The sequence below is a fragment of the Salvia miltiorrhiza genome, chromosome 3, assembly GCF_028751815.1.
Source record: "Salvia miltiorrhiza cultivar Shanhuang (shh) chromosome 3, IMPLAD_Smil_shh, whole genome shotgun sequence".
In the NCBI taxonomy this organism is placed as follows: Eukaryota; Viridiplantae; Streptophyta; class Magnoliopsida; order Lamiales; family Lamiaceae; genus Salvia; species Salvia miltiorrhiza.
Window position 1 is genome coordinate 52,100,662 of NC_080389.1, and position 71,434 is coordinate 52,172,095.

Genomic DNA, 71,434 nt, shown 5'->3' on the forward strand with positions numbered 1-71,434 from the left:
TTAAACCAAACACTCAATAAAAATAATGGTTATTGGTATCATTCCACTCCTTTATTTGATTACATTCCCTTTCCATTTATCTACTTGAACCAAACGGACACTAAAAATAAAATAAAATTACTTGACCAATAAGACAAATTAATAATTAGAGATCAAATATATTATACGATTCTATCTTCATCATTATACAAAATCTGAATTACATGTTTAGTAAGTTCTCAACAAGTTGCTAAATATAAATTTGTGGGATCAATCCAATAATTGTAAATTTGAGTGCTCGATGAAATAAAATAAACAACTTGGCTGAATACACCTTAATCGGTAGAGCTGCAACAAAATTAGCATTTGTACGGGGTACAACTGCGCGTGAAATATTTTTATATTTATATAAAATTAATATCAATTTAATTATTATATTTATAAATATAATAAAAAAAAATTTAATTGAATATATTTGAGCTCAATATTAGAAAAAAGAAGAAATTGCAAAAATTTACATTATGAAAAAGTAAAAAAAAAAGTTAAAATGAAAATAAAAATAACAAAGAATTAAAGAAATAGATTTAATATTTACATAAATATAAAATTTACATTTTTTAGGGGAAAATGGAAAAATATTTATAAATAAGGATGAAACAAATCAAGAAGCCATGACGGAAAGTGTAACTTCCAAATCATTACAATGTTCAAATAATTAAGAAGCTAACTCGTGAGTCGCCATATTCGACTTCCTATATGCATGACAAAAATCGAGCACAACATCATTGTGTACATGTTGAAAAACTTTCAAAAGATCATTAGTCAGAGATTCAAAATATCCATACATATCGTGTAGGATATGAACAACAAGCATGAAATCGGTGGACATCACCACCGAATATTTAATTAGTCAAATTAGTGAACTTTAATTTGATATTTATATTAAATATTTTGTAAGTAATCAAATTTCACAATTTTAAAAAGAAATAAAATAGAAAAAAAAATTATAATTTACAAATTTCACATATCTAATAACTGATTTTTCGGTTATCTAATCAATTTTTGGTCAGTGAATTTGAAAAAATTTCGGATATCAGTTAATCCGATTCAATAATCGGTCGGGTTAACCAAATAACTGAAATTTGTGCCTAATAGTATTAATTTTTATACTAAAATTTATATTTCTAAATTCCTAATTCCCTAAATCCTTAATTCCCTACACATCAACCCATCTCAATTTTATTCACGCCGCCATCCCTATCGGACGCCAAGTCGCCAACAGCATACAACACTCCAGCCGGTCTCCTACTCTCCGCCGCACTGCACCACCCCCAATACCAGCAGCTCCAGCCGATCTCCGTCGCACCGCCGCACAGCACCTGCCGCCCACAACCCAACAGGCATACATATATGTTTGGATTTTTTTGTCGTTATTTTGGGGAAAAAAATGGTGCATTTGTCCATTTCGTTTTCGCTTTTGTTGGAGGATCATTTATTCATATTGAAACTAGCCTAAGTTGTATTAATAGATGGATTTTAAAAAACAATTGTATCAATTGATTGCCTTATTTTTTAGTTTTTTTTTTTCGATTATTTCGAATACCCGAATATTGAACCGAAATAATCGAACCGATTATTGAATAACTAAATATCTACTTCGGTTATTACTGTATTTAGTAGGATTTCGGGTTTGGATAACCAAAAATTTAGGTACGGTTAACGAACCCAAACAGCTCGAGGCCCCTACTCACTATTCATTCATTTTCTTCAAAAAAATGGAAATATAATAACAGTATTTTCTAAAAGAAAAAGAAATTACCTAAAAAAAGGAAAAAGAGCCATACTGGTGTGGCCAATTCATAATTTCCAATTTGCAAGCGCAGTAGGTGGAAGTGCAAAGATCCCACTGCATCTCTCCCTGTTCCACTGCAAGAGATCTACATTCACTCGTTCGAAGGAAACAAAAAGGGTAATTTCTATTTCCTCAATCGTGTTTTCATTTTTTGGGATTGATTCTGAGTGTATTACCTTATTCGAGTTTCTGTGTTGCTTCCTCATTGAATAACAGATTTGCAAATATTTTTGGGTCCTGAATATAATTCAAGGCGTGATTGGTTTGAATTAGAGTGTGAGCTTTTTGTTTAGCAAATACTAGCAAGTACGAGCTGAGAGTTTTGTGGATGCATTTGAGGCTTAGCGGCGCGGCATTATGAGCCCCCGATTCTTTTTTCACTAACTTGTTAATTTGAATAGCCATTGAAAGCTTATGTGTTTCACGTAATAACGTCATTTAGGGATGATAATTCATTCGCATTTTTTTCATAGTTGTTTTGTAATTTGATTTATTGCGTATGAAGATTGTGTGTGTTGATTGGATTTGGCGAAAGATGTTTCAGACTTTCTTAATGATACGACATGCTAAATACTTTACTACACAACTTTTTCTTTTCTTCTTTTGTTGTATATTATTTTGGTGGTGCATGTGCTCAGTCATGATATTCTAAGACAGATACTTTTGATGGAGAGCTTAATGTGTGCTCAGATCAAATTGACTCCAGTTCGCTCTCTCTGTACTTGGAAAAACAACCCAATACATGTTCCTTCATTGGCTCCAAGAGTTACAAGGAGAGTTTTGATTTCTCCAACTGGGGTAATGGGAAGCCCAAAATCATTTAATTCCGTTGCTGCTTCGATTCAGCCATTGGAGGACTCAGCCACGGGTCGTTTTGACAACACATTGCCTTCTAAGGGTACATCTTAACCTGAGTTTTTAGTGATCTTTTATTTTCTTTATGCTCATACGCCTCTACGAATAATCCAATTAGGGCATCAGATAGGTTTCATTCCTAGTGATGTTTTAGTACACAATAATTTGGAACAGAAATTTATGTAATTTTCTTAGGGCCAATGACTGCTTGAAATTTAGCATATTTTTTATGATGGGTAGTGCCTGATAAATGCTGTTATTAATTGCTTCGTTTTATTGTGTAAGAGGTCCTTGATGTGTGGAGAAATGCCAATGCTGTATGCTTTGATGTCGATAGTACTGTGTGTGTGGACGAGGGAATTGATGAGCTGGCAGAGTTTTGTGGAGCTGGAGAGGCTGTTGCAGAATGGACTGCCAGGTTTAGTGGCTTTCTCTTCATTAAATTATCGTTTCGTTGATTTAATTTTGACTAAAAAAGTTGCAAGCCCAACAAAGTAATATGTATATTGTTGGCTCTGATAGGGCAATGGGTGGTTCTGTTCCTTTTGAGCAAGCATTGGCTGCCAGATTATCTCTTTTTAGCCCATCTCAGTCCCAGGTGCAGGAGTTCCTCGAGAAGAGACCTCCAAGGTACAAAACTTTTGTTTTATAGTTCCTAAGCTTTCAATCTCTTGGATTAGTTGCTTTCTTGCATGGCTCTTGGAGCTATTGTGAGAGTTACTGGACTAGAGGTTTTTTAGTAGTTTACATGTTGTACATAAATTTTAATGAAAGTAATGAAATGTGCCGACATTTTTACATTGCACCTTATCTCATGGAGAGTTCTATTAGCGTGTTTGTCTAGATCTAACTCCTCTATGTGTAGTTGAAGTAGTTCTAAGCAGAAGAGTTTTGTTGCTCCTTTGGTATGCAAAATTTGTCTGTCATTGGTTTGTTAGTTATCCCAAGGAAAAGAAAATATTTTCTAGCTTTTTGTTAAATTAGCAGTTTATGTCATGGTGAAATATGTATATTAAACTTGTTTGTCTGTTACGGCTCATTTCATTTGAGATTTGACCAGTGGGATCTAATAAACTATTGTTGTGGTTGGTGATATCCTCTTTATACATTTTTATGTCAACTTGCTTATATGAGTTCATGGTTAAAATTTTAGCGGGTGGAACTTTCTCATTATATTTTGAACTTACAAGTGTTGTAGTAAAAAGTTTAAATATTCAACTCGACTGAAGTGGAGAGCCATAACTGGGTAATATTCTTTCAATTTGGCAAGGGTAATTTGAGGTTTTGTATTTTGAAATTTGAAATATGTTTCCACAACAATGTAAGGTATTATAGTTGGTAACTGGACACTTCCTTTTAACCTTGGCTTCCAAGCATCTTGTCTCCTGATTTTTTTTTTGACTGGTTACTTATTTCGTGATGTTATTTAAGCATATATGCATTTTAAAATAGACTGCACTATTCAGTTTACAGTGTAAGAGAAATTGAGGAATGTGAAGCGATTTATCAGTGTTGTATTTTGTTTTAGAGATATTAGATAAACAGACACCTATGTGTGTATGCCTGCTGTGCTCGAGCAATGCTTGGCATACAGTCTGAACTATCTGATTCCAGATGTATTTATGAGTGAGAGATGATAACGTTAGCTGTTGTTCTGGAGTGATTTAAATTCTGAATTTATACGAGCTGAATAATTTTATAATTTTTATCAGACGTTGTTGTGTGAAAATAAATGCATTTCGCTTTCTTCTGATAAGTGGTTGGCTTGCTTACTTTCCATTATGTAGGCTTTCTCCTGGAATTGATGCACTGGTGAAGAAGTTGCATGAAAAGAACAAGGCTGTCTATCTGGTCTCTGGAGGTTTTCGTCAAATGATAAACGTAAGTTGCTTATTTTAAAAGTAGTAATGATAATCTCTTCTTCACTGCTTGAGCTTTTGTACGTTTCTAAAATATAGTCTATGTAATATTTTTGAAGCCCGTCGCTACACTCCTTGGGATACCACTCGAGAACATATATGCCAATCAACTTCAATTTGGAAGCTCTGGTGAATTCTCGGGTTTTGATCCTAATGAGCCGACTTCAAGAAGTGGAGGGAAGGCCGTTGCTGTTCAGCAGATTAGGAAGGTCAGGCTATATTCATACATTTCCTGGTTTCAATACGTTTTTCTTCTTTCTTCAACCCTCGTCAAAACTTTCCCCTTCTATTTCCAGGCTAAAGGTTTCAAGTCTTTAGTCATGATTGGAGACGGCGCAACTGATCTTGAGGTGAGAAATATTATATTTCTTCATCACACTTCTTTATTTGCTTAAAGTTCTCCGAATATAGTTTGCTCTACATTGCTCAAACAATTCCTTGCTGCATAGGACGTGGGATGATTACGGTTTAATACAAAAATATTGCCCTTGTAATTGTGACGAAAATGTCTGGAACTATACTATACATAATTTTTTTTGAAAACACTATACTATACATAATTAGTAGTATTAAAATACTTGAACTATCACAAAGTTAACAAAAATATCCCAAAATCTAAGTTCCACTCATGAAAAGATTACATGGCTCGTTAGTAATAATTATTTAGCGAACGGCATTGCTTTGATGCTAGCTCATATTTCTGTTAAAGTCCATGTCTGACGAGACGCTTAATTTTCCATGATCAAAAGTTGATTTTTTTGTCATTTTTGTGAGTCCAGGTATTTAATTGTAATTATGTATAGTTGGCAGCCTTAATGTTAAAATATCAATAGTCTGGATATTTAATTGTTACTCCTTCCATCTCTAAAAAATAGTCCTAAAAGAAAACGAGACAGGTTTTAATAAAAATGGTTGATTGTATTGGGAGTAAAGAAATGATCCCACCTAAAGGATAGTGTTTATAAGTATAATGGTAATTAATTCTATTGTGAGCGGATAAAGGGGGCCGCATGTGGTAGAATTAAGGTTGCTAACAAATTAAGTCGCTCATTCAAGCTCGTTTAGTGAAGTTCGATAAATAAACAAATCAAACTTGAGATTGGTAGTATTCTCGTGAATTGGTTCATTAAGTGATCCAACTTGAATATATAGAAATTATTAGTAGGTACAATTTATGTTTATCTACTACAATTATTATATTAAATCTCTAATTAATTTTGTTTGTTACAATAAAATAATTAATACTATGTTTTATTATTTTGGATGATATAATTTATTTTCAAAATAAAATAATCAATATTTTGAATATAAATATAAATTTAGAAAGTTCATATAAGCTCGATTAAGCTCGTGAGCCTCAAAGCATTCGGTAAATAAAGTTCAGGATTCGATTCAATACTAAACAAATCAAACTTGAGCGTAATGTTTTCGGCTCAGCTCAGTTTGATTACATCCCTAGGTAGAATAAGTAAATAAGTTGATATGTTGAGAGTAATATATTGTGGGGTAGTATTTATAAAAGGAAATAGACTATTTTGTGGACGACCGGACGTATCAAAAATCAAAATGACAAAAGATGACTATTTTTCAAGAATGAGAAGTATTATGTATACTGTATAGTTCAAGACAGTTTTGTTAAAAAGTCAATAATTTGGGTATTAAACCGTAATTTTCCCTATTTATGCTGGCAAGCATTTTCCCAACATTTCATGCTTTTGTTCCTCAATGCCAGAAAGAAATGAACAAAAGATGAGTTGCTATACATCATGTATTTTCCCATATTTTTTTCATAAATTCATTTATATCTATTTTTCCTTTATTTTTTTCTTTCTCTAAATCTATTATTTGTGCAACACATCCAATAAAAATTTTCTATAATGTCTTATTTATCTTCTGTAATCGTGACTTCAGGCTCGTAAGCCCGGTGGTGCTGACTTGTTTATATGCTACGCCGGAGTTGTACTTCGAGAGGCTGTTGCAGCTAACGCTGATTGGCTGGTGTTCAATTTCAAAGCCTTGATCAACTCATTGGACTAGGTTGCACCCTTCATTTTCTATTTTCTTTCATCTCATTTTTTCACTTTTCATTATTCTATAATTATTCAGGCAGATATATACTGCTGAGTTTCATTATTGATGGCTTTGGTTTTTGCATAAAGTGTCTTGTGTTTTTAGCTACAATGAAGAAATTTAGGTCCACTTTGGACAAATGTGAGCGATGATGATTCTCTCCCATTTAGATGATTATCTTTTATAGTTTGGGGTTCTGAGTATTTGCTCTTGATCAGTTTATGATTACACATAATCCTGTTGTGAAACAGAAATAATCTTTTATTATTAATAAATAAAGTGTGCCTCAATAATGATTTCAAAATTTTGAATTTGTGGCTTGTATTATGATTTGAGAGTTGGAACTTGGAATACTATAATCAATTTTTAGCATGTATTATTGAGTGTTTATTAGGTAAATGTATTGTGTGAGCTTTATAAGTATTATTTAAAATATTATTTTAGAAATTTTCTCCTTTAAAATTGCAAATTGAATATATTTGAATTGAATTGTAGGAAATTTCATATTGAATGGTATATAATTTCGAATTGGATATTCCATTTGTATAGCTTAGAATACACTTTACAAAATCTAAATAAACATTCAATTCAATTCAAATATTCGGGAATAAGTGTGTAAATTGAGTATTGTTATTTTAAATACTTGAGCAATATAAGTAAAAAAGTTCAAATATTTACATGATGAAATTAAACTTATGATGATATCAAAAAAAATAAAAAATAAAAATAAATAACTTCTGTTCACATAAATTATACGCGAAACATTGAAAGTTAAACTGGATTTTATCAAAATAAGTACACTTTCCCGTGCGATGCACGGGCTCCGATTACACTAAATCATCAATATAACTAAATTAATAGCCGTCATTTAATATAATAATTTTGCTCGTAAAAGTCCAAATCGTATATTATTAAATTGTTATATAAATAAATAAATAATTTGTACACATAATTAAATAAATATATATATAATATTTTAAATTCTAATTTTAAGATATATAACTTATATTTTATTTACAAATTCATATTAAAATTAATACAAATTTCCTCCTCCCTTAATTGCATTAAAAATTACTGTAGTTTAAATAATTATAATTAAAAATAATGTAAACTTTTTTAAAAGGCAAAAAAATGACATATGCTTATGTTTGTCACCAATAAACGAAAATACAATGAAAATAGAGTACGATATTCAACATTATAGATAAATGAGAGCGAACAAAAATTAATTTTAATATTTTAATCGATCATAACTTAATAATCTCAAATTTATTTTTTTATAATTTTTATATAAAATTAAAGATCTTTTCACAATCTTTAATTTAACATCCATTTTGAGTATTATTTTTATAATAGAAATTAATGATTTTTTTAAAGAATTTAAAAAAAAAAGAAGGTAGAAAATTTGGAGAGAAAGTTTATGAGGAGAGAGAAAAATTGGAGGTAACAAATAATGGTGTTATTGATGAGTTATAAGTTTATATGTGCCAAGTAATTTGAATAAATATGACAATATTTATCTTTATATGCATTTAAATTTTAATTTGTGTTGCTTTACAAACAAATATTTTTTTTATCAATCGATTAGTGGAAAAACAGAGGTTGAACATGATATAATGGTGATTCAAATAATATACATGATCTTTTTAAATTTAAATAGACGTGCTACTATAAAATTAAGCAGTTCAATTTTTTATTTATTTTTTTAAATAGGATCAATATTGATTCTCCAATTAATAATTTTTCAATGAGCCATTTTGATGCTTAATATATAGTAAATGTAAATCTAATATAATATTTAATTGAAAATAGTAATAGTAGATATGTTAATATAAATAAATATAAAAACCAATACAAACATAATTAAAGATTTAATAAATTTAAACCATATCTGAAATATATTTTTTAAGATGATATAATTAATTATTCATCTATAAATTTATATTAAATTAATTTAAATTTTACTTTAAAAACAATACTTTTAAATTGAAGAGCTTTGAAATGAGCTAATATGATAAAAAAAAAAAACACTACAAAAATAAAATTAATACTATAAAAGAAAGAATAAAAGATAAATAACGTGACTTCAACATTAAAAAAAGAGAGTGGAGAGTAGGGGTGAGCATTCGGTTATTCGGTCACCGAACCGAACCGAATAATAAAAACCAAACTAAAACCGAATTATATAATTAATATCCAAATCCGAACCGAACATGCTTAAAACCGAACAAAACCGAACCGAAATATTTCGGTTCGGTTTCGGTTAAAACCAAATAACCGAAATAAATACACAATATATTTTTTAAAGTTTAAATAACTAATTAACATTCAATATACAAGATTCGAAATCCTTAAAAAATAATAATCCAAAATTTCAAAACATCTTAACCAAAGATTAAGAGTATAAATTAAGAGTAATTATTGAAAAGTTTTTTTTTTTTAAATTGATCGAGATTAAGAGTAATTATTGACTATTTTATATATTAGTAATAATAATCATTTTAATTTTTAAATAATATATATAAATTATTAAATTATTAAATTAATTATTATTTCGGTTCGGTTTTCGGTTAACCAAATATTTTTCATAAAAACCATAACCGAACCGAAAAATCGAAAATTTCAAAATTCAAAACCAAACCCGAACCGAAAACCAAATTAACCGAACCGAATTAGTATTTCGGTTAGGTTCGATTCGGATTTTCGGATTTAACCGGATTTTGCTCACTCCTAGTGGAGAGTGGAGAGAGGAGAGGAATAAATTAATTTTATGATTTCAAACTATTATAACTTTTTGTGTCAATTTTTTAAAATATAATTTTTACATCAAATTAAAGATATTGTCATGATCTTTAATTTAACATCCATATTGAATATTTTTGACGAATCAAATTTGATGATATTTAGAAAATAATCAAAAGTAAAAAGAGAAGTGAGAAAATTTGGTAAAAATTATATAATCAAGATGGTGAGAGAACATGTGAGATGAGAGACTTAGGAGATAGAAAGTGTGATAAAATGAGTGATAGAAGGAGAGAGAAAATCTAGCGGTAAAAAGTTACCGTTAAAAACTGATGTTTCATATATATATATATATATATATGAGAGAGCTAGAATAAAAACACTCTTAAGTGTATAAAATATAAATGATTTTCAACCCTTAAATCATCAAGATCTACGGTTGATTCGTAACTCTGTTGGATAAATTCGTGGTCCTGAGTTCGAATCCCAGAGGTAACAAAAATTTATTAGCTTCTTCTATCATGTAGGATTTCCGTCATCAGATTTCGAATTTCAAAACGTAAGTATTACAAGTTTGATAAATTGAGTATTTAATAATAATTATTATTATTTTGTATTGGAATGTAATTTAAAAAAATACTCTCTCTTATCAAAGTTTTATTTTGCCCTTTTAATACGTCCACATAAAATATTATCTTTTTTATTTTTAAATATTACTCTACAATACAATTTATTAATGTGAGACTCAAACTAAACTCACCCATAATATATTTTAAAATATTATCCCATAATAATATTTTTAATGTGGACCTACATTTCACTCACAACACATTGATTTTTTTTTTTTTAATTTGTATTGAAAAAGGTGGAAAACATTGATCATGGATGGAAGGAGCAAGAATTGAGATATTGAATTGTATTTATACCCAAAAAATCATGTCAATCAAAAAAGGGAAAAAAAACATACAATGAAATTTAAAAAGGACAAGAAAGAAAACAAAAATTAGAAATGGCGTATTTAATTTATTTATTTATTTGAGCCAAAAATGGCGTATTTTAATTTTTAGCAGTAAGCAACTTGTTAAATAGGCAGCAACCAAATGGTCCAAATCCCATTTCATTTTCCCTTTTATCCAAAACCAAAACCCCTCCCATAAACCCTCACTCAGTTTCCTTCTCCACCCACATTCATGGCCGCCACTACCGCCCGATCGATCTTCACCCTCCGATCAGCCGCCGCCTTTCTCCCCAAACGCCTATATTTTTCCACTGTCTCCGGTCCGCCGCCCCTCCCCGGCTTTGACCGCCTTCGAATTTCCGCTCTCCGCGCAGCTACACCCGCACTATCCCACTCGATTCGCGTGGTTTCTCCCGCCAGAGTCAATACGGTCCGATGCCGAGTTAACCGTTCCGGCTCGTCATACTCGCCTTTGAACTCCGGTTCGAACTTCAACGACCGCCCGCCCACGGAGATGGCGCCGCTCTTCCCCGGCTGCGACTATGAGCACTGGCTTATTGTGATGGATAAGCCCGGTGGTGAAGGGGCCACCAAACAGCAGATGATTGATTGCTACATTCAAACCCTAGCTAAAGTTGTTGGAAGGTTGATTTTGTGATTTCCCCTTTTTAATTGATCTTTTTTTTTTTTCATTTTTCCGCCTTGTGTTGTTTCGAAGCTGTAGTTGTTACTTTTAATGTCTAATGCTCGGTGTTTACTGATTTTGTTGCTTGCAGTGAGGAGGAGGCTAAGAAAAAAATATATAACGTGTCGTGTGAGAGGTACTTTGGGTTTGGATGTGAGATCGACGAGGAAACCTCCAACAAGCTCGAAGGTTGGTGCTTAATTTTCTTGACAAGAAGTTGGTTTATTTATTGCGCATTCAATATCATCTTTATGTTGTTCCTTTTGTGTATGCAGGTTTGCCTGGTGTTCTATTTGTTCTCCCTGACTCTTATGTTGATGCTGAAAACAAGGACTATGGAGGTACATTACATCTGCCAAAATGTTATATTGTTGATAACTCCGGATTTCAATTATTTGTTTTGTGTGTGCTGTTGGAGAAGTCACATGGTTGCTCCTTTAACATCAAATCATGAATCTCTAATTGACACTATTGAATATGTTTTGCTTTGACTTGAAATCAGAAAACTGATTGTCTTAAATATATTAAGTTATGACTTTATATTGGAGGCATTACATGGCATCTGAAGCTTTGGGAAAACCTCTTCGTTTAGGCATGAGTATATTTGATATGTAGCTTTCTCCATGTTTAGAGCCTTTCAGTCAATTCTTTTCCAAGATGAATGGTATTAAAAAATAAGCTGCCACCAAGCAACATATAGTGCCCATATGGACAAATATGCATTACAGTTTCTTTCTTCTGTTCGGCTGTTCCCCACTAGCAAATTGTTTGGTTCCATGCTCTTTGCTAATCAGTTTGATGTTTGCTTCATGCTTTGCTGTTTATTGTTTTCTTATGTCTATTTTCATGCTCTTTTCCCCTTATTTACTTTTGGTGAACTGAATGAACAATTGACCATTTTTAAATAATGTATGGAAAAAGGAGAGAACAAAAGTTTAAACCTTGTCCTACCAGATTTAAAACATGACATGCATTTGACTGCGAAAGATAAGTTGTAACATTTTGGCTCTGTAACCATCCAGTCTTGAATAATTTAGAATCATAACAATGGTGGATTGTGGGTCATGGTGATTTGCCAAAAAAACCCGGTGAGGTTATGGCGGATGGCATGGCAGGTTATGGTGGTTTGCCAAAAATACTGTCATAATCTAGAATCACTGTATTTGGCTAATATTATAGAACTGCAAATGAAACCATCATACAAATCCAACCTTGACTTGAATATATTTTTGTGGATTTGGTTTGACAGCTGAACTATTTGTGAATGGAGAGATAGTTCAACGGTCTCCAGAGAGGCAGAGGAGAGTGGAGCCTGTGCCTCAGAGAGCTCAAGACAGACCAAGGTACAACGATCGAACACGTTACGTCAGGCGTCGTGACAATATGAGGTGAAGAGTGCGTGCCGCTTTGGCATGAGATCGGACCATGCTAGATTTGAATGAAGGCTTTACTAGGCCAATAACTTGTACAGAGTTTCTAATATTAAAATATTCCCGGATTTTATTCATCAGTATAATGGATTTGGAGCTTATTTTTCGTGCTCATTTGAATTTATCCTTGTTGTTTGGCTACTTTGGATTTTATGGAAAAGTGTTGAAAGCTTGGTCCCAACATGTGTGAAGTGGATATATATCCAGTTCTTAAATCTGGGTGTCTTGTGTTGTATGAATGGCTTTTTCAATCACTGATTCGAGCTCATCGCGGTGATGAGATGAACCCTCTTCGTCTGCTGCATCCTCGTTTTCAAGAAGTCGTTGCAGCTTGTGAAGGGCTGCACGAGCCACGTTTGCAGGCCACTCGTCACCACTTGAATCTCTGCCAATTTTCGAGTATATCATCACTCTGACTAACTGAGAGTAATTCTCAGAAATGATGAGCAGAAATTATTCACCTTAGAGTTAGAGGGCTCAGACCAGCTGAAAGGAAGGACGTTTCGATGCAACGTATGATGTCGTCTGAGATGGTTATCGCCTTGTCTGATAGGTATTCACTGCGTCTTGCGGTTTCCACCAGAAACTGAGTGTCCAGAATGAACTGTTGTTTTTTATGAAATAATATTTTTTTTTACTCACATGTATAACTATAAGCAACTAATTACAAGAAACCAAGAAAAGATATACACATACCTGCATGAACTTTGTGCGATTAGCAACAAAATTCTCTGTTATTGCCCATATTTCAGATTTAGTGGAGATCCACTCAAACGTTGCATCCATCATCTCCAAGAACAGACTCATCAACCATCTCGTGTCGATGCAGTCGTCATCAGCAAGCTTCTCTAGTTTCTTTAGCTCCAAATACAACTCCTGTTCGTGTGGAATTTCATCAGATCATGTATCTGAGAAGAATAAGGCTAATCAAAGATAAATAAACATACCAGGTAGGGAACAGATGGAGTCAGATCAAAATATCTACAACTATTCTGCCTGCTAAGCCGAATCTCCGGACTGGATTCATGGCCAGCATTTGGTGAGAAGATATTGGATATGAAGTGATCGAGAAAGCAGGATCTGAGTCGACTGTAAATGTCTTGAACGAGCGTTGCATAACTATCCATCTCAAAATCCAAGTGGTGGATGCCATCAAAGAGGTTTCTGATAATGCTCGAGGAGAATTGCACCAATGTTGATAGATTGGCTAGAATGAAAACTCCCTGAGTTGGAGTTTCTGGCAACTTGATCTTGAACCCTTCTTTCTCCATAGCATCTGTGTCAGCAGTGATGGCACTTTCCAGTATGACAACATAAGCTGTGAAGAAGTCTATGATTCCTTTCAGAACCGAGCCCTCCATTTGAAACGTGATCAAGGGTGAAATCTCCTCTGCAACAGACTGGAACAATGTCACAAACTTCCTGCCGCTGTTGGTGAGAAAGAAGCATTCCGGTTGTTGATCAATGATCGCGGTATTCCTTCCTGTCAAGATTCCAGATACGTAGTATCTGTCTAAAACCCAAGTCTCAGTTGAGGTAACCATAATCATAACTCTACTCAAATGGTTTATATGGAGCTGCAGGACCCCCTCTATGCAGGGACGAACAAGCTCCATCAGAGAATGCTGCACGTGGATTCTCTGAGTCTCCAACAACGAGCAATACGACATCACAATCTGCAAAGCAGCAACGGCTGTGGACAGCCTACCACTTATGTCAGAGATGGACTCAATGTACTTGATGAAACAAGCAGCAAACACTCCCGTCTCTTCTGCTGCCCACCGAGTTAGTTCAGAAGAGTAAGGGTAAGTTCCTCCATTCAACGCGAGATAACTCCTCACAGCTTGAGAGATCATTGAACACACACATTTAGCCACTTGTTGAATGTACAACACATTTGGAAATCCCTTTGAAGATTGCAGATTACATATGCCAGAAGCAATCCTTGAGTGATAGTACTGAAGCACCAGCTGGTTTGCAAGATGATTTTCTCCGAGTTGGCACAATCCGAGCAGTGCCTTCTGCAGCTCCGCTGCAGACACCCGTGGATGTTTAGCTACCAACATTAGCCGGTCAGTGAGGATAGCCCGTTTTCCAGAAATAATCGACTTATAAGACATCATTTGATCCGGAGAATATTCATCTGGGCGCAGATACAGAACATACTCGCCCTCCATTTCAAGCAGAGCCAGGGCATCATCTAGCCTTTGCTCGGAGATGAGGGAATCCAAGATGTCCGACACATTCTCTGCATGTACATCCAATAAAGATGGAGACGACGTTTCAACAGGTAGAGTTTCTTGAAGCATGGATCCTATAGTCTCCTCAGACACAAGAGTTGAATAGATTTTATCACTAACATCTTTAACAAGCCTCTTTTGCAATGAAGCCTGGTATTTCAATCCCAATAATTCAGTTTGCAAGACTTCTATGTCTTTCATTATCCTGCATTGCAAAGAACTACTCAGTTCTAGTTCACCACTAATTAAGATAATGGTAATTAAAATGTTGCAAATTCAACTTTTAAATTTGTAGCAAGTTATACCACCTTAAATTCATCTAAATGACAGGATGAATTTAGTCCGCGTGTAGATGAGTCGTGCCACATCAATTTGAGTAGCAATTATCTCTAACTGGTTCATAAACAGAATCGTGGAACATAGTTGGAAAAAGATAATAGAAAGATGAAGTGCGGCTTACACAAGAAAGGCAGAGTAATTTGAAAAGATACTCTTCTGAAAATCCTCATCTGATTCTTGCTTAAGCTCGAGGAGCTCAGAACACAGATGTCGGACACCCTACCATACAAAGAAAAGGCTCAAAAAATTGAATAAAAATTATTGAAATAATTAGTACTTAAAGAAACGTTTTTGAGAGAGGACCTTAGCAGTCATGGACTGAAGCTGAGGTTCGTCATCGCCGTCGGAAGGAAGGGATGAGGAATCGGCGGTGGTGTGGCCCTCCGAGGAGGAATCGTCGGCTATGTCTTGCCTGTGATCTCTGAACCGAAATCTTGGCGTGGACGTTGAGTCCATTGGCGTGATCAATTATAATGCTATTGTTAAGGAAAATTGTGGTTTGGAGAAGAAAAGCATATACTTGATTTGTTGGTAGAACCTGGCTGTCTGTTTCTGCCGCCATTGCCATTGGCATTGTTGATTGGGAAAAGCTTTGGTTTGTTCGTTAAAAGACAATTGCAGGCCAATGAGAGAGAGCGTGTGTGCCGGCTTTGTCTTGTAGTGGTAGCTGCTATATATGAGAAGTGCAAGTGTGGAACCAAATCCCATCTCATTATGATTGGGATATTTTTCTTTAATACACGAGTTTTCAAAATTGTGTACTAAAAATATTCACTTTATTTTGTTACACTCCATATTCATTTTGATTTTTTGATATTTATCTATTGAAAAAGATGAATTAATTGTGAAAAGTTATCATGAGTACCATCATTATCTTCTTTCATCGTATAACATACCGACGTCATACGTGTAAGTGTGAATATAAAATTTCCGCCCCTAAATTTTTCGCTTATGAAGTTTCTGGTTATAAAGTAATTGCATGCGGGAGAATGATTTGAAAGTTTCCTCTTATGAAGTTTCTGGTTAATTATGACGTAATTGCACGCTAGAGAATAATTTGAAAGTTTTCAGTTATGAAATTTTCGGTTATGAAGTAATTGCATGCAAGAGAATGCTTTGAAAGTTTTCGCCTTTAAAGTTTCTGCTCATGCAGTTTTCGATTATGAAGTTTCATGTGTTATGAGGCTGGTGTGTTAGAAATTTATGAGAGAGTTGATGGCAGCAGAATTTACTTAAATTCACACACATATGACACAAACCAAATCATCGTACAATGATAATAATATTTTAATGTATATGGATATGTAGTGTATCAATTTTTTAAGTGAATAATTTTGGTATGAACTTTGAAAAAATTGTGTAGTTTTAAGTATTTTCACTTTATGATTATCATCTCATTTTCCTATTCTCCACGTTAATTAATTAATTAATCAATCAAAATATTGTAAAGTATACCCACGTGACACGATCCGGTTAGTCTGTCTTTTACATATCATCATTTGCAACTCCTACATATTTTTATATTTATATAAAATTAATATAATACTAATACAATTATTATATTTATAAATATAATAAAAAATAATTTTAATTAACTTTATTTGAATTGAATATTCGGAAAGATTAAAAAATTTTACAATAATAAAAATTAATATTATAAATAGACAAAAAAACAAAGTTAAAAATGAAATTAAAAATAATAAAAAATGAAAATAGATTTATTCAAGAAAAATGAGAGAGGATATAATTTTTTTAAAAATGATCTTTAAATAAATATAACTTGTACATTTTAAATCAAATATTTACATAAAATATAATCAAATTAAAGATTTTATCGTGCTATTTGATTTGATATGCATATTAAATATTTTATAATTAATCAAATTTCACAATTTTATATAGAAATAAAACAAAAACGGATAAGAAAAAAAATATATAATTTACAAATAAAATTTTAAGTTTACTATAACTACAAAATTACCACTCACTAATTTTCAAAATTAATTTGATTTTTTTTTTAGAAAAATTGATTTCAAATCAAAGTTGCATTTTTAATATATTATAGATTATAGATAAATCAGTTGAAAGATTTTAAATCGGCTCGATTAACTATTGAAAATCTATCTTCTAGTATATTAATAAAACAAAATGCATGAACAATTATTTTACTTTTTTTTACAAACAGTTTCAAACTAATAGAGTTTTTTTAGAGCAGTTTTTTTTTTCCTTCCTATTGAATAAAATATGGCGCAATAGTGGCTCCTAAACGCAATCTAGATGGAGTAAAATTTTGAAGTAGCCAAAAATGAAGCATAAAACACAATTTATGGCTGTAACAATAAATTTTTGTATTTCAATTTAAGAAAATACAAAAGCGCGTTACAAAGATAATTTGATAGAATTTGATAGAGTTTTGCGGGTTGCAATCTCTAGTCGTTCCTCTGATTCTTCTCTTCCATTTGATTCTCGAACAATCTCGAAGGTTCTTGAAATATTTGATTTGGTGACGACAAATCCAAAGGGCTTCAAGCCATGATTTTGAACTGCACGTCGAAGTTGATTTGATTTGGGGAAGAACGTCCTTAGAATTTTGTAATAACGCCTTGAAGCTTTCGATCTTGAAGATTTGAATGCTTGATCGCTTGAAGATTTGAAGATATTGATCGCTTGAAGTTTTGAAGATCTTGATCGCTTGAAGTTTTGAAGATTTTGATCACTTGAAGATTTGAAGGTTTATTCACTTGAAGATTTGAGGATCTTGAATTCTTGAACTCTTACAGCTTTGAAGGTCTTGAATTCTTGAACTCTTGAAGCTTTGAAGATCTTGAATTCTTGAAGCTTTGAAGGTCTTGAATTCTTGAAGCTTTGAAGGTCTTCTTCTAGCTCTCCAATTCTCTTCCACTTCAACTTTACACTACTCCAAGATGTCATTTATGAGCTCTCTACACCCCTATTTATAGATGTAGGAGGTGGGCCTCATGGGCTTTATAGGCTTTGGGCCTCCATGCATGAGCCTTAGGGCTTTAGGTGTCCATGAGCCCATTAATTCATTTATATTAAATATTAATTATATATCTATTTAATTTAGGAATAAAATCCTTTTTAATAAAATAGAAAATATAATTGAATATTTAATTCATGAATTTACACGTGTCACGATTTAATTCGACGACAAATTTAATTGTCTACAATGGCCACACATTGAAAAAACACAAATTTTGGTCATTTTTATTGATTTGGACGTTTTTGCCCTTAATAAGGCGGATCGGGTAGGATCAGGCACGCGGGTCGCGTGCCGGGTCGGGTTAGGCACTTATGGCACTATTGGTGCCAAGATTTTACTTTGGTTTTATTTTGGAGCTCCGACGAATTCTCCAAGCTCGGCGCCGTTGGAGAGAGAGAGAGAGAGGGAGATGAGAAAGAGAGAGGAGAGAGAAAGAAGAGTAGAATAGTCATGACATACAAAAAATGGCCAAAATTTATATTTTTTTCAAATGGTGGACAAAATTTGATGTTGTATGTTGAATAGGGCCATTTGGCCCTATTGTTTCATCTGGATTTGGGGATTGAGATATATTTTTTTTTAGATATGGAACTTGCAAAAATGGGACTATGGATGAGCATTCAGAGTTCGGATCAAATTTTTGCCCAATTTGATCCAATCCGAAAATTTGATTTTTGAAGAAAATAAAATCTGATACAAACCATATTATACGAAAATTTGGATCCAAAAATTCAAAATTTTTATGATCAAATCCGATCCGGACTATAAAATTTGGAAATTGAAATTTTTTTGAAAAAATATCCAAAAATCCTAAAAATTCGAAATGTTAATTTATCAATATTAAAGTTAAGTTCATCTCCAAGTTTTTGCCATTCAATATTTTCGAAAATATGGGCAATAAATAATCTGAAAATATAAAGAAAATATTAAGTGGAGTGAAAAAAATCATTTAACTTGAAAAAATTAAGAACAATAAAAAATTCATTAAGCACACAACTAAATATATGGGACACACACCTTTATCCTAATTTTGTTATCCTTAATCTTTGTGCTAAATAGACATATACCATAAATAATGTAACAAAGGGAGTAGTGTTATTAAATTATGTGTGAGGTAATGTCCAATAATAAAAAGAGCATATATTTGGAGGACATACTAAAAAGAAAATGAAGGCATAATTTGAAGAGACGGAGGGAGTATTAAAAAATAGTCTGAACTTTGACCTCATGTGAGTTTTTAGTCCGAACTTAAAAAAAATACAAATATGGTATGAACTTATCTATATTGTGGTTATAGCGGAGTCAAAATTTTAATAGCAAATATCAGTGTTTCACTTAATAGTTCAAATTTGAATTTGATTTGATATTAGACGTTTGAGAGATGATGTGGATAATGAAGAATTTGATGTATTTTTTTAGATTGCGAAGTCAGCTTCTGACAAGCCATATCAATTATCACCCATCAGATGCCAAATTTTAACTCGGGCTATAAAGTAGTGAAGAACGTAGATAACTTTAGGCTATATTTATAATTTTTATAAGTTCCACATGAGACTAATTTTTAATAATAATTAATTTTTCATACTCATATATTATTAATAAATAATTAAATTTTAAATAAAAAATTATTTTATTTAATACTCCATCCGTCTTATAAGAGTGTATCACATAAGAGATGTTGCGAGTTTTAAGAAAAAATTGGTAAATAAAGTGTTGAGTGGAAATGAGTGGTTGTGGTTGAATTGATTGTGGGGTTATGTAGAAATAAGTGATTGTGGTTAAAAGGATAAAGTAGGGGGTCATATCCTAAGATTATATTTATCAACAACCTATCTCAACCCAACTTTTAATAAAAAAATAATTTATCTCTCTTCCACATATACAACCTATTATCTTACAACTTTTTACATTTTATCAACAACTCATTACAACCTAAATATTTTTTCTTTTTTTACTATTTATTCTTATAGTATTTAATTGTAAAATGCCAAATGTCATTTCATCATTGGATTAAAAAAGTCGAGGCAAGTGTTGGTCTGCAACATGCAGACACAACCGGTTATCCATCACTAAATATTTTATAATTTTTTTTTGCTTAAATTTTTTGTCGTATGCTATGACCGGTTGTCAAAGTTTGTGAATAAACATAGTCTAAAATGGAAGTGATACAATTTTGTAGGAAAGACGAAAATGAAAAATGTGATACATTCTTACGGAATGGAGGTTGTATATTTTTTAAAATAATATTTTCATACATCGCATGGAAACTACTCCCTCCGTCCCAATATTGTTGGCCACATTTGGTTTCGGCACGGGAATTAAGGAGTTGTAGATTAATATTTTAAGTGTGTGGGTAATATAGTATAAAATTAATAAAGTAGGAGAGAGAATGTGATAAAGTATGAGAGAGAAGGTAATAAAATGATAAAGTAGGAGAGAAAATGTGATAAAGTAGGAGAGATAATGTAATAAAGTGATAAAGTAGGAGAGATAATGTGATAAAGTAAGAGATTGAATGTGATAAATATTTCCATTTTAGGAAAGTGGCCAACAATAGTGGGACAAACTAAAAAGGAAATGTGGCCAACAATATTGGGACGGAGGGAGTAGTTAATATAGAAATTTGGACTTATTTGATAATTTTAGGACGATAGTTTTTTTTTTTTTTTGAAAGATAATTTTAAGACCAGAGTTGAAATGGAGTGTAACCAATTTTCAAATCACCCAAAAGTTGACATGTGGAGTAAAAAAAGTGTATATATGGATCTAATTTACTCCCTTGTTCCGTCGCGTGACCCACTTTCCTTTTTGGGTTGTCCCACGAAGCTTGACCTGTTTTTAAAAATGGCAAAAAATTTACCATTTATTCACCTTTTCACTTTTTCACCTACCACACTTAACACACAAAATACCAATTTCTTAATTCCCGTGCCGAAAAGAAATGGATCACGATTCATGGGACGGAGGGAGTATTTTATCTCTTCCATTTTTATTTTCCCAAAAGAGTAAAGGTACCTTTTCAACTACCAGTGGAAAAAACCAAATCAACAGTTTCAGTAATAGCGGGGGGAATTCAAAATTTCGAAAGCCAAACCGCCAAGAAATTGCTCTTCCCGCTAAGTCTTGAATGCTCACCACCACCGCGGCACCGCCCATAAAGCCAAACTAATCGAGAAATTTCCATTTCATCCCCGCTTCTGAGCCCTAAAGTTAAAAAAAAGAAAGGAAGATTGCAATGTCGGAAATTCAGAACGTCGCGAGGTCGCTGAATCCGTGTATTTTTCATCTCCAGAAGCTTCGGTTCGAGCTCAACTGCGCTTTATGGTAGAATCATCTTAAGTCAATTGACATTTCTTTCGATTTTCTGTATTTCAGGGACTCATAATGATTTATTAATTTTTGCCTAGATTAAGGGTCTTGTGCATTTAAAATTTAATCTTCACTCTTTTTCCCCTTCCTCTAGTTTGAAAATGCTGAACAAGCCGATGTTGCTTCCGTGCAATCACGTTTTCTGCAAGTGAGTTGGCACTCTAAATTTTAATGCGATGGTTGTTCCCCTTTCATTTTTAGGATTTTTGATGACCCATTTCATTTTTGCAGTTCCTGTGTTGAATTTAGCATTCGTTGCCCTGCATGCCAGCAACGCTTTACCAATCAAGGTGCTGTTTTACTTGTTCAATCTCATTTTCTGAATGTTTCTGACATTTTTGTAATGTCAAGTTCAGTTTCTAGCTGGACTCAACTTTTAGTTTACAAAAACTTGCCTTGCAGAAATCAGACCTGCCTTTCACATGGAGAACATTGTTGCTATTTACAAAAATCTGGATGCTACTTTCAACTCTGCGATCTTGCCACTTATATCTGCTGGTATGTAGTGCCCAGAGGAAAAAAGACAAAACTTGTTCATATTGTTGAAATAATCTAAGTGATGTAGCTTACTCTATGTGAATTTGTGGTTACTGCAGATTCTGGAACCCCAGTCTCGAGTTCTACCTTAACTGGCCAAGTGACAAAGAATGTAGGTGGGACAGCACCTAAAATGAATGATAATTGCCCTGATCCTAGTCCAAGGGGGATTGAGTCAGCCAAGTGCTCTGCATCAGAAGAATTAGATGTGAATCATGCTCCAGAAGTGTGGCCTGGAAGCTCCCCTTCCTCTGTTGATACCAAACATGCAAATCAGCATAGCAGTCCAGGTTGCAGAAATGAGGTAAGATTCAAGGCTTCGTTTTTCATCTTGACATGCTATGTAAATTCTGTTGTGATGTTGGCTGAACTCAAGCCTGGACTGTTTGGATTCAATACATTCAAATGAATGACCAACTACAATTGTTTGTTTAATCTTGGATTTATTGTGTGTGAAAAATTATTTGTCTAAAGTAGAACCCTAAAGCTAAAGCATGTTCTTATACATCATGTGAAGATTGTACTTTTGTTCCTGTAATGTAGTAATTGAAATGTTGATCATTCAAAAGTCCCACTATTATGAAAATGAATGATTTAAGCCAGTGTGTAGGTAATGTTCTTAACTTTAATTTGTGATTTAATTGCTCAATGTTGATGAATAAAGTCTTTTTTGCATTATGTAAGTGTGAAATTTCAACATAGTCATATCTGATTGCCAGCAGCCCAATTCATTTAGCTTTTAATACTTTGGATTGACATATCTATTTTATACTGCTTCTATGGTCATCAAATGGTTATATCTGTCATGGGATAGCAGAAACCAATGCTTGTCTCACCAAATTGTTCTCGCTATGGTTCATACCTTATTTTTCTCTGGTTAAACTTTCTGGGTATATTGTTTTCTGCTAGCAGTTTGTTAATTCACTGAGTATTTAGCAGCAAATCAACAACAACAATTTGTTGGATTGATGTGATACCACATCATACACTTCTTTTCTCTAATGCACCATAGCTCATATCTACAGGGTCCATGTAAAATTAGAGTCAAGAGCTCTACTGGAGACCAATTAGGCATAGTTGCTGGTGGAGTGGATACAAGAGGCACATATCATACAAGGGAACCTAAGAGGCAAAAGAAGCTAATTTATGGACCGTCCGGTGCAGTTCTGCAAAGCCATGCATACAGTGAGAAGATAGTTTCTCATTTGAATCCTGCAGTTTCTAAGCTTGAGGACTGCAAATCTATGGAAGATGCTTCCATCATTTCTTCTACTGCACCCTTGGATGCATCAAATGTGGATGGAAGTATTTGTGCGCTTTGCCATTCTTCTAAGATAACAGAAGTATTTTTTTTTCACAAACATTATATTTTTATTTTCCTTGATATGAAGTTCTTCTATGCTCTTAGTTAATGACATTTTCACAATATTGAAAGGTGCCAGATTGTCTCTGGGCTTTATTCTAGTTTGACATCTCTCATGTCTTAAAATTGTTGTGGTAGGGAACTGGCCGGATGCTACACTATGCAGGCGGAAAGGAGGTAGCAAGAAGTCAAGCAGCTTATTCCAATACAATTCCTGTCCATACTAAATGTATAGAATGGTATGGAATTTTTCTGCATCAACCTTTTATTTTGCTAAAGTTTTGGTATTGAATTCCTCATCTATGCACGAGGAGCAATACAAGTATGAAGTTGGCTTTTGATATAATATTAAATCTTTTGAGCAAGTAATATAATTTCTGTAAAATATAAATATTTCACCTGTTAATTCTTTCTGTATTTCTTCGCCAATCTGTAAAAAGAAATTGCCTTGCATTTTAATAGAAACTAATACTTTGATAAAGAAACTGCAAGAATTTGGAAAATTGACAAGAAAATATGAGTATGCTGCATGTGGCTGGCACAAATTGAGAATCCGACCAAAGCTAATGAGAATACCTCCAAATTTCAAATTTAGCCGGGAACCTGCCTGGAATTTGGGAAGATTGGTTGGTTTTGTCATTTATTTCCATCGGATTCCCAATCTGCGTAGGTCACATGCGCGCGTGCCAGTCTAATTTCCAAATACTGGCATAAATAAAAGCAAATTTGCTGTCATTAAGATAGTTATATGGCGCAATTGCAAATTTGGAATTGAACACGACTGGTATAGTGGTATTACAATTGCTAAAACTGCATTTTTTCTTATTTGGCGATATGCGCAATGTTCCCTTTTAGGTTCTAACCTAGTCTTGGCAAACAAATCATTTTGGACTCCTATTGCCTCTGGCTTTTGTTTAATATGTTTCTTTCTTCATTTTTATTGCACATTTCAAAGGTTTGGAACACATACATTTCCTTGAGATGGTGGTCCATATCATCATATTACGCTCCTGATTAAAACTGAAAATTATCCTTGGGTAGGCAACCTTGAGCTAATGTATGTAGTTTTGAATTTTTTTATTACAGGGCCCCTCAGGTCTATTTTGTGGATGATACTATTGTGAATTTGGAGTCTGAAATAGCACGAGCTTCTAAGCTCAAGTGCAGTGGTTGTGGGTTAAAGGGAGCAGCACTTGGCTGCTTTGTGAAGTCCTGCCGCAGAAGTTATCACGTGCCTTGTGCTGTGGAGGTACCAGACTGCAGATGGGACTGTGTAAGTTTGCTATATTTTCCTATTAATACTTGTTTAATTTGTGCTCTCAGTTAGTTTGGTTCTCTCAGTCTGATCTCTTTTAAACATGCATGTGATGCACAGGGTGAATTTTTAATGCTATGTCCAACTCATAAATCAATTAAATTTCCGAGTGAAAAGTCCAACTCCAGAAAGCGTCCCAGTGGAGAGAAGTGCTCTTTGCCCAGTGAAATGTAAGGAAGTTTATTCATAACAATCACTTAGCTAGACCAGTGGCTTACTTTTGGGATAATGTCTCTCTTGGTCAGTAGCCTAACATATCATTAACTTAATTTGTTCCCAGTATTTGGTTAAGATGTTTAATCTTTCCAGCAAAAATAGATCCCAAAGAAGGGTGTATTCACCTGAAATATGTAACAGTAGTGCTCCTAAATACCATGTGGATGTTTTCCTATGCATATTGTTTAATGTTTTACTGAATAGCTGTTGCTAAGGTGACTAGTGTGTTCATTGCTTCATCTAATGAGATATCAGACAGAAATGTTGCTTCATCAAATTGAAATTAATTGTTAGTTTTTTTAAGTTGATTTTATGAATATCTTGATAGCACTGGCTGGGAACAGTTGGAGAGTTAATGTCCTGTTTATAATCTTCTATTTTTGTGCAGTACACCCGAACAGTTAAATATTTGCTCAACCTCCCTGAGCATGCCTCAACAGTTGGTTCTGTGTGGATCAGCTCTGTCTTCAGAGGAGAAGGTTGATTCTCTTTTGTTAATTTAGTTAAAAATATGGTATTCATTATGCTTCACCGAGACTATATTTCTTGTCCTGCAATTTTTATGAATATGCACACACGAGTATGATTTTGTCTTTTCAGAGGCTAATTTCCTCTATTTCTTCTTCTGACATTTCAGTGTTTGGTGGCTCGCTTAGCTAAAACTAGTGGTGCTACTGTGTACAAGTTCTGGAACCCAAATGTCACCCATGTGATTGCAGCAACAGATTCAAATGGTGCATGTAGTAGAACTCTAAAAGTTCTCATGGCTATTTTAAATGGAAAATGGGTCCTTTCTATGGATTGTAAGCTTGGGCAACCTTGAAATATAGTATCAAAAAACTTGCATAGTGTTTTGAGATTTACCTAATGGTTTTTCTGCCATCTTTTCTATAGGGGTAAAAGCTTGCATGGAAGCAAATCATCGTGTTGACGAAGAACCTTTTGAAGTTAACCTGGACAATCATGGGTGTTGTGATGGTCCAAGAACTGGTAGATTGAGAGCATCAAAGAATGTAAGTTCACTTACTAAATAAACGAGGATTTCTTGTCGTTCACTTGTACAAATTTCTGAACACTTCACATGGTATATTTGTGTCTTCATGGTTTTGGCATATTTGGAGAAAACAGACTCGAGCTACATTTCAGTCGGTCGTTAAAGATAAAAAAATTAAATTGTTGAATGTGATTGTCTTGATGATCTTCTTGATCCCCCCCCCCCCCCCCCGTTGTTGCACAGGCTCCGAAGCTTTTGCATGGTTTGAACTTTTACTTCAATGGCGACTTTGTTCCGGCTTACAAGAGTGATCTCGTAGAGTTAGTTAGAGTTGGTGGAGCCAGCATTATTGAGAGCATGGAGGATGCAGTTGCAGGAAGACAGAATCTTGAAGATATTTCAACAACTTTAGTAGTTTACAATTATGACAGTCCTCAAGGGTGTTCAGCAACTGAAGCAAGTTTCATTTTGTTGAAGAGAGCAGCAGAAGCAGAGGATGTGGCCAAAAGCATCGATGCTCAGCTCATTCGGCATACATGGATCTTGGAATCCATTGCTGCATGCCAAATCTTGCCATTTTCGTTGTGATAATTATACACATTCCTTCTCTACATTTTAGTCATATTTATTGATGCTGTTATTAGCGAAAATTTGCAGTGTACACCCGACTTTGGAACCTGCTTTTGGGATATGAATATAACAAAATTATATGGCATGGCAGAATTTATATATTGCTACATACTCCCTTCGTCGCAGTTTATCAGGTCACCTTACTTTATTACATTCCATTTTAATATGTTAATAAAATGAAAATTTAATACTCCATGTTAAACACCATAACATAACTTGTTACTTAACAATATGCATTGTGATATGTATATAATTATTTCATCTTACACAAACTAGTATTTGTACATTTGCAATGCACGAAAAATGTTCTACTTTCTCCGTCCCACTTATATTGGTACATTTGTATTTTTTGTTTGTCCCACTTATATTGGCACTTTACAAAAATAGTATGTGGTCCCTATCATCTCTACACAAATTAAACAAATAGTTTTCACCCACTTTACACTCTCAACCCCTTATTCTTAATCTCCGTGCCCAAAGTAAAAGTGACAATATAAGTGGGACGGAGGAAGTAATATATATATATATATATATATATATATATATATATATAGATAGATACTAACTCAATTATTATATAAAAAATTATAAATGCAATAAATAATTTTAGCTTATTACAAAGAAATAAAAATTAAAAAGAATTCGCAATCATAAAAAGTGAGATTATATAAAACTACACACCTTTTAAAAACTACTCCCTCCGTCCGCGAATTAAAGCCCCATTTGCCTCTAAATATTTGTCCGCGAATTAAAGCCCCATTTACCTTTTTGTACCCTTTTACCCTCCCTCTTTACTTTAAATTACTACCCTTTGCCATTAATTATCCCACCTCATTTTTACCCCATTTAATTAACTAACTAATCATTCCCCTAATTATCCATGAAACTCTCTCTCTCTCTCGTCTTCATTTTGAGTGTCCGACCGAATTCCATGAAACTCTCTCTCTCTCGTTTTCATTTTGAGTGTCCGGCCGAATTCCCGACCTTCAATCTCTCTGAGTTGGAGTCGACGATGCCGGAATTCGAAGCAGCGGGCTTCGATCTCTCTGAATCGGCGTCGTTCCTGGCGGAATCCGAAGCAACGGGCTTCGATCTCTCTGAATCGGACATGTTCCGGCCGGAATCCGAAGCGTCGGGCTTCCATCTCTCTGAATCAGATAGGTTCCCGCCGGAATCCGAAGTGGCGGGCTTCGAAATCTCTGAATTGGAGCCCATCTGTGAAATTCTTTTGTTTACCTTTGGTTTTGGGGATGAGTGACGAGGAGAGGGGAAGGTTGTCAGAGGCCAGAAGTTGGGCTGACGATGCTGCAGCGGCCTGCGCCGCATGGGTAGTGGCAGCCTGTGGCTGCTCACGGTGAAGGCAGGCTAGGCGGCGCGGTACGAGGCAGAGAGATGGGCAGATGGGAGGTGGTGAGCGAGAAGGTGTGGTGAGAAAGGGACAACGACCAGAGGTGGTTCTCGGCGGCGGCCTTCCCCTTCATTGGATCGGAGCGGTTGTTGCCGGAATCCAAGGCGGCGGCCTTCCCCTTCATTGGATCGGAGCAGTTGTTGCCGATTGTTCGATTTGTTGGGTTTTTCGATTTGTTCACTGAATTTCATTTATGAGAACAGTTGGGTTTTTCGATTTGTTCACTGAATTTCATATTTTCGATTTGTTCGATTTGTTCACTGAAGTTGGGTTTTTCGATTTGTTCACTGAATTTCATTTTTTTTTCTCCAATTGTTCGAGCAAAAGAGATCAATGAGAACAGTCAACAGAGAGAGGGAGAGAAAAAAGAGAATAATTTAATAAAGCAAAAGTATCTCATAATCATAGATTAGTAAAAGTAATTTAATATCTTAACCACTACCCTTTTATTTCACCTACAACACCTTTTTCAGCTTTCTTAGTTTCCGCGCCGACACCCAAATGGGGCTTTAATTCGCGGACGGAGGGAGTATCTACTAAAATTATCCATTGTTTAAAAACACTACACTCTATACCCATTTTAATTTGTAACTATTATCTTTAAACCACAAGTCCATGCCTTTGATTTGCAAAGTGTCAACGAGTCTCGTGTGTGTTGATCTAGCAGTAGGTAGTCAATGTTCAAGGCATGAGGTCTTGAGTTCGAGTTCGTCGTGGTGCGATTTTTAAATTTCTTTATTTGCTTATATAATTTATATATAAAAAAAGATGTTAGCAAGTCTTGAATTTAACACAAGTAATGATGTCAATCTATCCCGAAACCCATGGGCTGATCCGATTAACCCGCCACTCAAGAGGGTTAGGGTTGAATATTTTCAACCCGATAAAAGTTACAACTCGATTAGCCCGTAACCGAATAGTTCGACACCCGATAGGGCTGGCCCGACTAACCCAATGGGCTAGCCCGAAACCCGAATACTTAATATTAAATATTTAGATATAAAAATAAAAAAATGACAAAATATTATAAAGTCTCATCATTTCACTTTTCTGTATTTTTTAGATGCTTTGCTTCTATGAATTCAAACTATTGTTAGATATTTTATTATTTTTTCGTTAACAAAGTTGAACATTTTATTGTTACCAACTTATTTTATATGTTATGCAATCTTGATGTTTTTTTCAATATCTTATATTTTTGCATTTCATGCTTGCTATATAATTTATATCTTTGATTTCTATGTATATTTTATAAATTATATATTAGATCATTAAAAATAACAAAATACAAATGATTATTTTATTTTACGCATTTAAGCCGACTAGTCCGATGGGCTAGCCCGAAACCCGAACGTTTAGGGTTAGAGTTGAAAATTTATAACCGAAAAAATTCCTAGCCCGATTAACCCGCACCCGATTAACCCGAAACCCAATAGAACTGGCCCGAAATTCGATGAACTGGTCCAATTGACATCTCTAAAACACAAGTTCTCTTCCAACATATGCGCTTGGTGGTTTTATTAAATTTGTGCTTTATGCGCTTGGTATTATGCCAACAACTTTTTTTTAATTATTATTATTATTGTTATTGGATATGCGCTCCCACCTGGCCACCCATGCTTAATATTTGATTCAATTCTCCGACCTTATTTTAAGTGTCATGAATGGCATATATGTCCACATTTCATGTTTCAATCTCATTTTTTTATGGAAAGCAAGATTTGAAAAATTCTAGGACCTGTTGAATTTGTTTTACTTGCTAACTGTTGAAACTAAAATTGTAAAACCCTAATTTAGTAGGCTTAAAAAAAAAAACCTCTAGTTAAATAGGATATTCTTTTTTTTTTAAAGGCAGTTAAATAGGATATTCTAATATGGGATTTTGTGTTTTGAATTTGTAAATAAATGGTAATAGTTCAGAAATTAAAGAATATGTTTACCTAATAATTATGCAAACTAACGGTATTGCTACAAAAGTAAGTGAGTCAGTCAACACCACAAGATACTGTTGATTTGCCTAAAATTCAAAATATGGATAAACTAAGATATTTTAATTTTTATGTTTAGTGGGATCCAACTATTATTGCTTTGCCGCGCCTATATATTTGTTTATGTTTAGGCCCCTCCGAAAAATAAAACTAATAAAAATAAAAAGGCCTATATTTGTTCAATCCTCACTGTTCTTTCTTTTATTTAAATATAACAATAAAGACTTAAATATTAGAAAACCCTTTCAATTAATGATGCTAGATATTATTATTTTTTTGCTTTAAAGATGTAAGAGGAGTATTATACTTGACCAGTTTTGAGTTTTTTAAGTAATTACTATATTATGCAAGTAAATATTATGCACAATTCTTTTTTGGTATAAAATTATAATTATACGTGTTACTTTGAGAAAAATGATTTGATCAAAATTTTCCATGTTTCCTATTTGTGCATATCACTAATTTGAACCTCATCAAATACTTTTAGATCAAATCTATTACACTAGTAATACCATCTAGTACAATTTATCCATCTTGTATAATTTATAAACGACTACATAAACACTTATAAATAACAACTACATATTTCACCTTGTCAAAACACAAAATGTAAATCCACATATAATTGCCTGACCTTTATGAATTTAATAAGTACAAATTAATTTTTTTTGACGGAATAAGTACAAATTAATGAGACGTGATACTAGGAAATAAAAATAAGATGAAATAAATAATACAGGCTGTGACCACCACGTCAAACTCTAACGGTCACTTCCTTTTACGTAAAAAAATGATTAAACCCTACCCCCCTCCAAAATCGACCGTTTCCACCCCTCACCTTTTTTCCCTCTCTTCAGCTCTCTCTCTCTCTCTCTCGTATGAAGAGTAAGAGATGGAGTTTCTTCCTCTGATCATCTGAACGGAAACCTTTCCTAAAATCAACACAACCAAAGAAGCGCTCTACGCTTTTCCTGAATCTTCTCTCCCCGAAAATGGGTTGTTTTCTCGGATGCTTCGGCGGTGAGAAGAGTCAGAAACGCCGCAAGCATAGGGCTCATCGGTCCAGCCCTCAGCGCCAAGTAATCACTCTTTCCATCTCTTTGATTCAGTTTTCGCCTACATTGCTTTGAATTTTATGAAAATGTCTTAGAAACGCGACGAATTGCTCGTTATTATTTGAATTTTGTGGTTTTCTGTGTTTTAGTTTAGTAGCTTTTGTTTGATCAGATTTTAGATTGCTTACCTTTCCTCAGTCAGTTGATTCCGAGTATGCACTTTCAGTTAATTTGGATAGAGCTTCAGTAATTCTCCCCTATTTTCATCCGATTATCTATTTGCCTTTCCTAGAATTTCAACTTGTTAGTCGTGCTTCTCTGGTATGTTTGTTTGGACGTGGTATTCATCATTTTGTTTCTTTGTATATAATTTTATTTGGCGGAATTATGGTGTAGGTTCCCACGCTTGTTCAAATCTAGCATGTATTGTATTCTGTGCTGAAAATTTCAATCATAAATTTTGAATGCAGAGAAACAGAATCCAAAATGTTCAGCAGGAAAACAAAATCACTGCAGAGCAGTCTGTGGCAGAAACAACCCCTGCTAACTTAACTTTGGAGGTTTTGGAGTTGGGGTGAGCCTTCTTGAGCTATTTGGCTGGATTGGATATTATGCTCTCTACTAATTAGAGGATCAAGATTCATCTATAAAACATATATTCCATATCATGAAAAATATGATATTGATGTTTTTCATATTGCTTTGACCTTTTTCCTAACTACTGAAATGAGTGCAGAAATAAACATGAGGTGGTGGAGCAAGGGAGCCCGAGCCTGAGCCCAAGCCCAAAGAAGAGTCCTAGCCCAAGTCCTAGAAAAAGAGTTACATTTAACTCAAATGTCACAACATACGAGCATGTTCGAGTCCATGACAGCATAGAGTCCTTGCCAGATTGTGCTGCGAATGAGGAAGAAAAGCAGGAAGATTTGAAATCATCAAGTCGTTCACAATCACTATCTAAAGATGATGATTCTGTCGCATCCAGTGTGGCGTCATATCCTCCAAATCATAGGTATCATAATGCTAGAGAAAGTGACGATGAAGCTGAAGAGTATGGTGATAGCGATCTGGAGGATTTGGATGATGAAGATGAAGATGACGATGAATATGATTACTACTCTGATGAAGATACAAATGCTAGATTTCCTGGGCATCAAGTGTGGTCTGAATCGGTTGTAACTGCATCAATGGAGTCGAGGACAGGAAGCTCATCACCACCTGTCATGAGGCAGGAAGTAGACAGTCTGATGGTGAACACTCAGCTGCCTGATGAGGAAGTCAAAGAATTTGGATCAAAAACCAATGCCAGAGATAGAAGTGATTATATCAATTCAGTGCTCAACCCTGTCGAGAATATTACTCAATGGAAGGCTGCAAAGTCAAAAGGAACAGCTCTATTGAAGCCACAGAAGGAGAACTTTGCCAACTTCGAGGCTCCCCGTATGTCGTTTAGCTCAGAGCCCATATTCAGGCAGGCGCCCTCTAGTTTCAAGGCAAAGTCTCATCAATCGAAAAATGCAAATCAAGAAATAGCAGTTGATGCAAGTCTTTCAAATTGGTTAGGTTCTCCTGAAGTTGCACCTTCCAAGAAGACTAGTTTCAGTGGCTTCGAGACAATCACTAAATCCCCACAGACGACCACATCAGAAGGTTGCACTTCTCCGATGAGCTTTGAAGATAGGCCAATTTTAGGTGCACTGACAGTTGAGGAGCTGAGGCAAATCTCAGCAGCTCCCTCCCCAAGGAAGTCTCCTAGTCGAAGTCCTGATGAGATGCCGATTATAGGGAGTGTTGGTACCTATTGGAATGATTCGGGTTCAACAAAGCATTCTGGTGCAGCCGCATCTTTTAAAGGCATACCAAACACAACCAGCAAGTACAGAGAGGTACCTTATTAATATTTGAAAATACAAGATATTTGCATTCTGTTACTTAAACGTTATGTTATATGCACAGGACAAGAAAGTGAATTGGCACTCTACTCCATTCGAGACGAGATTGGATAGAGCTCTCAACAGAGGTGCTGCATAAGCTTTAATCTCCTGGTGAATCTGAATCAAGTGTGTGAGAAGTTTGTTTCTGTTTGTGAATGAGTTCCTACAGTGATCTGTATGCATATTTAATTGATTTTTGTATCCCATGTAATCTTTCTGTGTATCATTCGAGGTTGTAATACAAACAAACACATTCCATATATGGTGAATTGGATTGATTGGTCTGTTTTCCGAGGCACATAAAACTTGATTTCATTCGATTACTTTTTCTTCCTTCTCAGGTTGATAAATTAGATAATAGATTTATTTTGTGAGACATGCGAAATCAAAAACACATAAATACAAAAGTGAAAATACTTCAAGGTTGAATCGGATATTTCACAGCTTTTAAAGGTTGAGTTTTGCACCGAAAATTGTTCTTATATTAGGTCTGCAGTACATATGAACACCACGGATTCAATTGATTATGAATCTAAATCTTGTTAATATTTATTTCACTGCGTATTATTAAATGGTGTCAAGAATTTTTAACATGCAGTGCCCAATATTTTATTGTTCAAAGATTTTAATGAGATAATCATTGCTTTTTTTGGTCCATCCGGATGATTTTGGGATAAGGATGTAAAAAATGAAGAGGTAGTCTTGGGTGCTACCGGTTGCATCCTACAATCGAGTTGCACCCTCATTTAAATCATGATCCGTATTTTAATTTGAATTCATATCATGATCCTAACTGTATAAATAACATTATTTTAGATGCGGATCAACCCGATTGCACGATGTAACTGATTGCACCCAAGTTTTTGTGAAAAATGAATCTCTACAATATATTCCCCTGCCAAAAAAAAAGAGAATATATTCCACCCCCAAATCTATATATAATATAAAACACCAGTTTTCTTCCCGCCAATTTAATGGCATTTTTGCAATTATAATGTCAATTAAGGATAAAAGTTTAGAAATTAAAAGAGAGTGGGGTGAGAGGAGAGAGAAAAGTAGAAATATGAGATAAGTTATACGCTTCATCTACTATCATTTTTTTCCCACATTTTCTCTCTCCTCATTTTCTTATACATTCACCTATTTTTTCTCAATTCCAAAATTTTCTCTCTTCTAACCTATTTTTCATATTTAGATGATTTTCTAAAAATCTTTAAATTTAATTTATGAAAATATATTCGACATGTATCTTAAATTAAAGATCATGATAAGATTTTTAATTTGATATAAAAATCATTAAATGTGAATTTGAAATAAATAAGTTATTACTCCCTCCGTCCACGAAATGAGTACCCATTTGTGGACGGCACGGGTTTTAAGAAATGTATTGAGTGTAGTGTGAATAGAATAAAGGTCCCACCTTTTTGAGTGTATTAATTAAAGTGTTGTGTGGGGTACACTTGCCAAAAAGGGAAATGAGTACTCATTTCGTGGACGGACGAAAATGGAAATATGGGTACTCATTTCGTGGACGGAGGGAGTATAATTTAAAATTTTAAAGTGATTATATTTCTCTCTCTATATTCTTTCATTTTTTCCCCCTCTCTCCTTATTCACTCCACGTTATTATATTATCTATATATTGATCTCTCTCCACAAAATTTATCATGTTCTCTTCTCTTTTGATAAAAAGAACAAATAAAACATCAAATTTGTTCGTTGGATTACTTTATCAAACATAACATAAAAATATGTAAATAAAAACTTATAATTAAAAAATATGATGCACTATTATCAACAAACGTTGAGACGATATTATAAAAATATTTATTAATTTTAATTTTATAGAAAATAATAATCAAATATCAAAGAACTATCTCAAATTTGAGATAGAGTAGATAATATTTTGAACTATATAAATTTTAAAGTTTAAAAAAAAATACCAAAATTTGTTAAGTTTGTGTTATGTATAATCTTTAATATACAAGGTTTAGGTTCTTTTTTATATTCTCCTTTCTTTGAACTTATTTGAACCATTTTATTTTACTCTCTTTCTTTCTTAAGATATTTATAATATTAGAAAAATAAAAAAATATCATTATAATATTTTTTTCTAAGATTTGACATAAAGTATATACATCTTTATATAATACTATAAAAGATGAGTTATTTTATTTTGTTTTCGTTTGTTGGTGAAAAAATAATTAAATATCTTTTTTTTTTCTTGCAAAAAAACTTACATGATTGTTTGATTATAATTATTTTAATTTAATGCAATTAAGGAGAAGAAAATTTCAATATGAATTTGTAAAAAAATAGTTATTTATCTTAAAATTAGAATTTAAAATGTAATATAGATTTATTTAATAATATGTACAAATTGTTTATTTGTTTGTATAAACATATTTGTTGTTATATTTTGTTTTTATATTATTCGTATTTTTTCTATTTTTGTAATTATTTTTTTTGGCTATTTAAATATGAACTTTTAATAATAATGCATTTCGTACTTTTAAGAGCCCAAAATTATTATATGACGTCTATTAATATTGTTATTGATAGTTTTAGTGTTATTTGCTCAAAATGAGATTCACTTAAATTATATGCTTTATAATCAGTAAATTTAATTATTATACAATACTCATCAAATTTAATACTTATACTCCTACTCATTAATTTGATAACTTATCAAATACTAATATTTAAATTAACAGAATTTTTTTGTTATTAATTAATTTAACTCATAAGTAATACTCCCTTCGTCCCACTCCAATAGGCTCACTTCTTTTGGGCACGGAGATTAAGAAACTTACTTTTCAGGAGTAAGTGGCGTGGTTTACACCAATTAAGTACATTTTCTTTACTGAAAATGAAAAAAGAGTCTATTAGAGTGAGACGTCTCAAAAAGGAAAATGAACCCATTAGAGTGGGACGGAGGGAGTAATATATTTATATAAATTAAAATTTTAAAAATAAATAAATATATCGTGGCCCATGCATCGCACGGGAGGATGTGCTAGTATCGCTAAAACTGTAATTCACCCCTTAGTTTGACACAAATTTTATTTTGGAAAAATCTGATTCTAAAAATTTAAGTTCGTGTGTTTAATTAGTTTTTATCAAATATAAAAAGTAATAAAAATCCTAAAAGATAATGAAAATAATAGGATTCTTATTCATAATCATCCCCATCTATTATTATTATTATTATTAGTAGAATGAAATAGAAAACCATTACCACTACTACTTAGTGTTGTCCAGGGCTAATCGAAATTGGGTGAACCAACTCTAAATTGATCTGTAGTCAACTGTCCGGGTCGCAAACTATTGACCATGAGCCGAAATTAGAACCAGACACAATCCAGATTAAGGACCTGAATTTTCTGAACCTTGAATTGTTGGGTTAAACTGTCAATTTAGTTAACCATCAATGTATAATTTTAAGCTTAGACTTGTATTTTGAAGATTGTAAGTCGTACATGTTTACTTTGAAGTTGGAGTTGGTCTACTGTGAGACTGAGTGTATGAGTGAGAGGGGTTGGGGTGGTTCTGGGCGCGGGTCGTGAATCGCGAACTTTTTACTTAAATAACTGTATTTTCTTAGATAAATACAAAAAGAAGGTTGTGGGTTCAATGGTTAAGTATCACTTTCATCTTACATTCACTTAAGTTCAAAACCCAGTTGTAGAGAATAAAGATATAAAACATATTGAAGAAGAAGAAGTAGGAAGGTGTATTTATATTGGAGAAAAGAGTACATATTTATATGTAAGAGAACTATCACAACTAGGAACACTAAACCAATGTGGGATACTAATTACTATTCATAACACTCCCCCTCAAGCTGGAGCATATATGTTAATCATATCCAGCTTGATACACAACTCAGAGAAACGCTTGCCTCCCAACGGTTTAGTGAAGATATCAGCAATTTGATCTGACGAAGAAGTGAACGGAGTAGAAATAGTTTGGTTCAATACACACTCACGAATGAAATGGCAGTCAACCTCAATATGTTTAGTCCGTTCATGAAAAACTGGATTGTTAGCAATGTAAATAGCTGCTTGGTTATCACAGTGCATGGGTAACGGTTCATTGAAAGTGAATCCTAATTCCCCAAGCAGATTCTTCACACCAATCATCTCAGTTGCAGTATGAGCCATAGCTCTATACTCAGCCTCGGCTGAAGATCTAGCAACTGTTTGTTGTTTCTTGCTTCTCCAAGTTATCAAATTTCCACCCAAGTAAGTACAGTATCCAGATGTCGATTTCCGATCAATTTTAGAGCCAGCATAATCAGCATCAGAGTACCCTTCAATTTTTAGATGACCATTTTTTTTAAAGAACAATCCTTTTCCCGGAGATTTCTTGATATATCGAAGAATTCGAATAGCAGCTTCCCAATGAACTTGTTTAGGCTTATCCAAGAAACGACTAACCAAACCAACCGCAAAAGAAATATCAGGCCGTGTCACTGTCAAGTAGATAAGTTTCCCAACAAGACGTCTGTACTTAGCTTTGTCCTCCAAGAAATCTTCACTCTCATCCCAGACATTCGGGTCAATATCCATAGGAGTATCAACCGGCTTCGTTCCCAACAACCCGGTTTCTTTAAGTAAATCAGTAGCATACTTCTGCTGAGACAGAGAAATTCCATACTTGCTGTGAGCAATTTCAATTCCCAAGAAGTACTTGGGACGTCCCAAATCCTTAATAACGAATTGTTCTTGCAAGTATGTCTTTGTATCAGCAATTCCTTGTACATCACTCCCAGATATAAGGATGTCATCGACATAGACAACGAGAATGACAATTCCAGAGGCTTGATGGCGCACAAAAACAGAGTGGTCAGACTTGCATTGCTTAAACCCAATTTTGCTGAGAACACTACTAAACTTGTCAAACCATGCCTTCGGACTTTGCTTAAGACCATAAATAGCCTTCTTAAGACAACACACCTTAGTAGAATCCTCCCCCTGAGCAACATACCCGGGAGGTTGCTCCATATAAACAGTTGGAGATATATCGCCATAGAGAAAAGCATTCTTCACATCAAGCTGATACATAGGCCAAGAAAGATTAACAGCCAAGGAGAACAAGATGCGAATGGAGTTCAAGCGAGCGGTGGGAGAGAATGTCTCAAAGTAATCCACACCATAAGTCTGTGTAAAACCTTTTGCTACAAGGCGGGCTTTGTACCGATCAATGGTACCATCAGCAAGAAACTTGATAGTGAACACCCAACGACAAGAAACAATAACAGCAGAAACGGGAGCAGTTGCTAGAACCCAAGTGCCACGAGATAAAAGGGCACACATCTCCTCATCCATAGCAGCCTTCCAATGCGGATGTTTGAGTGCGTCAAGGTAAGAAGTTGGAATAACTGTAGAGAAAAGGGAAAGAGCAAAAGACCGAAAAGAAAGACTCAAACAGGCAAAAGAGACATAGTTAGACATTGGATGGCGAGTGGTACAAGTACGTTTACCTTTGCGTATAGCGATAGGTAAGTCATCTGTGTTAGCAGGTTGGTCATCCTCAGAATCTGCAGAAGAAGATAACTCGGGTGGAGAACATGAGGCCGGTTCAGCAACAGTCTCTGGAACTGGTGCGGGACGAGGACGACGGGTATACACTTGTAAGGGTTGAGTAGGAGGAGAAACTATCGCCGGTATAGGCAAAGGAGCAGAGTGTAACTTATTTTGAGAAGTAGTGCTAGTATGAGGAAAAAATGGAAGAGATTCAAAGAAGGTGACATCGGCACAGACATAGTGACGTTTGGTAAGAGGGTCAAGACATCTATACCCTTTCTGTGTTCTAGAATACCCGAGAAAAACACACTTAATAGAACGAGGAGATAACTTATCTAACCCAGGACTTAGATCATGAACAAAACAAACACACCCAAAAATGCGAGGAGGGACAGGGTAAAGAGGTTTGTCAGGATGAAGATACGAAAAAGGAATATCTCCATGAAGCACACTAGAAGGCATTCTATTAATGAGAAAACATGCCGTAAGAACAGCATCACCCCATAACCACTTAGGAACCCGCATATGAGACATAAGAGTACGAGCAACATCCAAAATATGACGGTGTTTTCGTTCTGCAACTCCATTTTGTTGGGAAGTATGTGAGCAGGAAGTTTGATGAATTATGCCACGAGAATCACAAAAAGATGAAATAGATTTTTGAGTGAATTCAAGAGCATTATCAGTGCGAAGAATACGCAAATCGACAGAATATTGAGTTTTTATTTCATGATAAAAAGAGTTTAGTATAGCAGGGACTCCAGTTCTCTGTTTGAGCAAATACACCCATGTCATACGCGAATAATCATCAACCAAGACCATAAAATATCTGAAACCCCCTCTAGACTCAACTCGACTCTGACCCCAAACATCACAATGAACAAGCTCAAAAGCAAAAGAACTACGTTTATCAATTCTAGAAGGAAAAGATGTGCGATGGTGCTTGCCCAACTCACAAGACTCACATTGAAATTCAACAGACGAAGTAGGAATTAAACTGCGAAGACTAGACGGCGACGGATGACCAAGGCGACAATGCCACTGATATGGAGTCACGGTGGCAGAGAGAGCACGCGAAGGTGCAGGAATACCAGAATCCAAGTAGTAAACCCCGTCATGCTCATGTCCTCCACCAATCGTCTTCTTCGTCTGCAGGTCCTGAAAGGTAACAAAGGTAGGAAAAAAAGTGACAGAGCAATTGTGAGTTTTGGTAAGTTGACTAACCGATAATAAGCTAACGGGAAATTTAGAAGCAAACATGACATTGTTAAGAGTTAATTGAGGAGTAGGACGGACAACACCACTCCCCGTCACCGAAGAATAGGTGCCATCAGCGACACGGACAGAAGGTAAGGATGAATGAGTAAAAGATGTCAAAAGAGATTTAGTACCAGTAATATGGACAGAGGCACCAGAATCTACCAACCAAGACCTACCATGAGACACTGCAAACGCACCTGCGGAAGCAACTATAGGAGAGGCTGCACTAGTAGATGGAGCAGTACCAGATGACAAATTGATGGATTGGATCAGTTTGTCGTATTGAGCCCGTGAGAGCGAGACCGTATCATCACTGGAGGAAGACTGAGGATCAGGAACAACTATATGAGCCCGACCTGGTTTGCCAAAGGTTTTCCAACAATTTTCAGAAGTGTGATTGGTTCGGTGGCAATACTCACAATAACGATCAGAACCGCGACCTCGGCCACGACCTCGTTCACCACTACGGCCACGACCACGACCACCGTAAGAACTTTGACCGTGAGCATAATTTTGATTCTGAATAGCCTGGCTGGAGGGCGAAAAAGAGGCACTAACATGAGAATTCTGACCGCGAGCAGCCATGGCAGAAGAATTAGGTGAAGTAGCATCATCGGTACGACCAGTGGAAACCCGCAACACAAGAGATAAGGCATTGGATAATGATGGAACATTATCACTTGATAACAGGCTGTCACGAACTGGTCGGAGATCAGCATCCAAACCTGATAAGAATTTGGCAACCATGAACTCTTCCCACTGTGTGGCCCGCTGAGTGACGGAACAGGATAGTGGATGATAAACAAGAATTTCATCAGCAAGTCCTTTGAGTGTAGAGAAATAGTCATTAACTGATTGGCCAGACTGAGTATGAGAGAAAAGTTTCTCATATAACTCGAAGACACGAGATACGTTCTTGTCATTGGAATACATCTGCCGTAATGTATCCCACATGTCCTTAGCAGTTTCTAAGAACATGATATTCTTACTAACAGAGTCTTCAAGACTATTCAAAAGCCAAGTCATGACAGCACAATCGTCGGCACTCCAGGCATCATATTTGAGATCCGTAGAAGCAACTGGATCACTTAGAACATGTGTTTTCTTTTTCTGAGAGCCTAAGAACAATAGAAAGGCACGAGACCAGAGAAGATAATTGGAACCATTCAATTTTATGGTGGTTCCTAGGGCAGCGGATTTTGAATCAGACATGATGTAAAAGGATTAGAAAACTGAAACCCTATATAGAGAATAGACAGCAACGGTGGCTGAAAAACAAAATCTAGAGAGGGAGGCTGTGCGACGGGGAGACCCGAGCAGCAATAGTAGTGCCAGCCGGAGAGAAGGACGGCCGGAGAGATGAAGGAAAACAAAGAAAAAAAATTTTCTGATGTGGAAGATCAGACAATGCTGCAACCACAGAGCATACTTATAGGAATAGAGAAAAAAAAAACTATTCATAAATACGTAAAGTACTATTCATACATACGTACAGTACTATTCATAAATACGTACAGTAGAAAAAATTTATCAGGTATCTAACATGCTCTGATACCATGTAGAGAATAAAGATATAAAACATATTGAAGAAGAAGAAGTAGGAAGGTGTATTTATATTGGAGAAAAGAGTACATATTTATATGTAAGAGAACTATCACAACTAGGAACACTAAACCAATGTGGGATACTAATTACTATTCATAACACCAGTAATTGCGTTTTCGTTATTTTTTTTATTTTTTCGCTTTTCTTCTTTCTTTTCAACATATTTTCTTTTTATTATTTCATTTAATTCTGCATTTTTTCAAACATTACTTTTCTTCATATCAATAATTACTTTTTCTGCAGTTTCTTTATTTTTTATATATTTTTTGTTTTTTGTTTTTGTTTTTTTCAGCATTTATTTTTCTATTTTCCCATATGTTTCTGCTTTTTTTTTAAAAAAAAAAAATACATTTCTTCATATTATTGATCAAATAATTAAAAATATAAGTTCTCGTGTGTAAAAATAATAATTATCGTGAAAAATATATTCCCTCCGTCCACGAAAAAACTTCCTAGAAGGGAGTGACACGCGTTTTAAGAAAAAGATTGTTAAGTGTATTGAGGGTGGGGAAAAAGTTGTTGAATGTATTGGGAGTGGTGAAAATGTGTTATAATTAATATTGAGAGTTGTGAAAAAGTGAAAGTAAGTAGTTATAAGTGGTGGGGTATATATATAGGATGAAGTTCTATGGAGACCACTTCTTATATAGAGAATGAAGACCAAATCTTGTGAGTCAATCTTGCTTAATCTAACGGTGATCATTCGTCCATTAATTATTGTAATTTTTCCATATTTATTTATTTCCCTAATTACAACTAATCAAATCTTTTATTAATGCTCAAATCTCTCCCTCACTGATCCGTCTCTCTCTCCAAACTCACGCTCTCTCTCTATCTCCCACACGTTCGTAGAAAATACTAATGAACATACTAATGTTCGTTGATATGTTCGTAGAAAAACAAACGAACATACTAATGTTCACATAGAAAATACTAATGAACGTACTAATGTCCGTTGCTATGTTCGTAGAAAAATGAATGAACATACTAATGTTCGATTATATATGCGTAGAAAAATAAATGAACATACTAATGTTCAGCTATTACGTTCATTGACGAATAATATCACATCAGAAAAGGAATGGAGTATTTCACGGGATTTCATAAACATACCAAATTAATTTAATATCATGGAATTTTATGGTCCCTTGATACAGATTCATCCAACGGACATGATGTGGTCTTTATTCTCCATCTAAGTGGGTGGTTGTCATGGAAGCTAACCCTATATATATACGGGATGAGATCCAATGTTCCACAATTTTATGTGTGCCACTATGTCCCATGCTTATATCTATTATTTTGAAAATATTTATTATAAAAATAAAATTTATTATGATACTATGAATTATATTTAATTTTTAGTTTAAAAAATTAGACCTATTATTTATCAACCTATTATTATCAACCAATTTTATGTGTGCCACTATGAATTTATCAACCTATTATTAGCTAATAAAAGTGAAATTAAATGATAAAAAATAATTATATATCCTAGATTGATGGAATAAACCCTAGTTAATAATCACAAAATTAAACTAAAGCATATAAAATAGAAATTGAAGAAAAAATATATAAAAAAATAAATAAAATTGAAAGTGGGACACAAAATGAGACATAAAGTGTGGGTTATCCACCAAAGAAAGTTGTTAGAATATGGATACTCTTTGTCTATTTGTCATTATATAGGCGGTGCATGTAGCATTAGGTACATGAAGAAGTGATACACATTCTGCAGAAGTGATAATTAAATTTATGGATAAACGCAAAACTCATAATTTAAGTGGAATTACACATTAGATATGCTTCTGCGTATTATGTTATCCCAAGAATTTAATCAACAGCATGTGCGTGGACTCTATATTCTTGAAGAATAATTATCAGATTGATCGAATGTCTTATCTTGGACGGGTTCTAATCAAGTTGGACTTCTACATGCTTCATCTAGCTATAAAGCGAAGAAAAGAACGAAATCCAGTTGCTGCTGCATCGATATTCTTTTGAGTTAACTGGTCAGATCATACATTGCAATTGAGTGTGATCTTGTTTAATCGATTTTCATTTTAATTGTGTTAGAGAGTGATTGTTTGGTTCGTGTGATTATGTTTTCAATTGTTTCACTAAGTAATTGGTGATATATTTGTGAGAGATTAAATGGTGAACGTTGGTGTTCACGCCTAGGAAGTTAGTTGTTGTTTAGCTTTTAATTGTTGGTGAAGTTTTGGCAAGGTATAGCTGGATGTAGTAAGAGGGAGTGTGTACGTAAGTCCATCTGTACTTACACTCGTAGTAAGTGAATCATTTTTTTTGGGCGAGGTGTTCAGATGTAGGTGTTTATCACCGAACTAGGTAATCATTCTCTTACGTATTGTTCTTTACTACTTTCGTTATATTATTCTTTTATTATATAAAATGAATAAATTTTTAAAAACTGCGCAACGGAGGACTCGAATCCATGACCTTAGATCTTGGGCATTAATTAATTACTGGCCCGCAATTAATTCCCATGCAAATAATTAATGTTTAACCTCCATTCAGTTGATATATATTATAATGGGACCAAGACTTGAACATAACAACATATATATACTATAGTAAGCGATGATAGACTTGTGGTTCTAACCTAGGTATCGCACCACTAATCAATGGCTTAGCCATGAACAAATCATTATGTGATTCGAGCAGATGAATATTTGATGGTGGCCTCCACTTGAAACCCTGAATAAGCCTCGCTAAAAGAATAGTTGTCATAGTAGAACCAAGCTTGACAGCGGGACAACCTCGTCTTCCACTGCCAAACGACAACATTCGTAATTCCGGATCATTAAGCTCTACTGCTTCATCTTCATCTGCAACTGCAAGGTGACGTTCCGGTTTAAACTTCAGAGGATCTTCCCAAATTCTAGGGTTCCGGCCTACACCCATGCGACTCAACATCACATGACTCCCTTTCGATATCATGTAGCCACCTACGATAGTATCCGCAGTCGACACATGTGGAAGGTTGAAAGCTGCCACGGGATGCAGTCTGAATGCCTCTTTAATGCAAGCCTTGCTATAATTCAGTTCACACAAATCTGATTCTTCAACTAGCCTTTTCCGACCAACAATATCATCCAACTCTTTGGTGGCTAATTCAAGAAGACGAGGTTCATTCATCATCTCTGCCAAGGCCCACTCAACTGCATTCGATGGATTGTCAACCGCTGCTGCTAGTATTTCCTATACATATATGATTCACAATCAATATTAGTTATACTCTTATTGGATGAGTGAACCCTTGTTAATTATGTTTTTATTATATTAAAGCATAATAAATTAAATTGAAGAAAACATAATTAAAAATTATAAAAAATTAAGAGTGGTACACGGTGGTACACACTAAATTGTGGGGCAGAGGGTTCCATCTGGTTTGGTGAAGCTTATTTTAAAGAGTTTATAAGCTCCAACAGCTTATAAGATGTTTCAAAAGTTTATAAGACATAATAAAAGCTTATAAATTATCAAAGTGTTTGGATAATTAAGCTTAATTATAATTAATTAGAAAAAAAAATTCTAGAGAGAGAAAATATTTTTTAGAGTGAGGAAATTGAAAAGAAATGAACTTAAAATGATATATGATAAAAATAACAAATTATAGTTGAAGAATATTTGTAGAATGATTGTTGTATATAAGATTATATTATGGAAAAACAATAAGTTGGGGTAGAAGAACTTATTTTTAAAGCTTATAATTAAGTTACATAAGAGCTTATTTTGTCAAATACTTACTCATAAACAGCTTATAAGTTCAACCAAACACCCTCTTAATTCAAGGCAAATGATACTATAATATATATTATTTTGTCATGCATGTTCCAAATTACTTACAATAACTTGAGCTTTGATCTCTTGAATCGACAACAACCGATCATTGTTGGAGTCTTTGAGGCTAATCAAAACATCAAGAATATCTTGATTGGTGTTTCTAACACCGTTTCTCCACATCTCAACCCTATTATGAATTATTGGTTCATGATATTTTCTCAAACACTCAAGGGCATTTGTGACAACCCTTTTATGACCATCCAAATCAAACCAGTGGCGGAGTCAAGCCCCGAGGCGTTGGGGGGGCAAAATATTTAAAATATCTAAAATAACTTATATAGATATAATATAATAAAATATTTTTACAAATCACAAAAATTCTCTATGATTACTAAAATGGAGTAATATGAACTCGTTGTAAAGTATTAATATATTTTTTTATATAATTAAGTAACAAGATAAAGACAATCTCTCATTCTATTTAGAAGCTGACTTTTTTATAATCTTTGTGACAAAAAAAAAAGAAAGTTATTTTTACAGTGTCATAGATATGTATATACTCTGTATTCCCAGTGTCCTCTCACAATAATTCAATAATTATGTGAATTTAGAATTTGGATAATATATATATATATATATATATATAATATTGATATTTATTTATTTTTTACAATAAAACTCGAAGAATATTCATGGGTGTAAAAAGAAGACCCACATACTACTATTAAAATTATGATAACAATAAACAAATAATTATGCCAAACGGAAAGCTAGAAAAGTAATATAAAAAAAAACTGTGAATTAGAACGAATTTAGAAAAAATTAACTTTTAAAATTCAGAGTTAATAATGATCCTTCAGTAAATTAATTAGATTATTGAATATACATTGGAGCTTCGCTTGGATAAGAAATTGAAGAAGTAAGACGAAATAAATATTTAAAATTAGGGGTGGGAATCGGGTCGGGTTCGGGTACCCTACCCGGAAAAATCGGGTACCCGAACCCGAAAATCGACCAAAACACCTACCCGATCCCGAACCCGATTTTGAAATCGGGTACCCTAATACCCGACTCGGGTACCCGAGTCGGGTATTCGGATACCCTAAATTACCCGACCAAGATGAATATGAAATACGCAGCAAGAAATTGAAAAATTCTTCTACCTATCACACCAACAGAGGAGAAACAATTTTCTCACTTGAAATCGGAAAATGAATCTATGAATTCATATAATACAGAGACTTCATCTACATCATAAATGGAGAAACATTTACCAAAAATTATGTTCCATTCATCCCTTTAAATTCTCTAACAAATCCTCTCTAACCACATTTATATGGAAATCGAAATCTTTATTAAAAAAAGAAGAAGAAGAAGAAGAAGAAGACGAAGAAGAAGCTCAGCGGTCGACGGTCGTCGGAGCTCGGAGGCGGCACAGCTGCTGTGGGGCGACAAGCTCAGCGACGGAACGAGGGCTCGACTGTGCGAGGGTCGCGGTGGGCGGTCGAGGAGAACGGCGACTGCGGGCGGGCGAGGGGCGCCGCTGGGTCGCCGGAGACGGGAACGACTTCTGGAGTGGGGGGCGGCCGGGCGGGAGATCGGAATTTGGGATTGGAATTTGGGGTTGGAAATGGGAACTTGGGAAATGGAATTTGGGGTTGGAAATGGGAACTTGGGAAATGGGAAATGGGACAGCTGTTTGCGTGTTTCATACTCCAGAACTAGGGAAGGGATTTCAATTAAAATATACTATTAAATAAATTATTCGGGTATTTCGGGTATACCCGATACCCGATTTTCTAACACCCTAAATACCCGATCCCGAACCCGAACCCGAATTTTTCGGGTATAGGGTACCCGATACCCGATACCCGATTTTTTCGGGTCGGGTAATTGGGTACCCGATACCCGATCCCGAACTTCCCAGCCCTATTTAAAATAAAGAAGAGTTTCAAAAGACCAATAAATTGTATTTTGTCAATAATATAAAAAATAGTTAGAATTTGTGTAAATTATGAATAATACTTTATTGGTGCAATTTTTGAATTGAATTTACTTGAATTTATCTATTTGAATGTAATTTACACGATTTTAGCCTTCTCTTGTTAGACATACACGTATGAGCCCTTCCATCCAACACCAAAAAATCATTTATTTTCTTTTATTTTTGCCCCTACTTTTCATAATTTTTGGTGGGGCAAACTTAAATATTTATGTAAAATTGAATATATATGGAGGCATAATATAACTCAATTGAGGGGGGGCAATTGCCCCACCATTTTATAGTGTAGCTCCGCCCTTGAATCAAACACCTCCAACAACGGAACACAATTGTGAGGTTGGCCCATTTCTCATTCCCTTCTCCCTTTTCTTTTTCTTTTTGGGTCTGGGCCAACTTCAGGGCCCAGAACCGAGCCCAATCTCTCATCCCAGCCCATTCCCCAAACCCTAGCCCACTCACCACTCAGATATACCCCTCCGCGTCCCCACTCTCTCTCTCATTTCCCACCTGCGCCGCTCCATCTCTAACCCTAAATTCTCTCTCTCTCTGACTCCTCGTTTCCTCCCCTCTTCCACCGCCCTCCTACCTTGATTTCTCCAGCGCCTTCAATGGTGCCTCATCCCACCGTTGTTTTTCCCTTCCTTTATATCTCTGATGCTTTCTCATGCCGGGAATACGGATTATCAAGGACTGAAAGGCTCTGCTATTCCTTTGTGAGTAACTCCTTGATAATACGGGATTCCCTGACGTGGGTGGAGGTATCACCGGGTATTCCTGACCATCGGAGCCCTGTTTGGTGGTTACCTGAGAAGATCTGAGCTGCCGGAGTTCTGACCTTGGCTCCTGCTGTTGGTGGCTCTGTTGAGATCTGTGAAGCTGCTCCATCGTCCATACCTCGCCGTTGATCATTCAGCTGCCGGAAGGGTTGCTGAGTTTAAAGGGGGAAAATCTGAGCCCCTGTGTCCCGAGGACACCTTTTCCCTCGACTGAAACCCTTCTCTGATTTCTTATCTCTTTTCTCTTTCATTTGTTCCTTTTACTCATTTTCTCTCTACTTGTGCAGATCTGGAGTACAGGTAATCGAAGGCAGAGTTGGAGCTGAAGATTGCATATCTGGAACGGAAGAGTGAAGACCTAAAGAAGAAGAAGAAGAAGAAGTGCCTGAGCACGAAGTGAGACGGACCGGAGGTTCGGGAAACAAGAGGAGTAATCCCGGCAAGGCGAAGATACCCAACAGTGGTATCAGAGCCACGGGGACCTTGCCGGGGCTCCCCCCGAACACATCCCTCTCACCCCGCCGCCCTTTGGCTGCGCCGACTCGCTCCCGATGAGCAAGGGTTGAGGTAGGTCCGGCTCTTCCTCCTGAAGAGTCCGGCTCTGGTAAAGCGGCTGTAACCTTAGCTCCTAGTTTTAGGCTTGGTCAAGGTGCTGCTTTTATTTTTTTGGTATCTTGCGATCCTGCTCTCTTGTTTGCTTCCGCTTGTTGTTTTTCTCTGCCTGTGTTCTTGTGTTATCTCCTGTAACCTCAAGAGCATTCAAAAGCTCACCGTTGGTCTAAGCTTACGGTCCAGTCCGTCTGAATTCACTTTAAAGTGTCTTCTCGTGCGTGGTAGCCTGGATAGCTTGACTGATACGAGGCTTACAGTAGAACACTTGTAACTTCTGCTGTGCTCTCTGTTTTCTCTCTGTATTCTTGTTCTCTTAAAGGTTAAATACCTTGAAAACTCTCTTGGATTGAGAGTTTCTGGACTCTGTTAAGTCCTGTTGGAACTTTTGGAGGGACCAGTGTGAATCCTTGCTCCACAGATCAATCTGTGCTGAGATCTGGGCTCTTCCCTGCTCCTGAACTCCATTTGTTTCCTCTTTAAGGTCCTGGTGACCTTTGCTGTGGAATCTCTTGCTCTGTGCTTGTGTGATCTCCTTTGCTTTCATCTGCATCAACATGAATAACATGCATGTAGTGCCATTTAATGGCAGGGACGATTTTCAGGATTGGAAAATCAAAATTGAGTGCATTCTGGTTAAAGAAAAGGTAAAAAAGGCCATAACCACAAAAATTGATGAGGCTGTTACTGATGTTAAATTACAAGAAATGAATGATAGTGCTAGGGCCACTATCTTGTTAAACTTGTGCAGTTCTGTGGTCAGAAAAGTGTCTCATCATGCTTGTGCAAAAGATTTGTGGGATGATTTAAATGCTATATATGCTGCTTCTTCTGAAGTGTCAACATGGTCTTTGCAAAACCAATTCATGTCTTTTCAAATGGATCCCTCTAAGGATGTAGATACCAACATGGAAAATTTTAATAAACTTTTGCATGACCTGAAACTTGCTGGAGATGATTCTATAGAAAAATATGCCCCCCAAATTCTTTTAAACTCTATATCTGAGCCCTTTTCTGAAGTAAAGTCAGCCCTGAAATATGGTGGTTCAAAAGTCACCTGTGAGATGATCACCAATGGCCTTAAGTCTAAGGAGAGTGAACTAAATTTGGTTAAGTCAAAACCTCTGCATGGTGAAATCCTTTATGTGAATAAGAACCAACCCCAGAACTTCAATAGGGGTCAGAACCTTGATAGGTCTAAGGATATGAGACCTTATAATCAAAATTCTGAGTATAGAGGTCAAAACCAGAACCAAAACTCTGATCAAAAGCCTAGGAAGGTCTGCTGGAACTGTGGAAAACCAGGTCATTTCATTAACAGATGTAAACTCCCTAAGCAGAAAAAGCAACCTACTCCTGAAGAGCCTGGTCAGAATGCCAATAATGTGTTTGAGGATGATTGTGTTTACATGATGCATGACCATGATTTTCAGTTTATCAGTTACTCAAATGCTATTTCAAAAACTATGAGTTCCAGTGAATGGCTCATTGATTCTGGCTGTACTTTTCATGTCACTCCCCATGAGCATATGTTTCTTAACCTACAACCTGTCAAGTCTGGTCATGTTGCATTAGCTGATGGTCAGAGTTGTGAAATTGTTGGAAATGGTGATGTATGTTTGAGATTTGAAAATGGAAAATGTCTCACTTTGACTAATGTCAGATATGTTCCCAACTTAAAGTTCAGTTTGTTATCTGTGTCACAAATTGCTGATAATAGGGTAACTGGATCTGTTGATCATCTGAGTTTTCAATTCAAGCAAGATTCTGAGCATGTTTTTTCTGCACTTAGAAAGGGAAATTTGTATGCTGTGCATGCTGAATCTGTGCCTTTACAAGTTGCTAATATGGTTCATGATGATAAGTCTGCACTTTGGCATGCTAGACTAGGTCATTTAAGCAATAAGGGCATGGATATCCTGAAAAAGGCTGGTGTTTTTGGAAATGACAAGATATCAGACATCCCATTTTGTGAACCTTGCATTCTAGGAAAACATCACAAGTCTGCATTCCCTATTTCTGTTCCCTATCCTAGAAAGCATGTAAGCACTGAAATCCTTGAGTATCTGCATGCTGATGTCTGGGGCCCTGCAAAGGTGCCCACTCATGGTGGCAATGTGTATTTCTTGTCTGTGATTGATGATTTTTCTAGGAAAACTTGGGTGTTTCTTATGAAAAACAAATCTGATGTGTTTGATAAATTGTCTAAATGGGCTGTTCAGATTCAAAACCAAACCAGAAAAAGCATCAAATGCATTAGAACTGACAATGGTCTTGAGTTTTGTAATCATTCCATGGATAAATGGTGTTCTGAGTTAGGCATCATTAGGCATAAGTCAGTTCCATACACACCACAACAAAATGGAGTAGTTGAGAGAATGAATAGAACTCTCCTTGAGAGAGTTAGGAGCCTCCTTGTTGCATCTGGTCTTTCAAAACATTTCTGGGGTGAAGCTCTTATGACTGCAGTCTATCTGATCAATAGATCCCCATCTGTGCCTTTGCTTGGAAAGCTTCCTGAGTCTGTGTTTTGGGATAAACCTGTATGCATGAAAAACTTGAGAGTCTTTGGTTGTGCTGCTTATGTGCATCAAAGTGTTGATAAACTGGAACCAAGGGCAAAGAAGTGTATTTTCTTAGGATACCCTGAAGGAGTTAAGGGATATAGATTATGGGATAGGTCTGTGCCTGGGTTTAAAACATGTGTCAGCAGAGATGTCTCTTTTAATGAACTAAGTTTTCCTTGTTTATTGAATTCCTCACAATCTGCTGCTCCAAGTGAGGTGGAGAACATAAATGCTTATGATGCTGCTAGATATGAGTTCATGTTTACTCCTGTGATTCCTGTTGAGGTGGAACCCGAGCCAAATCCTGATCCTACTCCTCCCCTTGATCCTGCAATTCCTGAACCTATTGTGAATGAACATGATGTGCAAGAGCCTGCTCAAAATGATGTGACTGTGAATGATAATTTGAATGAATATCAACTTACTAGAGATAGAGAAAGGAGGCATGTTAGGCAGCCTGCTAGGTTTGATGATTACAACATGTCTATGTATGCCTTTAATGTGTTTAACAATGTGGATCAGACTGAACCATGTTCTTATTCTGAAGCTGTTAACTCTGATGAATCTGCTAAGTGGTTAACTGCTATGGAATCTGAAATGAACTCTCTGCATAATAACAATACATGGATTCTGGTTCCTAAACCTGCTGACTGCTCCATTATTGAATGCAAATGGTTGTTTAAAATTAAAAATGAGGCGGAAAATGTCAGGTATAAGGCTAGACTTGTTGCCAAAGGTTTTACACAGAAAGAGGGCATTGATTACAATGAAATATTTGCTCCTGTTGTGAAATTTACTACTGTGCGCATCATGCTTGCTCTCTGTGCTCATTTTAATTGGGAACTGAAACAAATGGATGTTACAACTGCCTTCTTGCATGGTGAACTGGAAAATGATATATATATGAAGCAGCCAGAGGGTTTTGTTGACCCAAACTTTCCTGATCATGTTTGCCTGCTCAAAAAGTCTTTATATGGTCTAAAGCAGTCACCTAGGCAATGGAACTTAAAATTTGATCAATGCATGAAAAGCATGAATTTTGTTAGGAGCAGTTTTGATCATTGTTTGTATCACTTGGGTGGTAAGTCCCCTGTGTTCTTGCTTTTGTATGTTGATGATATGCTTATTCTTGTTCCATGCTTGAAAACTATACAACATGTTCAAAAGTGCCTTTGTGAAATGTTTGACATGAAAGATTTAGGTGATGCCAAGAAAATCCTAGGCATGAGCATAGAAAGAGATAGGGATAACTGCACCCTTTTGCTGCATCAATCTGAGTATGTGATACAAGTCTTGCATAAGTTCAACATGTTTGATTGCAATCCTGTCAATGTGCCTCTTGGATCCCATTTTGAGCTTAGTAAGAAGCAATGTCCCACCTCTGACACTGACCTTGAAGAAATGAGAACCATTCCATATGCTAATGCTATAGGATCTGTTATGTACTTAATGATTAGCACTAGACCTGATATTGCTTATGCTGTCTCATGCTTGAGTAGATACATGTCAAATCCTGGTCTCCCTCACTGGGAAGCTGTGAAATGGCTTTTCAGATACCTTAAGTCTACTATGAAACATGGTCTGCTTTTCTCTAAGTCTAAAAATGGTGTGAAATGTGTGGGTTATGTAGATTCCAATTTTTCTAATGATAGAGATAGTAGGAAGTCTTCCACCTCATATGTGTTCACTTTGTGTGATGCTTGTATTAGTTGGAAATCCCAGTTACAAGGCATTGTGGCCATCTCTACTACTGAATCTGAATATATAGCTGCTACTGAAGCTGTGAAAGAAGCAATATGGTTGAATGGTGTGCTTTCTGAGTTAAACTTTGTTGATGACAAACCTGTGCTCTTTTCTGATAGTCAGTCTGCTATACAACTGTGCAAAAATCATGTCTTTCATGATAGAACTAAACATATTGATGTCAAGTATCATTTCATCAGAGATGTTGTAGAAAGAGGTGATGTCATTCTAAACAAGATCCCCTCTCAGTTCAATCCTGCAGATATGGGCACCAAGTGCCTACCAGTTGCAAAGCTGGAATCTTGCAAAAGGACTTTGAACATTGGGCCTGGATGATCCCTTTGTGTTTTTGTGACAAGTTCAGCCTTTGTGGCTGCTTGTTTTCTGCTCTTTCTGTTGTTGTTTGCTGCATGTGTTGAGTCTGTTCCTCTGCTTTGTCCTGTGTTTGCCTGCTCCGCATTTTTCTCTCTTACTCTATGTGTCTGGTTTGTTGAGAGTCCTGTTTGTTCTCTTGTCTCTGTGTCTTGTTCTTTTCTTTTCCCTTGTGTTCCTTGTGTGGATCTTTTGTGTGTGCATGCTGTGTCTTCAATGATAACCTTTTGGGTTTGAGAAATTGGTGATTACCCTGGGTTGGTCTCTGTGGTTTGAGATTAAGTTAAATATGCTTAATATTTCTCTCACCCTCTCTTGTCTTGACTTTGTGGCAGATAAGAGTAAAAATTGGGCTATGATGATAACTCCAACTCAATTGATGGCCCTTCCCTGGTGACAGAATGATCAATGTGCCAAAGGTGGATATGTGAGGTTGGCCCATTTCTCATTCCCTTCTCCCTTTTCTTTTTCTTTTTGGGTCTGGGCCAACTTCAGGGCCCAGAACCGAGCCCAATCTCTCATCCCAGCCCATTCCCCAAACCCTAGCCCACTCACCACTCAGATATACCCCTCCGCGTCCCCACTCTCTCTCTCATTTCCCACCTGCGCCGCTCCATCTCTAACCCTAAATCCTCTCTCTCTCTGACTCCTCGTTTCCTCCCCTCTTCCACCGCCCTCCTACCTTGATTTCTCCAGCGCCTTCAATGGTGCCTCATCCCACCGTTGTTTTTCCCTTCCTTTATATCTCTGATGTTTTCTCATGCCGGGAATACGGATTATCAAGGACTGAAAGGCTCTGCTATTCCTTTGTGAGTAACTCCTTGATAATACGGGATTCCCTGACGTGGGTGGAGGTATCACCGGGTATTCCTGACCATCGGAGCCCTGTTTGGTGGTTACCTGAGAAGATCTGAGCTGCCGGAGTTCTGACCTTGGCTCCTGCTGTTGGTGGCTCTGTTGAGATCTGTGAAGCTGCTCCATCGTCCATACCTCGCCGTTGATCATTCAGCTGCCGGAAGGGTTGCTGAGTTTAAAGGGGGAAAATCTGAGCCCCTGTGTCCCGAGGACACCTTTTCCGTCGACTGAAACCCTTCTCTGATTTCTTATCTCTTTTCTCTTTCATTTGTTCCTTTTACTCCTTTTCTCTCTACTTGTGCAGATCTGGAGTACAGGTAATCGAAGGCAGAGTTGGAGCTGAAGATTGCATATCTGGAACGGAAGAGTGAAGACCTAAAGAAGAAGAAGAAGAAGAAGTGCCTGAGCACGAAGTGAGACGGACCGGAGGTTCGGGAAACAAGATGAGTAATCCCGGCAAGGCGAAGATACCCAACAACAATCAGCAATAGCAAATCCATAGGTATAGGAGAGGATTGTGAACAATGCATCCATGTGTTGTCTCTCTTCGAATCCCGGGCCGCCGTCCTCCGTTCCCCGTCCGAGCAACCTATCTCCAAACATCAACTTCCGAATCATGCCGCCGCAGTAAAGCCGCGCCGCCTCTCTCACATTCACGGTCCCATTTTTCCGGCATTGGTTGCAGACATATCGAATGAGGTGGTCGGCCTCTTCACATCTCTTTGGATGGAGCCATTCATGAACAGCCGTTGCGAGCACCTCCGACACCATAACTCTCCTCATTTTCTTCCACTGATCGCCGGCAGGCGCAAGAACTGTCGACAGATAGCCGTTGCTCACTAGGCGGGCCGACATGATGTCTGGCCTCGACGCAAAAACGGCGTCGTGCTCCTTCAAGAACTGTCGAGCAAGCTCAGGAGAGGTGATGGTGACGGCGTTGACAACGCCGAGGCGAAAGCAGGCGATTTCGGTGTTGAGTCTTTGCATGTAGTTGTGCATCCACCGGAATGTTGGCTTGTTTATCATCATCTCTGGCAGGCAGCCGATGAGAGGGAAGCCGGCTGGCCCCGGTGGAAGAGGGTGTTTTGGTCTTTTTTTTATTCTTGTATTGGATATGTAGAAGATCATAGATAGGGCAAAACCTAATGTTACCAATAACAATTCAACTTCCATCGAAACACTTATTTTTTTCAATTAATTGGAAGAAGATTTGTGTTCCAAGAATGATATATTATTTAATTTGTAATTTATCAAGTATATATTTACAATGTGATTATTAGGGATTAGATATATATTTACGTACATAGGTGTATAGGTTGTTGGTGTAAGAACAAAACACATGAATTTCATGCATCGATATCATGTGGAACGAAAGTGACATATATCAACATTTATAGTTTTTGATGGAATACGTATTCATATACTATATATCAAACAAAATTAAAAATGCAAATATATTATTAGATTCATATATTTAATTATTTGATCCATCATACGATCTTACTTTTTTTCTTTAAATTAGTATAAAGAACGTACGTTGTACGTGTTATTAATGTTATTTTAATTGATAATCTATTATTTAAAAAAAATCTATTAATTCATTACTTTTATTAGATAATTTATTGGATGTATATATTTATTTATAAGCCTTATCAATAACCATAGATATGTATTCTTTATAGATTGGGTGACAAATATATGTATATCAAAATATATTTGTATTTTATAAATATAATAATAAATATATAAAAGGGTAAAATAAGTAATCCATAAATTGTGCCTTAGACTGCCTTAGACTCTTTTTCTATTAGTATAGATCGTAAAACATGTCTCAATTCACAAATTCTTCGCACTTAATATCCTAATCTCTTACCAGACAAACTCTATGTGCAATTTGACCAACGCCTTGTGGATGAAAATTGAACATTAAACCATTCAAACGTTTATATATCTATAGTTAAACCAAGCATGGGCATTTGGGCTCTTACGATATACTCCTTTCGTCTCAGCTTTTAATATCTACTCCCTCCGTCCACGAAACAAGTTCACAGTTGGTGTTCGGCACGAAGATTAAGAAAGCTGAAAAAAGTGGTATAAAGGTGGTGTAAAAGACTAAAAGGGTAGTGTTAATGTGTTATGATTACTTTTACTAATTTTTTCATTAGCTTAAAGGCATTGGACTTTGACAATTTTATTTCTTTTATTTCTCTATTTTTTTTTGTTTATTCCTTTTTTTGAACTATAATTTTTTTTTAATTATGCAAATCACATTTAGTAAGTCCAAATAAATCGAGAATTTTCTGCCCAAATTAATAAACTGAAAAGCATGCATATTAATGCTACTATTAATAAATGAATATGAATCGCATAATTATTTGTGCCCAATTAATAAACTGAAAAGCATGCATATTAATGGTACTATGAATAAATGAATGAGTCGCATATGCACAAATTGATAAACTGAAAAATTTTCAATTCCATTAACCATTTGGGAAAAAGTGCCACATTAGATTGATTTAATTAAACTGTGGCAGATCACACTTCACAAAAAGTGGCGCCACTTTTGCTAAATTAACTCCAAAACATTGGAGGGAAATTTCAAACTCTCAACTACCACTAAATGAAGACGGCGGCGGCGGCGAGCACAGGGGTCGGACTCCACTCTCACGAACGGCGACGGCTGCTCTTCCTCAAGGATGAGGCCACCAGACGCCAACCACGCGTCGTATACCTTTCACCTTCGTATTGAACAAAAATTGTAAAAGATCGCTTCTTCAACAGATCCAGGAGCCGGACCACTGAAAATGGGAGAATCAGTGGCCGGCGTCGCATCTATGAACGAATCGGTCTCCGGCACCATGGATTCAGTGGTCGGCGTCACATCTACAAATGAATCAGTATTCGGGACCATGGATTCAATGGGCGGCATCGTATCTACGAACGAATCGGTCTCCGGCACCATGGAGTAACTCTCCGGCGCCATGGAGACCGTTTCCATGGCGTTACTCTCCGACACCGCCAAACCATGAAGAAGATGGGCATACGAAATGAGGAGTTTTTCCATGGAGGGGAGGTCTGATCCACCATCGATTTGAACCGATTCGACCTCCCAATCCATAGAAGAAGTAAGCTGTGACATAGGTGAGGCGAAGAAGAAGGTCGAAAAAGATCGAAGATGAATCGGCGGAAGGGAGAAGAGTGGCTAGGGTTTCAGCCGCTGGATCTATTTTTAGCTATTTAGGGAATGAAATGTGAAGAAGCCCTAATTTCATATGGGCTGAAAATGGTAAAAAAAAAAAAAGGACACTTACTTTATCAAAATGACTTTGGCCCATTTAATTAAAAGGACACTTTGATTAATTAGATAATTAATGATAGAGTGTGGTGGGACCAATAGGTAAAGTGTAATAATTTTAAAAGTAAGGAAGGGTAAATATGTCCAAAAAGCAGAGTGTGAACTTGTTTTGTGGACAAAAAAAAAGAGGCAAGTGTGAACTTGTTTCGTGGACGGAGGGAGTATTTGATAATAGCACGAGTTTTAATAAAGTGATTGGGTGTTGCGAGTGGAATAAGGGTCCCACCTTTCATGTGAGAGTTAAAATAATTAAAGTGGAGTAAGGGTCACACCTACTTTTACTAAAACTATAAATGGATACCATGATGTCAGATGAATTAAAATGCATGAAAATATAAATACTAAAAATTGAGACGGAGAAAGTAAAATACTACTTATGCTTGTATCTTTTTCTAGGTCCTATAAGTGGATCTATTTTGTAATAGCTTAATTAACGTACACTTTGGCATAACATTTAGGTTGCATTGTAAAAATTATTTAACCTTTAAATTAAAAGTTACTACTAGAACATGTACATGTAATTAATGTTATTTTATTTGATATATTTAATTTTTTTAATTAGCAATTTGGTCTAGAGTGGATTTTGAAAATAGCCTATTTCTTTTAGTAAACTTAAAAATCACCCACTAAGATAAAAATTTTAAAAAAATACTCACACTTACCATTTTACCCCTTCAAACATCACCCTTTAAAAAAATCCCGCATATTTCACAACCCAGTGGAATTCACAACAAAAAAAAATTGATTGTGAATTCACAATCAGAATTTATTTTAGTTGTGAATTCAAGCAGTTGTGAATTTGAGTTTTAAAGTTTGAATTCACAACTAAAAACAATAGTTGTGAATTCACAACTAGCAATAGAGTTGGTTGTGAATTCAAGATTTAAAACTCGAATTCACAACTAACACTAGCAATTCAGCCGTGAATTCATCAAACTGGTTGTGAATTCGAGAATTCAACTCGAATTCACAACCAACCAGGATTTATTTTGGTTGTGAATTCAAGTAGTCGTGAATTGAATTTGAATTTTAAAGTTTGAATTTACAACCAAAACAACTAGTTGTGAGTTCGAGCTTTAAAACTCGAATTCACAACAATGATTTATTTTGGTTGTGAATTCAAGTAGGCGTAATTTTTGAATTTTAAAGTTTGAACTCAGAACCAAAACAACTAGTTGTGAATTCGAACTTTAAAACTCGAATTCACAAACATGATTTATTTTGATTGTGAATTCAAGTAGTCGTGAATTTGAATTTTAAAGTTTGAATTCACAACCAAATCAACTAGTTGTGAATTCGAGCTTTAAAACTCGAATTCACAACCAACACTAACGATTCAGCTATGAATTCATCTGATTGTGAATTCTAGTTTTAGTTGTGAATTCATAGATCTGGTCGTGAATTCAATAATATTAAGTTGTGAATTCGTAGATGTGGTCGTGAATTCATAGATCTTGGCCATGAGTTGTATGTGGCTGATCAGGTCCACTCCCATTACCAGGTGTGATCTGAACCACGTTGCTTCGGCCATTTATCAGTTCAACATTCTCAAAGTAGTAGCTTTTAAGTTGTGCTGGGACACACAATAGTCTCTTCGCTTTTAAGTTGTAGCTTCCCAAAGTTATATATATATATAGGGGGGCCGCTCCAATGAGACCCCCTAATTTTAGTGAGATCTAGGGCATGATCTGGTGCGTTTATTTTATCAATCCTATAGCTGATACTGTATCTGGAGGGAATTTTTTTTTTTCGCAGGGTTCGAATCCTGGAGGGAGCAGAATTTTTTAAATTTTATTATTCATCAGTATATACTGCATTGTTCATCAGTATATATGACCTTGTTCATCAGTATATATGTCTTATTCATTACGAATTTTTTTAATTTTATTTTTCATCAGTATATACATTTTGTTCGTTAGATATACATTTTGTTCATATATACTGATGAATAACAAAATTTAAAATATTCTGCTCCCTCCAGGATTCGAACCCTGCGAAAAAAAAATTTCCTCCAGATACAGTATCAGCCATAGGATTGATAAAATAAACGCACAAGATCGTGCCCCAGATCTCACTAAAATTAGGGGGTCTCATTGGAGCGGCCCCCTATATATATATATATATATATATATATAGGGGAGGGCTAGAATAAAAACACTCTTAAGTGTATAAAATATAAATGATTTTCAGCCCTTAGATCATCAAGATCTACGGTTGATTCATAACCCTTTTGGATGAATTCGTGGTCCTGGGTTCGAATCCCAAAGGTAGCAAAAATTTATTTTTCACAATTCGTAACCATGTTGGATGAATTCGTAACCCTGTTGGATAAAATTCGTACATTAAAAAACGTCTATATTTATATTTTAAGAAGTGTTTTTACCTAGGTTGCACGGGTGCGAGGGGGCGGGTGCGGGAGCGATACGATTCCAGTGCGGGGATACGGATTTTTCAAAAATGGTAGGGTGCGATTCGTGAAGGATACGCCTATGCTATATATATATATGACCATTCAAATAACTAAATCACAACATAATTCAAAGTTCAAAGATCCAATTAAATCAAACAAAAATTCAATAATCAAAGAAAAAGAAAATAGCAATTAAATGAATTGGCCCAACACTTAATTAAGTGAAATTCGGCCCAATGACTATGGCCCAACACCCAAACCCTAATTTCCCCCTTTTCAACCCACGCCTCCCTCCCTCCTCTCAAATCTCTCTCTCTCGGCTCTCGACACCAAACCAGCGCCAGATCTCGGCTCTCTCCTCAAATCTCTCAAATCTCGGCTCTCTCCTCACGCCAGATCCATCTCTCTCTCTCTCTCGCTCTCTCGGTTTCGCCGCCGCGGCTCCTCCTCCGACGAAGAACCGACAGTCGGCCCTCTCCTTCGCCCCCATCCTCCTCTGTATCTCCCTCGCCACAGCCGGATTCGTGAGATTGGCGCACCTGATTCGCGAATTCGATTTTTTTTTTTTTTTTGGGGGGGATTCGCCAGGTGGCGAATCCCGTGCGAATCGAGCGCGAATCGCGCCCGCACCCGCCCCCCGCGCGAATCGGATACTGCACGGGGGTGATTTCCGGCGAATCCGTGCATTCCAGGTTTTTACTGTAGCCCTCCCCTATATATATATATATATATATATATATATATATATATATATATATAGGGGTGGACTAGAATAAAAACACTCTTAAGTGTATAAAATATAAACGTTTCTTAATGTACAAATTTTATGTAGAACACGTATGAATTTATCCGACAGAGTTACGAATTACGAAAAATAAATTTTTGTTGCCTTTGGGATTTGAACTCAGGACCACAAATTCATCCAACAGGGTTACGAATCAACCGTAGATCTTGATGATCTAAGGGCTGAAAATCATTTATATTTTATACATTTAAGAGCACTCCCAGCAGAAATCCCAAAATTATACTCCTATATTCCTCCCTAAAGCTTCCCTATTTAATTTTAGGATCTCGATTTTATAAATGCATACACCAGATCTCCTATTTTCTACATAAAAATAATAATTATTTGTGGGCCCTACTAATTATAAGCTTAAAATAAATTTAGGGTGGGTGTAAATTTAAGATTGAATTTAGGTGGGTGTAAAATTTTTTGTGGGCCCCATCCGATTTAGGGGATCTACTGGATGCATTTTTTTTTATCTCATTTTCAATTGTTTTAGTCTAAATTTAGAGTTAATGATGCATTTAGGTGATCTGCTGGGAGTGCTCTAAGAGTGTTTTTATTCTAGCCCTCCCCTATATATATATATATATATATATATATATATATGTGGGCTAAAATAAGAGCATTTCTTAAGATATAAAATAAGAATCATTTTCATCCCTTAGATCATCAAGATCTACGGTTGATTCGTAATCCTGTTGGATGGATTTATGGTCCTGAGTTCGAATCTCAAAGGTAGCAAAAATTTAATTTTCACAATTCATATCTTTATACAGCGAATTAATACGTGTTCTACATAAAATTCATACATTCAAAATTGCTCTTATTTCTTATTTTAAGATATGCTCTCACGGTAGCCCACCCATATATATATATATATATATATATATATATATATAGGGTCAAGTTAAACAAAGAATGACCCTATGTATAGAGAAAAAAGATTAAATCTCATCCCTTAAAACCATTAAATCGTGTGGCTTAAACTGAATCTGCCTCCAAATTTTAATTAGCATAAAAATTATTCGAAATTAGATTTTAATTAGAATTAGGGTATTTAGGTAACTTTGCAAATTAGTAAAAACTGCAAATCCCTAAATCTACTCTCGTCTACCTCCTTTCCTCCCCCCATTTACTGCCCACCTACCCACAATCTCTAGACTCTAGGGTTCGATTGAGGTTCTGAGGAGACGAAGAGACGAGTCGCCGGACGTCGGACCCATGAGAGGGGCGCGCGACAGAGAAACATGCGGCGACAGCTCAGCATTACTGGGAGACAACGTCACTTAATTGCAGAGAGAGGGACGACGAAGATTTGCGGGTCTGCAACTCATCGGACCCCTCCACCCAAATCGATGAAGCAGCCGCGACCTTGGCTTCATTGGAGAGATGGGACAACATCACTGGAACATCTAAGCCACAGCGGCGCTGGAGAGCTTAGCAGCGGCGACCCCGCCGAAAATTCATGGCCAAGGCACCAGAGTGTGGAAGAGAAGAGAACCATTCTTCTATTTTGTGAATTTGTAACTGTACAGTTTGATTCCATTCTTTTATTTTTCTTTTTTTGTGAATTGTTATTGTTTCTCTTTTCAATGAATTCTGGGCGTAATGAGTCGTGGTGGACAATTTGCACAAGAAATTTCAGATTGAATGAGCAATTTTGGAATTTTGGAGATATTCATGCAAGTAAATTTGAATATATTTGTTCATTTAGATATTGTGTTCTGTTCATTTATAAATTGTGTTATGTTCATTTATGTTTTCGGGCGAATCGCTTTTATTTTCGTTTCTGTTATGAAATCTGCTTTTTTTCCCATTTTTTTAACATAAAATATTTTGAACATGCTTTAAAAATTTACGAACATCTAAATAAATTATTTGAATTTATCTTACTAACATAAAATATTTAACATAAAGCATTTCAAACAAGCTTAATAAAATTACGAACATCTAAACAAAAATATTCGAATTTTTTTTACTGATATAAAATATTTAACATTTGAACTTTTTGAACAAGTCGAAAACAATTACGAACACATTAATAATATGTTCGAATGGGTGAGGGGGCTGAATAAATTGGAGAGAGAAAGAAATGTGAAAGTTTCGTATAATTTGCAGAGATTAGCGTGAATGATATATTGAATATATCAGATATGGACGAAATTAAAATAAAAATAAAAAGATATGGCTGTATAAGATATTACCAAAAATTAAAGAGATAATTTAGGATATGCTAATCTTAATTCATAGTATTAATATAATTGTCCAATTACAAATATATCCTTTTCCCTATAATTATGGAATAAAATAAGCATAAAATTTGAACCCTTGGATTGACAGATTTGGATGCTCCAGATTAATTCTCTATTCTCTGCATATTTATCATTCTCTGTTTAACCTTCTCTCTCTCTCTCTCTATATATATATAAGGTTAGGCTAAAATAAGAACTAGATTTAAGATATAAACTAAGAACCATTATAAACCACAAGATCTTTAGAGATAGACGGTCATATTTCAATCTGATTATATGCCTATAATTTTTTATTTTTACATCAATGGGATACACATGTAATTTCAATTTCTTTGTAATTATTATTTCCACAATTAAAGAGATAGTTAAAGATTTGATACCACTATCTTCACGTAAACCCTATTACATCTGTAGCTTTCATAATCTCAGACGCAAACAAAGAATTAACCATTAAAAAAAGTATCAATCTGCACAAGAAATTTATCAAATTTCTCATTATTGCCGATGGAGAATGTAGGTATGCTATTATGTTTTTTACAGCAAGAAATTTCTCATTATATCACACATGTTATTCATGAGTATACACTAAAATAATCGCATACACTGAAATTTTCGCATTCTGATGCATCGTAATGCTGCTCTTTATGTGATATATGGTTTATTCGTACAATATATTGTTAGGTCTGGAGGGTCTCGAATAGGTGTATGGAGGGGGGAGGGGGGGAATACACCTATGGGCTATTTTTCTCCTCTAAAATAGATGGATCTCAAGATAGAGATCAAAACGAAACTTTACAAGTAAACTAAGACACCTGTTAACAGAAAGGAGTTTTGACCAAACAGGGTTGACGACTGATACTGAAAAACTCTTCAGTAAGGAGTTATCAGTTAAGTTACTGGAACTTAACTGATGCATGTAAAGGCTTCAGTCGAGTTTGCTAAAACAGAGATGATATCACTCTTCCTGACTATCAGAGGATAGATCAGTCAGACTGATATCATACGCAGTGGAAATAACTTCGTTTCGTAATAGCCTCGGTTGAGCACCTTGTTAGTCTTAGGTTTCTCTTTGCAGTTAATCAGAATTCAATTTATCAAATGAAAGAACACAAGTAAGAATGTAAAACTGAAAGTTGTAAATAACACAGAGACTTTTACGTGGTTCGAAAAACACTTCCTACATCCACGGTCGGTTGATCAAACCAACAATCCACTTCGCAAGTACTTAATTGGTGCACTGCAAACCGAACCGTGTGCTTGCCAGGTGCACACAACCGTACCACTGAAGATTCCACTCTTCAGTACCAACACTTCACTCGCGTTGGATTTCTCACTCCTAGCACGACCTTGCACTAGGATCTCACGGAGTCAGAGTACCTTCCTGAACTCCTTTACCACTCAAACACTCGATTCTATCTCTCAAAATGAGGTTTGAAAACTTGCCAACTATAGTTCAAAGAACAAGTTATTTGGAGCAAGTTTGACCTAGGCTTCTGGGTAAACAGAGGTTTGCCTAAGGTCTAAGAGAATGTCTGTAATCAGCAGTGACTGATTTTTGACTTTAGAATTCTCTTCTTCGATTCAAGCTTTGGGGAGATTAAGCTTTTGGCTGAGAAACTATTTTGGCAGAGTTTCAGCTTATGTCGTTGAATCGGTGAAAATTGAAGTGATCCTCGAGCGCTATTTATAGGAAAGGTCTTGAATAGATCCGTTGGTGGAGAACGTCTTCAAGATTTCTTCCGTTGGAGAGCTTTTCGAATTTGGGCTGAGGTTTCAATCTCTGAGGTTCCTTGTTTGGTGGGAACGACTATGTTGAAGAGCAGGAGATGTGACGTCTCTGATAAAGTAGCCACCAAATAGGAATGACCTCTGCAGAGATGGATGATCCTGAGATCTCTGCATTTAATGCGACTGTACTTGTGGAGTACGTGGCTTCCTTTGAACGTTGGAAGTTCTGTCCGAGGAAGAATGTTTAACTGATACTTGACTTTAGTATCAGTCCGCTGAGTCCATGCGGCACACATTAAGTAATCAGTTTCAAACTGATTCTTCAACTGATACTTCAGTTGGTATCTTCAGTCTTCAGTCCTTCGTCCTTCAGTCTTCAGAACCGCAAGCTAAACTAGAAACGAACTCTAACACTTGAGTTCAAACAGTTCTAGTCTATTACAATAAAGACCTATGGATTTCGGTATCATCAAAACAAGGATTAGGATATTCCACAAAGTTCCCAACATATGTGATAACGATTCATGCATAAATACATATTTATTCTCATCATTTAACGATTCAGGCCTTATCTGCATCGCTACTAGCTCAACTCAAGAGTTGGGCAGACGCAAATGAGCCTCAAACCTCAACATCTGCAAATGCAAAGGAAAGAATGTTCCAGACATTTTATGGTGCCAAACTACCCAAGGAAATTACCAAAGGTAGTGGCAAGCGTCTGAAGTCAACCTATGAGAAAGAGCTGGAGAAGGCCAAGAAACCAAAGAGACGTTATAGGAAATGTGGATTTTTGGTACGACATGATTCGCGCAATTGTGGAAAAGTAGTTGAGGACGACAACGAAGAGGAAAAGTAATGATATCTCAATTTGAGTTTTGACTTGTTATCTTGAGTTTGATAGTATGTTACATTCAAGATTTTTTTTTCTACTAGAAAGACTACTCAATAACCCAAATTTACTTATGCACATTCTCTAAATGATTAACACAATGCAATGGTATTAAAACTATCCAACAATATGATGATGATGGTTAACTTGGTTGTACACGATGAATAAAAAGTTTAACTTCAAATCTTACACATGTTGTGATAGAAAATATATACATGAAACTATTACAATTAATTTGTTTTCATATTCACGTTGGTTTGCAGGTTATTCATGCGTACACACTAAAATATTCGCGTCCATTGTAATATTCGCATTATGATACACCAGTATACTGTGCTAAGCCCAAATATTCACACAACATTGAATTATATTCACGCAGTTGCTTAATGTGTTATTGACGATTGCATTCAATTCACATACACGTAATGAAATTACGTGAGTCATGTTGAACAAAAATCCATGTTGGTCTTCATATAATATTCGTACTTACTTGCTAAATTTGTTCATATGTTAAATGCATAAAAATATATTATGATATTATGTAATATGGCAATCCACGGCTTCACTCCCATTTTTTGAGGATTTCATTTTTATTTGGAAAACTGAAATTATTCATACGCAATTTTCGATTCAGTGGAACTTATATATTTCGTTCATACATCAATTGATTAATATTCGTTAAAAAACAAGGTTTTAGAAAAAAGTTCATCAAGAGGGTTGAAAATGATGAAAATGTATTAAGGTTTAGAGAGCATAAACTAAAAGCATCCAACTACAAAACTATATAATGTATAACGAAAATGTCATTGTAATGTTAATCGTCAACGGTCTCCTCCTCAACCACCTATTCGAAATTGCGTGAGTCATGTTGAACAAAAATCCATGTTAAACTTTATATATAATAATATTCGTAATTACTTGCTAAATTTGTTCATATGTTAAATGCATAAAAATTCGTACAAACATTATATTATGATTTTATGTAATATGGCAATCCACGGCTTCACTCCCATTTTTTGAGGATTTCATTTTTATTTGGAAAACTGAAATTATTCATACGCAATTTTCAATTCAGTGGAACTTATATATTTCGTTCATACATCAATTGATTAATATTCGTTAAAAAACAAGGTTTTAGAAAAAAAGTTCATCAAGAGGGTTGAAAAGGCTGAAAATGTATTAAGGTTTAGAGAGCAGAAACTAAAAGCATCAAACTACAAAACTATATAATGTATAACGAAAATGTCATTGTAATGTTAATCGTCAACGGTCTCCTCCTCAACCACCTATTCGAAATTGCGTGAGTCATGTTGAACAAAAATACATGTTAAACTTCATATATAATAATATTCGTAATTACTTGCTAAATTTGTTCATATGTTAAATGCATAAAAATTCGTACAAACATTAATTATATTATGATATTATGTAATATGGCAATCCACGGCTTCACTCCTATTTTTTGATGATTTCATTTTTATTTGGAAAACTGAAATTATTCATACGCAATTTTCAATTCAGTGGAACTTATATATTTCGTTCATACATCAATTGATTAATATTCGTTAAAAAACAAGGTTTTAGAAAAAAGTTCATCAAGAGGGTTGAAAATGATGAAAATGTATTAAGGTTTAGAGAGCAGAAACTAAAAGCATCCAACTACAAAACTATATAATGTATAACGAAAATGTCATTGTAATGTTAATCGTCAACGGTCTCCTCCTCAACCACCTATTCGAAATTGCGTGAGTCATGTTGAACAAAAATCCATGTTAAACTTTATATATAATAATATTCGTAATTACTTGCTAAATTTGTTCATATGTTAAATGCATAAAAATTCGTACAAACATTATATTATGATTTTATGTAATATGGCAATCCACGGCTTCACTCCCATTTTTTGAGGATTTCATTTTTATTTGGAAAACTGAAATTATTCATACGCAATTTTCAATTCAGTGGAACTTATATATTTCGTTCATACATCAATTGATTAATATTCGTTAAAAAACAAGGTTTTAGAAAAAAAGTTCATCAAGAGGGTTGAAAAGGCTGAAAATGTATTAAGGTTTAGAGAGCAGAAACTAAAAGCATCAAACTACAAAACTATATAATGTATAACGAAAATGTCATTGTAATGTTAATCGTCAACGGTCTCCTCTCAACCACCTATTCGAAATTGCGTGAGTCATGTTGAACAAAAATCCATGTTAAACTTCATATATAATAATATTCGTAATTACTTGCTAAATTTGTTCATATGTTAAATGCATAAAAATTCGTACAAACATTATATTATGATATTATGTAATATGGCAATCCACGGCTTCACTCCTATTTTTTGATGATTTCATTTTTATTTGGAAAACTGAAATTACTCATTCGCAATTGAACATATTTTCCCTTCTCAGCTAGAGGATCCTCTACGAACATCGAAACCAGATGACTTTCCGTAAGTTTTGTAAAACTGAAAAGCTTCTTCTTCAGAATTGGACAATTGACCCACAAAGGGCTTCAACGATTCATCGCAAACTGGTATAAATAAGTGGTCACCATTTTGTTCACCTTCATTGACAAAAAATAAATAAAAAATAACTACATTAGCAAACGAAACAGGTAAAAGTCTGCTGCATGAAGCGTTAGAAATCGTTAATGAATTAACTGAACATCTGTATGAATATTTTATCATAAGAAAATTTATTATGAAAAGGGATAATTGCGTGAAAATACACAAACTTTGCCAAAAATTCATATTTGACGCGAAGTTATGATTTTATATTTTAATACACCAACTTTCGTTGTTGTCCAAATTTGACACGACTTAATTCTTAAAAATTCAAAAAATAACCCCTTTTTGTAAATAATTATACAAAGACCCACTTATGTTATTATTTGGGACATTTAAATCAAAACAAGATATTTCCTTATGATGTTTTCTTTTAATCTTTGATCCGCGCCTAAAATGGTTTAAAAGAAAACATCATAAGGAAATATCTTGTTTTGGTTTAAATGTCCCAAATTATAACGTAAGTGGGTCTTTGTATAATTATTTACAAAAATGGGTTGTTTTTTGAATTTTTAAGAATTAAGTTGTGTCAAATTTGGACAACAACGAAAGTTGGTGTATTAAAATGTAAAATCCTAACTTCACGTCAAATATGGATTTTTGGCAAAGTATGTGTATTTAGATGCAATTTTCCCTTATGAAAAGTATATCATGAATATTTGATCATGAAAACAATTAAACCTTCTATAATATTAATTGCCTCAATACGTATTACACGTATACTTAAAATCACATAATATACTAACATATTAATCAAAAAATAACTTCAAATTATGAATGAATCAAATTATATTCCCTGCATGAATAAATACAAGTACATTAATGAACTTAAACTCAAAACAGATTATTAATGAAATAATCAAGAAAATACATGAAATAATCGTATTTGCTATTACTATTTGAAAAAGAACAAAAAAACCATTGATATTAAGGTATAGAATTTCAGAAGTATATTATTATATATAATTATACAACTTCATTTTTCAATATCATAATCGCATACATCAACCAATCAAAAAAAAAAAAAAACTATGACGTTACGACTATACCTGGATTCGCCATTAAAAAGTGATGTTGGAGAGATTCAAGGCAGCTACTATAGCGTGAAGTGGATGAATTCTCTTAGGTTTTGGGGCTCTGTTAGAAGACGTGAGCAATTATGGATGATTGAAAAGATATGGACTGTTGTAGGGTTTAAACGTGATCCCACAAATTGTGGGAAGATATTAATTAATGGGATTGTAATTACATTGTTAACCTTATACCATATTCGCTGAATAAATATTAAAATCGCCAAAAGAATTGCTAACCGTTTAAATTAATGAGATTAAGGGTTAAGATTGAGTCTTATTTTATAGGTTAAGAGTGAGTCTTATTTTAGCGCAACCCTATATATATAGGGATGGACCTATGAATTTAATAATTAATACTCCATTCGTTCTATAAGAGTGTATCATATTATCCATTTTTGTTCGTCCCATAAGAGTATATCACTTCTATTTTTGGATGTGTCTCAGTTTCTCCTTTTAACCACAATCACTCATTTCTACATAACCCTACAACCAATTCAACCACAACCACTCATTTCAACTCAACACTTTATCTACTAACTTTTTTCTTAAAACTCGCACCATCTCTTATGTGATACACTCTTAGGGGACGGAGGTAGTATATTTTTATAGTATTTTAATATCTAATATTCAATATATTCTTCTAAATATATAATATACTCCCTTCGTCCCATGAAGCTTGAGAAACTTCTTTTCGGCACGGGTTTTAAGAAATTGGTATTTTGTGTGTTAAGTATGGTAGGTGAAAAAATGAAAAGGTGAATAAAGAGATTTTTTTTTGTCATATAAGGAAATTGCTCAAACTTCACGGGACGGAGGGATCGAGGGAGTATAATTTACACCAATTACCCTTAAAATTAAATATGTAACAAAGATATAATAGACAATCTATATTTCGTGCCCAATATATTTTTAGATATTAGAACCGTTCACCTATTTACCGTAGGCACGCATACAAGTATAATGTGTCCATCATTGATGTGACAATTTTAGTTGAAGTAAAATATATTAGTTTTGTTTCCTACATGGCATTGTCAAATTAGTTATGAACATGTTCGCTATTTTCTCCGCAAATGTACGGGTGCAATTGTGTATAGCGGTAAACAAGGTCGAATCCACAGAGACTAATTTAACCAAAGCCTATCCTAGATTATTATTCCACTATCTGGACAAACGAAATTGAAAGTTTTGTTTTTAAAACTAAATAAATAAACAACAGGAAAGAAAATAAATCAAGCTATGAAAATACGGAGAAACAGATAAGACAAGATTTCCCAAGGCAAAGGTTTCAACAGATTTTCCTAACTAACATGTTCAATTCAATTAATAAGATGATTCCTAAGGCAATCTCAAAACTAGTTCATACCCACCGTTGATTACATGCAAGGCTACCGTCCCCGGATCGCACTTCCAACATGCAACTCCTAAAAGCTCATAGGATTAACGCCTCACAAATATCAATTCCCTTTAGAATTAAATATATGTGTTCTATGTTCTTAGTTCAGGTAATAATTATCATCTCCCGATCTCAAATTAAAACCTATGATTATGCTAAATTGGTGGCCAATCAATAAAGCAAACAATTGTAACAAGAACATAAAAAGGAAAAACAATCTCAATTAATTGAATCAAACAGTCAGAAATTCAAATCATGTCTACTCCCTAAACCCTGGGAAAAGGGATTATAGCCACACATAGACATATGAACTAGAATATAATTCTCAATCAAATAAATAAACATCCAACAAGAAAAACCGTATTGAAATCGAGAATCTTCAATCTTGTTCTTGCTCCGTTCTCCGTCTCTCACAGCTCTCAGGAAAAGTAAAAAATGATACAAGCTGATAAAAGTTGCAGAGAATAAGTTCTTGGGAAGTATTTATATGCCCTAGGTCTGTAGCTCTCAAAAATACCCAAAATCGCTAAAAAAAATGAATTTTGGGCGGAAATACGGCGACTCGCGCGGCCACGTCGCGCGGCTGCATGGCTGGCCCGCGTGACGAAACAGAACTCCTGACAGCTTTGCGCAGTGATTTTGTTTTGGCTCGTTCTCTCTCGTCCGAACTCCGATTTATGATCCGTTTGCGCTCACGAACTCCTCTCGAGACGAACTAAAACTTGTATTTCAACCAATTCTTCCAAATTCTGCTTCATTATTTCTGAAAATTCGTTCAAACACAAGCAAGTAACAAGTTCTTGACCATAAACGAATATAAGCTCAAATAGACCACCAAACACACAAAATCCTCACAACTAAGCATACAAAATGACACACCAAGAGGTAAAAATGCATGTTTATCAGAACACGTTATGCTTGCCCATAATAGGTGGATGAACGGTTCTGATATATCAAACTTGATCTTTTGAA

At 35.2% G+C, this 71,434-nt stretch overlaps 6 protein-coding genes and 1 long non-coding RNA gene across 9 annotated transcripts; 4 read left to right on the forward strand and 3 right to left on the reverse strand.

Annotated features, from left to right (window-relative positions):
• Positions 1–1,219: 1,219 nt before the first annotated feature.
• On the forward strand, positions 1,220–6,861 carry LOC131014267 (phosphoserine phosphatase, chloroplastic). The gene is made up of 9 exons (XM_057942184.1): positions 1,220–1,379; positions 1,863–1,948; positions 2,489–2,729; positions 2,972–3,104; positions 3,209–3,316; positions 4,474–4,567; positions 4,665–4,814; positions 4,902–4,955; positions 6,517–6,861. The coding sequence occupies exons 3-9, from the start codon at positions 2,498–2,500 to the stop codon at positions 6,640–6,642; spliced, it is 897 nt and encodes a 298-aa protein (XP_057798167.1). The 5' UTR covers positions 1,220–1,379; positions 1,863–1,948; positions 2,489–2,497; the 3' UTR covers positions 6,643–6,861.
• A 3,391-nt stretch (positions 6,862–10,252) lies between these two features.
• LOC131014269 (multiple organellar RNA editing factor 2, chloroplastic-like) lies at positions 10,253–12,671 on the forward strand. Its single transcript, XM_057942189.1, has 4 exons — positions 10,253–11,020; positions 11,152–11,249; positions 11,336–11,401; positions 12,310–12,671. Exons 1-4 carry the CDS (start codon positions 10,608–10,610, stop codon positions 12,450–12,452), a joined length of 720 nt encoding a protein of 239 aa, XP_057798172.1. The 5' UTR covers positions 10,253–10,607; the 3' UTR covers positions 12,453–12,671.
• A 29-nt stretch (positions 12,672–12,700) lies between these two features.
• On the reverse strand, positions 12,701–15,760 carry LOC131014268 (exocyst complex component EXO84B-like). Of its 3 annotated transcripts, none has more exons than XM_057942186.1 (6): positions 15,373–15,760; positions 15,191–15,288; positions 13,438–14,935; positions 13,187–13,366; positions 12,952–13,076; positions 12,701–12,875 (listed from the first exon to the last, which is right to left on the reverse strand). In XM_057942186.1, exons 1-6 carry the CDS (start codon positions 15,523–15,525, stop codon positions 12,701–12,703), a joined length of 2,229 nt encoding a protein of 742 aa, XP_057798169.1. In that variant the 5' UTR covers positions 15,526–15,760. The 3 variants fall into 3 exon arrangements, with proteins under 3 accessions (XP_057798169.1, XP_057798168.1, XP_057798170.1); XM_057942185.1 differs by having other exon boundaries at positions 12,952–13,094; XM_057942187.1 differs by having other exon boundaries at positions 12,952–13,094; positions 15,039–15,288; positions 15,373–15,416.
• Positions 15,761–21,083: 5,323 nt separating this feature from the next.
• Positions 21,084–26,594, forward strand: LOC131014270 (BRCA1-associated RING domain protein 1). The gene is made up of 13 exons (XM_057942190.1): positions 21,084–21,397; positions 21,537–21,590; positions 21,674–21,732; positions 21,845–21,940; positions 22,039–22,283; positions 23,005–23,322; positions 23,481–23,581; positions 24,429–24,615; positions 24,718–24,827; positions 25,262–25,352; positions 25,511–25,676; positions 25,768–25,886; positions 26,111–26,594. Exons 1-13 carry the CDS (start codon positions 21,309–21,311, stop codon positions 26,453–26,455), a joined length of 1,980 nt encoding a protein of 659 aa, XP_057798173.1. The 5' UTR covers positions 21,084–21,308; the 3' UTR covers positions 26,456–26,594.
• Positions 26,595–30,649: 4,055 nt separating this feature from the next.
• On the forward strand, positions 30,650–33,187 carry LOC131014271 (protein JASON). Its single transcript, XM_057942191.1, has 4 exons — positions 30,650–30,972; positions 31,419–31,522; positions 31,685–32,834; positions 32,905–33,187. The coding sequence occupies exons 1-4, from the start codon at positions 30,886–30,888 to the stop codon at positions 32,977–32,979; spliced, it is 1,416 nt and encodes a 471-aa protein (XP_057798174.1). The 5' UTR covers positions 30,650–30,885; the 3' UTR covers positions 32,980–33,187.
• A 10,677-nt stretch (positions 33,188–43,864) lies between these two features.
• LOC131018970 (isoleucine N-monooxygenase 1-like) lies at positions 43,865–55,179 on the reverse strand. Its single transcript, XM_057947654.1, has 4 exons — positions 54,486–55,179; positions 47,314–47,330; positions 45,146–45,355; positions 43,865–44,497 (listed from the first exon to the last, which is right to left on the reverse strand). Exons 1-4 carry the CDS (start codon positions 55,177–55,179, stop codon positions 43,865–43,867), a joined length of 1,554 nt encoding a protein of 517 aa, XP_057803637.1.
• Positions 55,180–67,623: 12,444 nt separating this feature from the next.
• Positions 67,624–69,201, reverse strand: LOC131014272 (uncharacterized). Its single transcript, XR_009098121.1, has 2 exons — positions 69,046–69,201; positions 67,624–67,995 (listed from the first exon to the last, which is right to left on the reverse strand). It is a non-coding gene; the product is annotated as an uncharacterized LOC131014272 (long non-coding RNA).
• Between the last annotated feature and the right edge of the window lie 2,233 nt (positions 69,202–71,434).

Excerpts from the sequence above, each read along its gene's own strand:
- LOC131014270 (XM_057942190.1), top strand. The coding sequence starts at position 21,309 with ATGTCGGAAATTCAGAACGTCGCGAGGTCGCTGAATCCGTGTATTTTT. Across the intron at positions 21,733-21,844 it reads GCAACGCTTTACCAATCAAG|AAATCAGACCTGCCTTTCAC; the intron begins GTGCTGTTTTAC and ends CTTGCCTTGCAG. Across the intron at positions 24,616-24,717 it reads CAGACTGCAGATGGGACTGT|GGTGAATTTTTAATGCTATG; the intron begins GTAAGTTTGCTA and ends TGTGATGCACAG.
- LOC131014267 (XM_057942184.1), top strand. The coding sequence starts at position 2,498 with ATGGAGAGCTTAATGTGTGCTCAGATCAAATTGACTCCAGTTCGCTCT. Across the intron at positions 2,730-2,971 it reads CAACACATTGCCTTCTAAGG|AGGTCCTTGATGTGTGGAGA; the intron begins GTACATCTTAAC and ends TTATTGTGTAAG. Across the intron at positions 4,568-4,664 it reads GTTTTCGTCAAATGATAAAC|CCCGTCGCTACACTCCTTGG; the intron begins GTAAGTTGCTTA and ends ATATTTTTGAAG.
- LOC131014269 (XM_057942189.1), top strand. The coding sequence starts at position 10,608 with ATGGCCGCCACTACCGCCCGATCGATCTTCACCCTCCGATCAGCCGCC. Across the intron at positions 11,021-11,151 it reads CTAGCTAAAGTTGTTGGAAG|TGAGGAGGAGGCTAAGAAAA; the intron begins GTTGATTTTGTG and ends TGTTGCTTGCAG. Across the intron at positions 11,250-11,335 it reads AACCTCCAACAAGCTCGAAG|GTTTGCCTGGTGTTCTATTT; the intron begins GTTGGTGCTTAA and ends TTGTGTATGCAG.
- LOC131014271 (XM_057942191.1), top strand. The coding sequence starts at position 30,886 with ATGGGTTGTTTTCTCGGATGCTTCGGCGGTGAGAAGAGTCAGAAACGC. Across the intron at positions 31,523-31,684 it reads TTGGAGGTTTTGGAGTTGGG|AAATAAACATGAGGTGGTGG; the intron begins GTGAGCCTTCTT and ends AAATGAGTGCAG. Across the intron at positions 32,835-32,904 it reads CAACCAGCAAGTACAGAGAG|GACAAGAAAGTGAATTGGCA; the intron begins GTACCTTATTAA and ends TTATATGCACAG.
- LOC131018970 (XM_057947654.1), bottom strand. The coding sequence starts at position 55,179 with ATGGAAGTTGAATTGTTATTGGTAACATTAGGTTTTGCCCTATCTATG. Across the intron at positions 44,498-45,145 it reads AGATCAAAGCTCAAGTTATT|GAAATACTAGCAGCAGCGGT; the intron begins GTAAGTAATTTG and ends ATATATGTATAG.
- LOC131014268 (XM_057942185.1), bottom strand. The coding sequence starts at position 15,525 with ATGGACTCAACGTCCACGCCAAGATTTCGGTTCAGAGATCACAGGCAA. Across the intron at positions 13,367-13,437 it reads CTCCATCTGTTCCCTACCTG|GAGTTGTATTTGGAGCTAAA; the intron begins GTATGTTTATTT and ends CCACACGAACAG. Across the intron at positions 13,095-13,186 it reads ATCGCACAAAGTTCATGCAG|TTCATTCTGGACACTCAGTT; the intron begins GTATGTGTATAT and ends AAAAAACAACAG.